At 38.4% G+C, this 60,948-nt stretch overlaps 2 long non-coding RNA genes across 3 annotated transcripts; both read left to right on the plus strand.

Annotated features, from left to right (window-relative positions):
• The first annotated feature begins 26,205 nt into the window (after positions 1–26,205).
• LOC307149503 lies at positions 26,206–27,107 on the plus strand. The gene is made up of 3 exons (XR_013819575.1): positions 26,206–26,266; positions 26,462–26,772; positions 26,880–27,107. It is a non-coding gene; the product is annotated as an uncharacterized lncRNA (long non-coding RNA).
• Positions 27,108–33,191: 6,084 nt separating this feature from the next.
• On the plus strand, positions 33,192–59,829 carry LOC307149502. Of its 2 annotated transcripts, none has more exons than XR_013819573.1 (3): positions 33,192–34,010; positions 34,146–34,296; positions 55,938–59,829. It is a non-coding gene; the product is annotated as an uncharacterized lncRNA (long non-coding RNA). The 2 variants fall into 2 exon arrangements; XR_013819574.1 differs by lacking the exon at positions 55,938–59,829 and adding an exon at positions 40,119–41,249.
• Positions 59,830–60,948: the final 1,119 nt, after the last annotated feature.

Here is a 60,948-nt window from a genome sequence, read left to right on the forward strand (position 1 = left end):
GAAAAAAGGTTGGTAGGCCTATATAAGGTGTATCACGCTACATCAAACTCTACTGATAGTCGAACGAATTTCCCAAAAAACGAATTTCAGAGAAATATGTCACCTGACCAAGTAAGTAGCCTATCATATCTGCCGCTGTGGTTCGTATTTTGTTTTGACAAAGCTTGGTCACATTCCCTTTTTCACTCTTCACTGTTCAAGGTTACTTTTTGCTTTGACAATGTGATTCCTGTTGTTTAGAAGATCTGTCAATGTTAAATTCTAGCTCGCTGAATAGTTCAAATTCTACTGACCAAAAACTGTAGTAGCAAGCCTTGTTTTCTGTATTTACGGAAATGACGTAACCATGCAAGAATGAATAGAGTGGTGCAGGGATGACGTCAGAACCCGGAAGACTAATATGCCGGTGGTTCCTTCGTGATTTTCCTATATACTGTAAAAAAATATTTTCATGATTTTTTATAGTAACTTTTTTCTTTTGTCAAATCAACTTAGATAATGAATGTGGTTCAGATAACATAATATTTTTAGTTTCTATTTATTAAACCAATCTCCTTCATTGTATTAATGACCTCAAAATTTCAAGGCAACCAGGTAACTTACTTTTTTAAGTTAAACCAACAATAATGTTTTACAGTGTATGGGGTTTTATAATGGGGCTTTTCGGTTTATGTGTAAAATAAAGCCTGTGGTAGACATAACTTGAATATTACTGACACCCATACCAAAAACACGAATTTTAAAGCAGTTATGTTCATTTAAAAAAATTATATGATCAATAAGTTATGACAACATAACATGTTACATTGCTGTTACATGTTACATTGCTTTAACTCATCAAAATAAGTTAAGCAATTTTCAACTGTTTAGAAGTTATACAAGATTCAACTCATATTTTAAGTCAGTTTAATGTAATTTAAGTTGAAATGAAAAGTTAATTGCACTTAAAATTTAAGGCAGCAACTTTTTTTTTTGACAGTGTATGTTTTTAATAAATTACTAGATAAGACTGGTTGGGGTGTGAGTGTGTGCACTGTTCGTTGTAGAACAAACCCCCTATAGGAAAATGTTGAAGGAACCAACGGCGAATTAGACTTCCAGGTTCTGACGTCATATTCATATCATATTTCTCCGCGAAATATAATAATCATAATTACAGTAATAGGCTTCATCCATTTAATATTGTTTAACACAAGTTATTAAATAGCTCAGTAACAAAATTTCAGTATTTTTAGGCAAAACTTTCATAGTTTTGAAAAATTTGTATTTAGCTATGTTTTATTCAATTGTGGTCTGATTATTTTTTCCTTTCTGGAAACTTTTCTGGTTTCATTCCCCCCCCCCCCCCAGTAATGATCTTACCAGTCTCACTAGCATGCAAAAATCAGGAAGAAACTTATGCATTAGCTTATAATAAAAGCAATCACAGCTGTTCATATATTAGAGAAAGAGAGCTGGAGAGATGTATAGGGCTGGGTTGTGAGTCAGCTGGATGGAATGGGGCTTGGTGCTTCTCAGGGAGGTAATCCAGCACGGCTTTACGTTCAAACTGAAACCGCAAAGCCATAACGATGCCCCTTTAGGTCACTTATTCCCTCTACAAAAACAACAGGCTTTTAATGGCTAATGAAGAACAGAGGTGTAGCTTCTCTGAACCTCTCGTGGTTACGTGAAACTGCTGTGTTTTTAGCTCAGATGGCTTTGGAGGTGATTGAGATAATTGAAAGCGCTCAGAGGCGCTTCTAATACTTTACGGGTAAAAGGCCGTGTTTAGACTTAGGAAGGATCATCTTTTGACAGACCTCTCAATGGTGACACACGCCGGATGGTATTTATGAAGGAAATGATTATGCGTTTATAGGAAATGTTACAGCTGCTGCTGATGATGATGTTCGCAATGAATATGCACACGTTTAGTGTTCAAATCCTTGATGAATATGGGTCAGATGTTTCTTAATTCATTTATGCTGTGTAAAGTCCACGCTCTCTTTTAGAACCTGTTGGCGTCTTTCCCGAAGAGGGTGTGAACCGAAGGCACTTGGTTTGACCCGTATCAACAGTATCTGCATTTACTAAGACTTGGCTAAATAATTACAAACATACACCCTGTGGTCAAATTTATGAGCCCTATGCTCTTATCCTAAGCCCGTCCTATTGAGTTTCATACCCCTGAGATAAAGCCAACATTAGAACATCGATTAAGCATGAACAAAGTCATGGAGTGTTTTAATTCGATTATGTTACATAATATCTTTATCCTCCTTTCCACAGAAGGACTTGTTCGAGCAGACATAAATTCCTGAGGAAAATGTAGTTATTTTTGTCCTCCAACCTCATTTTATGGAATCTGTATGTTTCTTTGTGCCAACATTTACGAAACACATTAATACAAAGCACTTAATACATAGAAAAATACTAATGAATGTAAAGCCTCATTCTGTTTTTGATGATAATTTTAATGACTCATTTATGCCAGTAAACAATTTTTTGTATGTGTATTTTTGTGTTTCTATAAAATCAGTTTTATTGGCATAATTGAATGAGTCAGATTCATGCAAGGAATTAAAAACAAGTGAAGGTGATTTAGAGTGTTATCCTCTTAATTTTTCATATATTAGACAAACAAGTTTTAAATAAATGTAGTTTAAATAAATGTAGTGCATTTATATATTTGTCATGATGACCAAAGTGCTTGTCTAAATCGTTTTCCTATTCGACAAGTCTGTTCTTCATTTTTGCTGCAGTATGTCAGCATCCCTTTCTCACTTTCTTACTCTGTTTCATCCTCTATCTCCGCTGACCATGTAAAGAACAGAAAAAACATCAGATGGAGCATTTGACCTTTTAAAAAAATATCCGCAGGACTTCATGAAAACAAATTCTCTTCAGCTGAGGTCTCTTTCCCTCATGTCCAGCCTGAAAGAGTGCGAGAGAGGGAGGGATAACTAGAGCAAGTGAGAGAAGGAGCTCGAAGGATAGATGTGTAACACCCGTCAGTCGCTCTTCTGACCCCTGTATGGCCAGTGATAAATGTTTTTACCATGGCTGAGCAGAAGTGTCAGCACGGGTCAAGCTCTGTGTGAGCTGAGGGAATGTTCTGCGCCAGAGAACGAGTATGGCTGAATGCAAAACATTTCAATAAAGTCGTAAAATAACAGTGTTATCAGATCTTAGGCAAACTGGAGGGAAGGAACAAAGCTGCGCTTTGATAAATTAAACAGCTGATGCTTTCAACGAAACACTCCCAGTCTCCGATTTATGCAAATGATGTTCATAAAAGTTTCATAAAACATCACATATCAACAGCAAATACTTTTGGCCTACATGCAGCCACACAAATCATGTTTAAAGTCACCATGAAATCAAATTTTACTCTTATCTTCCCTTCTTCCCGCCCTACATTTTTTTCTTGTTCGAGAAGCCGTTTCACTCGGATATACAGTACGTCGCAATAGGGAAGAAAAGGGGGTGTCCAGTCCTGCTCCTGGAGGGCCGCTGTCCTGCAGAGTTTAGCTCCAAGACTCCAACCCCAATTAAACACACCTGAACCAACTAATCAAGGTCTTTCTAGGCCAGGGGTGCCCAACCCTGCTCCTGCCGATCGACTGTCCTGCACAGTTCATCTCCAACCCTAATCAAACACACCTGTCTTTCATTTTCAAGCGATCCTGAAGACGTTAATTGGTTGCTTCAGGTGTGTTTGATTAGGGTTGGAGATAAACTGTGCAGGACAGTCGATCGGCAGGAGCAGGGTTGGGCACCCCTATTTTAGGCATACTAGAAACTTCCAGACAGGTGTGTTGAGGCAAGCTAGACCAAAATTTTACAGGACAGTGGCCCTCTAGGATCACAACTTCCACTTCATGCCGACATTAAACATAACAATCAAAATGTACATCTTAGATTGGTGTCAGAAAGATTTTTTTTAACTGAAATGTCATATAATTTTGCCCAAAACACAAGCGTATGAAGTTTGTGATTGACTTTAGAGGTCATAACTGTGACCCACACTCCAAAGTAGTCTCTCCATTTATACTCTCGTCTGTACAATTTCGAATCCAGGGTGAATAGCTGTCAGAGGGCAGAGTTAAGATTATGAATACTGTTAATTCTTCTTTCAAACACTCAGAAATACAGAAAAATAAACATGTTTCTGCATATGTCCATGTTTAAAGGTCAGAAACATTTTACAACTTCTGTTCTGCCCACCCACAGAGCCTCAAGAGAATTTTGGTTTGTGATTGGCCTATTTTGAAATCGAGTCTCTATATAGAGTATGCCTGAATCTGGGAATGGGTTGGTAAGACCTGGTGGGACCTTCCACTTTAGAATGCCAGGAGTGTGTGTATGTGTGTGTACACGCTTTACTTTAGACCATCAGAGAGCTGTTGATGAGCCTTTCAGCTGTGCTTGGGAAAACATAGCAAATCCACTGAGTCCCACAATCCAGTGTGTTTTGCCAGAGTCAGAGTTTATAGGTACCGATCGGCTCGGTCTTTAATCTGCTGATGATTTAAGATCTGCCGACGGACGCTCCGCCACTCTGTGGGTTCACTGCACTCATGGCAGGGCGATATAAGCGGCGGCGAAAGTTAAACAAAGCGGGCAACAGTAACACGAACATCAGAGCAAAGGTTTAAAAATTTGTATAATTAAAATTAGTCCTACCTTTTAGGAACAGCTTGAGGACTTGATGTTTTCCAGATGTCACAACTTCAAAACGCTAGTATTTGCATCTTTAGCCAGGAGCGAAACACTTTAAACTTGACCTGGTTGACTGAGACATGTTTTGAGCTGTGTAAAAAATGATTTTACTGTATTTGGCCTTTGACCTTTTAAAGATGTGAGGTCCGGTTTAAAGCTGTCAGGGTCATTTTGGTAACAGTACTGAGCATTTGGTGCCTTGTAGCACTGTAAACACTGAGCGAGATCTGATGAGACCCAGGACTCTCTCAGCATGTTTGATTTAGCTATGAGGTTTGGCTGCTTCATTTCAGCAGATTTGTTTCTCTACTTAATATTATTTTTGTTCTGATATTATGACAGTGTAATTGCCTCTAAAAATCCCTGCTGTGGGTGAGACCAGGGATATCAGTCCAATGTCTTTTTATAATAAACCTGAATGGTTTCAACATCTCTATGGCACACAGAAAACTGTTAACAGGTTGGTTAATGTTACTTTGCCCCGTGATCCACAGTTAATAGTAAGAACATCTGGGATAAGATGCAATATTAGAACTTCATGTCCGATCAAAAACATTAAAGGGTTAGTTCACCCAAAAATGAAAATTCTGTCATCAATTAATAACCCTCGTGTAGTTCCAAACTCCTAAGACTTTCGTTTATCTTCTAAACACAAATTAAGATATTTTAATGAAATATGAGACATTTCTGTCCCTCCATTGACAGTCCACACAACTACCACTTTGACGCTTTAAAAAGTTCATAAAGGGATCTTAAAACTAATCTATATGAATTGAGTGGTTTAATCTACCGTGAAGAGACACGATCACTTAATATGATAAACAGATTTAATTTAGGCTTTTATTCACATATACACGTTCATCAACTCACAGATCAGTTGTGGTAAACGGAAGCTCAAGCATGTTTGCTTGACGTGCGAGAACCAATAAGATTCATTCTCGTGTTACGCAGCACGTTTGAGCTTCAGCAAGAACCAATGAGGTTCATTTTTCGTGTTATTTAGCACGTTTGAGCTTCTGCAAGAACCAATAAGATTCATTCTCATGTTACGCAAGTACGTTTGAGCTTCTGCAAGAACCAATAAGATTCATTCTCATGTTACGCAAGTACGTTTGAGCTTCTGCAAGAACCAACGTGGTTTGTTCTCGCACGTCAAGCAAGTATGGTTGAGATTCTGTTTATGTTCGCTGATCAATATTTATATGTGAATAAAAGCCTAAATTCAATATGTTCATCATATAAAGTGATCAAGTCTCTTCAGAAAATGTTGACCAAACCGCTCAATGCATACGGATTAGTTTTACAATCTCTTTGTGAACTTTTTGAAGCAACAAAGTGGTAGTTGCGTGGATTGCTCATATTTCATTTAAAATTTCTTCATTTGTGTTTTCGAAGATGAACGAAAGTCTTACGGGTATGGAACGACATGAGGGTGATTAATTCATCACAATTTCTTCATTTTGGGGTGAACTAACCCTTTAAGATTTCACTGTGGATGGAGTTGCCCAGGGTTGTGTTTCCCGTACAACGACGCAACTCGCTGCTTAACTCCAAAGTGCGATGCATCGTTGAAGTATTGAACTTGAACTTATTGTCGCAAATTTGTCTTTCAACCACGTTGGTAATGATGTCACACAGGTGGTGGAGTAATTACTTCTTTTAATGAATACGTACAATGAGTATGTTTTGCTATACGGACATGTCATCTGAGGACTAATTCTCATTTTCTCAGTTATTTGCTTTATTTCCAAATTCAATCATAGGCTCATTCTTATGTAGAGCACGTACGCACATGCTGACTATTCAAAAACGGTTCTTTATATTTTTTGACAAACTTAAATATGTTAATGACATTTGTATATATATTCGAAATAAAAGATATAGATTGTACTGAATGTATTTTGCTCAAGATAATGATTTATTAAGCCCACATGTCTTGTAAAGAAGAAACTCTGCTTCTAACCACAGGTCGAGAGCTGTCGTTCCAAACACACAACTCTGGATTTGCAGTTTGGATGCAGTTTGGATTGCGAATGTTCGTTGGAACGATGGTTTCGGGAAACACGGACTCGTTGAACTATGCTGAAAACGAAGGAACTTGCGACCATAGGCGGCTAATGATGCTTTCGGGAAACACAACCCAGATCAACTTTGCAGAAATAGAACAAAGCGATCAACAAAAGGTTCAAAAGAAAGAAATAGCTAAGTTGTCTTTTTATCATGTCAGCCCTGGTTAGGACACGGTTTTAGAGAGCAGGTGCTAAATACATTTATTTCGGTTGGTTTGACGACTGGCCCCTCACTTGTTCTTTCAGGTGTTGTGTTGTAGGCTGGTGGGATTAACAGACATGTGAAATACATGTTTAAAGCTCACTGAATAGATTTGTCACAGATTTGTCAAAGTTCCGTTGCTCAGAGTAGCATGTCTGTGAGCTCACGAAATGTGAGAATTCTCCTATGTACTATTGAAAACTCTCTCTTCCTCTTTGCTTTTATTTAGCAAAATGACCTACAAGCACAAGGGACTTTTAAACTCTGAACATACGTTTTATTGAGACATTACAAACATCTCTCTCTCTCTCTTGTTTTCGCTTTTCCTTCCTCTTTTACTTTGTCACATTGGCAGGGTTTCAGAGTAACCTGAGATCCATCATTTTAAATTATGTTTTATTAAATTGGTGTTTGCATCAGTTGTACTGAGGCCCTTGTGAAATGACGAAAAATGCTTCTCTGGAGGGTGTCTGAAATGGGAAATTGCAAGATATCATGAGACCTCATTAGAAACCTACATGTGCATGTTGGTGAGGGGATTCAAAGCAAATAGGATTTAATTTACCAGGAAATCAGAAACTTTGTTAAAGAAAACATCTCAGAGTCCTTAAAGGGCCTTCTGTGCTATTTAAACAGTTAAGCAGTTCTAAAATACAGAAACATGCGTGCAGAAAAGATGCATGCATGTACTCAGTGGCTAGTTTGGAAAGATAACAGTTAAGTAATTTATTCCAAATAAGGTCTTCATCTACTTAAAGTTTTATATTGTTTTAGATAGACATGACCTGATTCACTAAGTTGATGTTTCTTTAACAGGTTTCAAGCAGCAACTATTAGGTGTGTAACAATGTTTTAATAGGCGCTTAGAAAAGAATAAGACAAACCCTAACAATCTCTCTCTGAATAAATGACTGGAGCGCTGAGTTCTCACGGCATACTCTCCCATTTCCCTTTTCAGTCCTTCGTTCTCTCTGTTTTCTTTAGTTCTGTTAAACGTGACAGTTTAAAGTAATAAATACGAAAAGGAAGAGGGATAATATTTTGGAAAAAAAAAAAATAGAGAGACAGAGTGAGAGTTTGAGATATATTTCTACTTCTTTGGACTTGTTCCATTTATAATCCTAATAATTATCTAACTAATTGACTTGCATATGAATATATTTGGATGTGGGTACAAGTACGTTCTCCATCTTTTTGTTGGTTGGATTTTTAGAGTTGGGATTCAAATCTGGCGTAAATCACTGCAGCACAAACCATCCACACACACACACACACACAAAAAGTTCAATCATATTTCATTTAATCATCATAATTATTTATGAGGGTGGTATTTCATTCGTACATCAATTGTTTACAGATATAATTCTCATCATTTTATTCTCTGTCTCATGATGACTGATCTATATTAATCCAAAAGTGGCTTGAAAGTCTGGCTCATAGATCCAATGATGCTAGGTAATGGTAGTCCTGGGTTTAAACCTTTAGCCAGTTAGATTTGTAACTACTAGCCTACACCACCCCAAAAAAGTATAACACTCAGATCGTCAAAGGTCTGGTGGTATATGTTCCGTGTGTGTGTGTGTGTGTGTGTGTGTGGAGAGAGAGAGAGAGGATCTTGGCAAGCATGCAGAGAATAATAAATGATTATACTGCTGGCAGTAACAGTGCTTGTAAATCATGCTGTTTGGATGCTCTTATGCATCCAGTTACCAGATGAGAAACAGGGAGCTTGGTATGGTTTTCTTATGCATTAGCAAACAGTAAAACACTGAATGATAATCTACTGGTACTACATATATATGCATAGTTTTTTGTTTTTTATAGCCATACAATAAGGTTAATTTTGTTAATTACATTAACATTAGTTAATGCATTATAGGTTTATCAATATCCTATTCTTCATCAGTAATTCATATTAATTCATAAAACATGAAATATTAAAATGTATGTATATATTAACATTAACCAAGATGATTAAATGCTGTAAAAGTGTTGTTCATTGTTATGTCCTGTTAGCTTTAATATAAACATATATAACTTATTTGTAAAGTGTAAATATTATTTTAAATAAATATTTTCTGGAGGACTAGCCCGGCTGATTCTCTTCCTAAAAGAAAACCTCACATTTTCCTTCTTTAAAGGAGAGCACAATGAAAATATCTGCGCATGTGTGCAAGTGTGCTGGCATGCTTTAATGTTTGATGAAGAGCATATAATATGTGTGTCGTTCCATGTGATGTAGTGCACTCGGTACATATGTATGTATGCGTGTATGTTCTGCTGGTGTTTGATGTAGAGTGTGTTCTACCTGTGGAGAGTGTGTGTAGTAATCAGTCCCATCTGTACAGACTCAGCCAGTAGCCAGATTGATGTCAGGGAGTGAACACACACACACACACACACACACACACACACACACGCATACACACGCACAAACACACACAAAATATGAAACCTTTAATGGTGTACATGAGAGTACTTTCAGAGCATGTGTGTATGTATTTTCGTGTGTGTGTGTGTGTGCAGGTGCATTGGCTGCACAAGATCCATCAGCTGCGCCAGTGTAAACAGGTCCCATGTGCAGGAGATCGGTATCAGTTATCTGAGGAAAGTGGCATTTAACTTGAAACTCAGAAACACTGAGTAATGACACAGGAGTGGAATATGTATAAAATGAAAGAGAGAGAGGCATTTGGGTGTGGAGGAACTTGTTGACAATATGTGTAAAGCACCATCAGAGGTAGCTGTGATCCTTCATTTGAATTTATTACAACATAGGTTCTAGCTATTTCTACAAAAGCACCACCTGATAATAATAAAGTCTGTACTGTGATGTCCAAAATACCAGCATAGCATAGTGGCCCCTAAAAGTGTGGACACTTCATCAAACTTAATGTCTGAATGTCATTGCATTAGATAACAAAATGTCAAACCTAGTTGAATCTAAATAATGCACGAGGTGTTCTCAGAACTATAACTTTGCTTTTCTGAGCCATTTTTGCAATTACTTTTAATCAGCTTGTCCTTGGGTCATTTTTAGTAAAGTCAGTTTCCATTGAGTGTCCATGCAGAGTGACCTCCAGGTGTTAGCTCATCACATAAAACATGTTTCACATTTGGCAAGTCTCATTTTACCATTTTGTTGTATATTTATTAGTGCGTTTAGTGCTCTACAAGTAATGTTGAATATGCACAGTCTATTGCTCTCATGTAGTACAACTATCCAAATAGGTTTTGTTTTAATGTTATAATGATTTAAACTTTTTTTGCAAAAGTGTGCTATATTTTTTCACAATAAAATTCATTATTTGTATTGAAATTGTGTTATCTTTAATGCAGTTACATCGATGCATTTAAGTGTGGCATAAAGTAAGTGTCCAAATAGTTTTGTCTTCATTGTTTTATATTTTAAAGCCTAAAAACGTATTTTTCTAAAAAGTTTGCTATATTTCTTTACAATAAATGCCAACTGGGTGCTATAATTTGTTAATATACACTGCCGTTCAAAATAAGTACTGTATATGCTCACAAGGCTGCTTTTATTTGATAGATTGTAAAATTGCATTTAGTCCTGTAATTTTCAGTAGTAGGTGTCACATGATCCTTCAGAAATCATTCTGATATGCTGATTTGGTGCATTATTATCATTGTTGAAAATGGTTGTGTTTTCTGGAAACACTGTGTGTGTGTGTGTGTGTGTGTGGTACAATAAATGGTGCCACTGTATACATACCACTGGATTATACATGTAAATATTCTTTCCGTTTTCTAATACCATCAGTCTGTCTGCTTTCATCATCACTAAAGAGCTTTTTTTTTTTACTGGTTATGGATATTCTTCCACACAGAACTCTTTATTTTCTCTTCCCTCTGATATAATTGTAGAGCTGTTGAATCGCATAGGGTATCCTTTCCCGAAGGCCGCTCTATGGGTTTTGAGTTTCATGTCCAAATGTGTGAGGAGTGAATTTATTAAGCTATAGAAGACTTTTCAGGCATTCCTTCTGGTCTGACTAGAAAGAAGGATGTGGAAAAGAAGGAGAGAAGAATTGCTTTGTGGTTAATCTGAAAGATTAGTGAATATTTGAGGGATGATTATTGTGCAGTTGAGGAGAGGTTCGAGCAGCTTTACGGTGGGAACGTCCACTGTAACGGGAGGCTGCTGCCCAAAAGCCCTGACCTGAGATCAGATTACGTTCCCTACATTTCCTCATCCACAATTAACTATCAGAGGGAGCAGAGCATATAAAAGGGCACTCAGAACATTCACTTTGTCTACTTTCTCAATTGATTTTCCATTGTTTTCCTCCTCAAATGTAAAACTTAAAAGTTTTCGAATTTTATGAAACTCAATAAGCGCATATTTCCTGAACCGACTCTGTTTTTTTGTTCTGTTCTCTCCACCGTGAGTGCTGGGAGTTTATGGGTTTACATTAGAGCAGAATTCATGGACTACAGACACTCATAAAAGTGACAGTATGCAGCACCGCCATATAAACTCTTACAAGCTCAACTGCACTGAGGCTCTCAGCTACTGGGGTCGATTTAAGAAAACCTCTTTCTCTCCCCCTCTCGTTCTCGCACTGTTTACTTTACATGCCTTGGGCTGAAATATGGGAGGGAAAATAATTGAAAGCAAAGTAATTTATTAGCTGTGTTCTCCAGTTCTCTGCTAATGCCAGTGCAATAAGTAGCAGCTAATGTAGAGGGAGGAGGCGGGTGGGCTTGCAGCGCTGACGGATGAGTGCAGCTATGCTCCGAAACATTCCTGTGTTACGGCCGAACCCTGGAGAACTGTATTCTGGTCCAATGCATTCCAATGCTGTGTCGCATTCACACATAAAACAAATGTATCCAAAAACAGCCCTCCTCCCTGACTCTCTCTCTCTCTTTCTCTTTTCCTGCCTTTTTTTTTGTTTGTTTTGCGTTTCTGTTTGTATCAGCATTTGTTACAGCGTCTCTCTTTGTTTACCGTCACAGAAAGAGCATCTGTGTCTCTGGAAGAATATGGAATTTACTTCATATGTTATTTATAGCAGTGTTCTCTCCAGAATGTTCACATTTTCAGGTAAACAAAATATAAATATCACAAAAGTAATGTCCAAAAGTGCATGAAAATAGCATCCAAGAAGCCCCAGAGAGCGATGCAGGATGCTATTAAGTACAGTTATGAGGATTGTTATCTTTTGAAAGGAACAGAGAGATAACATTGATAAATTAGGAGAAAGAACATTGCGAACTCTCCATCTGAGTATGACACATCCTGCACATCTCAACACTGGTTGTCAAACCAAACAAACCTAAATGGATTTCTGTTGAGCTCAAGCTAGGTCTCAAATGTTGCCAGAAGAAACAGCCATTTATAAACCCTCTTTGCACTGCTGCTAAATGTAATACTTGACTTCTGATTGGTCAGTTGTGAAATTCAGTAGTCAAATGTTTCCTAATATTCGCCGTCGTCCATATATATACAGTATAAGACACAGCAGACTTGTGCTCTCTTGAGAGCAAACGCAAACACAACTGGTGCCATCTTGCGTCTAAGTTATTGTTTCCTTTGGAAATATTTCATATTAATATTATTTTAATGTTGCTGCAGCGTTCACACTTTGTAATGGATTATGTTGTTTCTAGCAAATAGACAAAATATGGGTTAAATTATAAAATAATTTCAACTCAAGTCAATGTCCACATTTTTACTTATTTGCAGAGTAGCTGTGCAATGATAAGGATAATGTAGAGTCAGCAAGTCATTATTTTGAAATAAACAATGACAGGATGACCAAGACCCTCACAGTAAGCGATTGACTGAATTAGATGAACACACTCTTCCCAAACTTTTCACTAACTCATTTGGAAATGAGACTTACTTCTAATAGAGGTTTTTCAAGGAGAACAGTACTTCCTTATTTTGTATTCAACGTGTAATTTATCTACCTTGTGAGTTATGTAGCACAGCATTTAATATTGGCCCAACCTCATGTGTAGGGTTGAATCTTCATATTCTGGACTTTTAAACCTGGGCTAAATGAAAAAATAGACACATTCTGTGATTTAGGAACAGCTGATTTTGCCAAAACTAACAGATCACATTTTGCCTTAATTCCTTCTGTGTTACAACAGACCCAGAAAGCAGAAAGCTGGACTTGGATTTCATTCAGATTTCTGAGCGGCACATAGAAAGCAAATGCAGTAAATCTAGGCCCGAGTGGAAGGCCTGTTATTCCTCCCATCTCCAAAATAAATGAGCTCACTAATTAATAGCAAGACGAAATCATGTAAATCCTCTCCCATTGTTTTGTTTCAACGAGAGAACAGCATGTACCTAACCAACGCAGAGACATGCCTTTACACGCAAATAGAAGATGAGCTAGAGATTTGGAAGGAGAGATAAAAAGTGAAAACAAGAAAGAGTAAGGAATTCTCATGCACAGAAGGACATATCCAAACACAGAAAACAAACATGTCTTTAAAATCAAAAAATTAAATCTATTAATATTACCATGAACTGCATCGGCACAACAGTATGCAAAATTTCCAACATGACATAATGGTGAATATGAGAATTGACCATTTTAGACAAGGTTTCAAGATGTCTCTTGAATTTCGATGGTTTCATGCTTTTGGCTACCAATAATAATTGTGTGGTCATCACAAAGCATATTTATTATCTTGTTTCATGGTTTTATTAATGGTTTCTAAGCATTAGGACACATTATGCAAGCTTTCCATGTTGGCATCTGCCTAATTTAACTGGCTGAATGAAATTGCGCCAAAATACTGCAGGGTTTGTGTGGATGCACAACCTTTGAAGTCAACAATAAAAGATGTGGAAAGAGTTTTCTCCTCCCTCTTAAAAGTTGAAAAGTCTATTTATGTTGCCTGCTTATCGTACCCTTTCCTTATTATATGCTTAATTGCATTTTATGACTTACATTTAGCTTTTTTCTCCCCCCTTGCTGTCTGGAATTGGACCTGTGATCCACTTTCAGGTTGCAGCCCTCAGTTCAGAACCGTTATGTTAATAAACATCACTGGGCCCATCATGAGACTCTTTGCCTTAGAATCACAGATTTAGACTTGGGTTACATGAAGTATTATGCGAAATCTGTCATCACCAATGTTTGGCCTGGAGAACAATACATACTGAAATTCAAATTCAATTCATAATCATTATGGTAAGGGGTTGTGCATCTCCTCTTGCCTACAGGTACAAAAACATTCCCATAGTGTTCTGTGGTGAATTTGCACATATGTTTGTAAACGAAAAGTTACTGGGTGCATCTGTCAATCCAGATTCAGTGTTTACATAATGGAAATGTTAAGCAATCCAATTGTTCTTTACTGACTTTAATATTTGAGAATTTTAGGTTTTGAAGTTCCTACGGTGACTAGACAGAAAACCTCTCCATCCATATCCCTCATAGGCATGCGAATGCAAACTCCTTCATAGAACGAGAATAATTGTCAGCAAAGATGGTTCTAAAGCCAGAATGTTTGAGACCTTCAGAGCATGAAAGGTAATTCAGTGTGAGGATTGCAACTGATGATAATACTAATTAATGTTTCTGAAGGATCGTGTGACAGTATGGAGTATGACGCTGAAAATTCAGCATTGCCATCACAGGAATAAATGTAAAATATTTTAAATAGTTAAAATACACTCACCTAAAGGATTATTAGGAACACCTGTTCAATTTCTCATTAATGCAATTATCTAATCAACCAATCACATGGCAGTTGCTTCAATGCATTTAGGGGTGTGGTCCTGGTCAAGATAATCTCCTGAACTCCAAACTGAATGTCAGAATGGGAAAGAAAGGTGATTTAAGCAATTTTGAGCGTGGCATGGTTGTTGGTGCCAGACGGGCCAGTCTGAGTATTTCACAATCTGCTCAGTTACTGGGATTTTCACGCACAACCATTTCTAGGGTTTACAAAGAATGGTGTGAAAAGGGAAAAACATCCAGTATGCGGCAGTCCTGTGGGCGAAAATGCCTTGTTGATGCTAGAGGTCAGAGGAGAATGGGCCGACTGATTCAAGCTGATAGAAGAGCAACTTTGACTGAAATAACCACTCGTTACAACCGAGGTATGCAGCAAAGCATTTGTGAAGCCACAACACGCACAACCTTGAGGCGGATGGGCTACAACAGCAGAAGACCCCACCGGGTACCACTCATCTCCACTACAAATAGGAAAAAGAGGCTACAATTTGCACGAGCTCACCAAAATTGGACAGTTGAAGACTGGAAAAATGTTGCCTGGTCTGATGAGTCTCGATTTCTGTTGAGACATTCAGATGGTAGAGTCAGAATTTGGCGTAAACAGAATGAGAACATGGATCCATCATGCCTTGTTACCACTGTCCAGGCTGGTGGTGGTGGTGTAATGGTGTGGGGGATGTTTTCTTGGCACACTTTAGGCCCCTTAGTGCCAATTGGGCATCGTTTAAATGCCACGGCCTACCTGAGCATTGTTTCTGACCATGTCCATCCCTTTATGACCACCATGTACCCATCCTCTGATGGCTACTTCCAGCAGGATAATGCACCATGTCACAAAGCTCGAATCACTTCTAATTGGTTTCTTGAACATGATAATGAGTTCACTGTACTAAAATGGCCCCCACAGTCACCAGATCTCAACCCAATAGAGCATCTTTGGGATGTGGTGGAACGGGAGCTTCGTGCCCTGGATGTGCATCCCACAAATCTCCATCAACTGCAAGATGCTATCCTATCAATATGGGCCAACATTTCTAAAGAATGCTTTCAGCACCTTGTTGAATCAATGCCACGTAGAATTAAGGCAGTTCTGAAGGCGAAAGGGGGTCAAACACAGTATTAGTATGGTGTTCCTAATAATCCTTTAGGTGAGTGTATGTTAGAATAAATATTCAGCCAATTGGTAAGCATAAATCTTACAGACCCCAAACTTTTGAACAGTATATCATTATTTTTAATTAGATAAACATCAAACATTATCATAAACATTACTTTTCTGCAATTACTCAGATTATTATTACACTCTGATCACTCTTATGTGATATTCATCTCTCGTTTTGTGACCACAGCTAATTGCTGCTTTGTCTTGGTTTGTTATTGCGTGTTAAGGAGTGTCGGTGCTGTTGTTCTGACCTGTGGTGAACTCTGGCTCACTCTGCTTATTCCCAGGCAGTAGCAGCTGAAGTTTGGGGTCAGACTGACATCACAAGTATCATAAAACTGTGGATGGTTTTCCTGTCTGAGGAATAGAACAGCCTGTTTACAAGTGTGTGTGTGTGTGTGTGTGTGTGTGTGTGTGGTCTCTGGAGCACAGTCTAAAGGGAGATTCAGAGCACTCATATTGTAAATTGAGAACTCAGAAGGCAGAGATGACCAGTGCAGGTGTTTCTAAACACATCGTGACATGCACATTACAGCGATTATGAATACACATGCTGTGGTGGAGAGTTGATGCATCTCAGATAGTAAAGAAATATATCAAATTGTGTGTGTAATTCATAGGCTTATTGCATTGGCATGTATTATCCACAATTAAGAACATCTGGGCTAAAATTCGTGAGAAATTCACGTCGGATCAAAAACATTAAAAGGGTTAGATCACCCCAAAAATCATTTATTAACCTCATGCTATTTGATACTTGTATAACTTTCTTTCTTCTGCGGAACACAAAAGAATATATTTTCAAGAATGTTTCAACTGTTTTTGTCCATACAATGTAAGTCAACACTGAAAACAACATTGGACTTTTCAACATCATTGTATTGCATAAAAACATTTCTCAAAATATTTGTGCTCCCCTAATGATGATGAATTGAATCGGTGTCTCGTAGAACACAAATTAAATTCTGTTATATAAGAGTGCATTGATGCAATACAGTTATATTTAAAGACATTTAAATATTTACACTGACTTTTCGTCTCTTGCTGTGCGAATGGAAAGACCAACTGGTTCAAACATCACTTAAACCACTTCACATAACAAATGATCAGATGAATGACCTACAAAAACATGACATGTGCCAGAGTCTTTAAAATCTTTACCAGACACAAAGATGCAAGGTAGTGTACACACTAACGTAACATACAACACATGACATGCCTGTGTTCTCATGAGCCCTCTAAGAGTAAAAAGTGTTGACACAGATAAATGGAGGACATTCAAATCAAACTACTGTGTATATGACTAATGATCCATTAATGAGGACCTACTCTTTTGTAAACATACACAGAGCCAGCGTCTTTAAAATCTTTAACACATGTGAATGCTCTCACTGCTGCCTGGCCAGTAATGTGCTCTCTGATTGGTGTGTAACACCTTCTTTAGCCAATCACATTTTGCGGTTTTGCATCTGCACATGGCATATGTGGTTGTTATACTAAAATCATTTGTAAAATGAGCCTTGAGGAACGTTTTATTGCTCAGATGTTTCCTCTTTTCATATTTAAGGACACTTAATGGAGTCTCGGTTATATTTCATTTCAGTATCGACTTTGTCTCAGGTGTTTAACCTATAAGGAGAAAACAACGCTCATTTGAGACAACTGTTGACAAAGTAAGAGGATAGAGATTCATGTAGATTACATATGTAATATGATCTTGGAAAATGTTGAGGAGTGTCGCATTGTTAAGGTCTCTTCTGAAAAGCTAGAGGAGACATAAGTCTCCATTCTCACCATAATCTCATTGGTCTAGAACAGAGGTGTCAAATTTAGATCCTGGGAGCCACTGTCCTGAACACACGAACCAGCAAACCAAAGTCTCCAGGATTAATAGACACTTCCAGGCAGGTGTTTTAGAGCTGGTTGGAGCTGCAATCTCCAGGACAATGGTCCTCCAGGAGAAGAGTTTAACACATGATACGGTCTTGGAGATAAAACTGACACACATAATGATTTTCCTACTCAGTTTTTCTGTCTTGTTTCCAGTACAAATATCTAAACATTCTTAAATCAAGATACATTTCCATATTAAGTCTTGTTTTCTGAAACGAATATCAAAATTAAGTGAGTTTTTGCTTAAAACAAGAAAAAATATCTGCCAATGGGGTAAGACAAATAAGTTTATTTTTCTTATGCTGTTGGCATATACAGTATTGTGTTTTAAGCATAAACTGAATTTGAATGCATTTTTCGGAAAACAAGACTTAATATCTTAAGTCATTTACTTTTTCTATCTTGATTTAAGATTGTTTAGATATTTGAACTGGAAAACAAGACAAAATGCCTAAGTACAAATAATCTTCTTTTTTTTTGCAGTATATTAAAGATCTTATTTGTGAATTTTCTTTCCTTTAAGTTGAGCCAATGTTGTTTTGTTGTGGATTGATGGAAGACATCTTGAAGACATTTTGTGACTGTCTCTGTAGCCTAGGAGATACTTTAAGCTTCTTCTGGAAATCTTGACAAAATATAATGGTTTTGTTAAAGCGGTCCTTTAGACCAGATTTCATATGCTGATGAAGGGTCACATTCTTCCATTCTCTTTCATTTTGAACAAGACCAGACAACAATGCATCCCTCATGTCTCGTTTTGAATAAAACATATTGAAATGACAGTGTCCGTGCCCACAGCCCCACCTCTTTTCTACGTTTTTCCTCTTTTCTAAGTTTAGCAGCTCTGAGAAGCACAAAATGAAGTCATTTCTTAATTTATGAGCTTCTCCTGTCGGATCCATGTGTTTTGAGTTGAGCTTGGAAGCCATCTTGTGAATTCCTCAATGGTAATGGGGATTAGGAGGGCACAGCTAATGTAAACAATGCCTAAATTCTTCCATCTGATGTTGCAGTTTATCTCTGATAGAATAAAACATTGACCCTCTGCGAGCTTAGCAACCGATGAATACTCATTTTGCTGTCACCCTTTTCCTACTAAACTATCTGTTCTAATTGAACAAAAATGTCAATCTGGTAACGGTTCAAAACAGAGCTGTTTGTAATGGAAACGAAGCAGCATTCTTCCATTAAATATTTGAATACACAAGCAATGAACGCTTTGGAAACTCAACAAAATGCAACATGGGAGATAAACAGATGATGTTTCCTGCGCAATCGAGAATGAGCTCTTCCAGTCGGTGAGAAGAAGTGATGAATTGTTCGGATTTCATTTCTTCAACATGGTTTGACAGCTGCGCTCTTTTCATCTCCACACTTCTGCATCTAAACGGTGGAGTTTGATGCTCTGGCCAGGTGTTTGACTTACTGTCCAGCTCTCCGTGGGTAATTTTCCGCATTATTGTAATCAATGACATAATTGAGGAGGTTGAGATGTTTGCCCTGTCTGCAAATAGCCCCAATCAATGACTGCGCTTCAATTGGGCCAATTAAAGAAATTGTGGTAACATGAGACAGATGGAGTGGGTGCTTAGAGGCTGGGCTCCTCAGCATCCCCACGGTCCTTTTCATCCATTTCGAGGGAAAGAGTCAAGTTTAGATTTTGACTACTTGGAGTTCTTGATCCAATCTCCCCAACGGCTGTCTTTAACTACACGTCTTTCTGTATACCTGTTATATTTGTTTTTCTAACATTTTGGCTGTCTTCACTATTCATTCGTTACAGATCCCTGAAGCTCAGATGACTGATTGGATCTTTCAGTGGTGTTGGCTGAAGGTGAAGCCGTACTCTTGTACACCCTCAGAGGGATGAGACTCCCAAAAAAAACAAAAGTAAGAGAAAGCAGTGATTGGATTATGCGAGTGTTAAATCACACCACAAACCCACAACCACACTGTTGCAAAAGCAAGATATAATTTCTGCTTGTTGATCAGTAGTTTGAGTTTCCAGTTCATATCACCTGTTGAAATGGGCATGTATCCTTGATGTTCAGGGCTCCAACAGCGGTCTGCTTCTGTGATCCTCTGATCAGGAAATTCTGTTTGAAGTGATTTTACCACAGGAATTGCCAGGGATCTGTGGTTGGACTGGACTCATCCGCAGCGTGTAAAATAATCTGACACTCTAGGATTCCAGAGCTGGTAGCGGTTTGGTGGGAAACGCTTAATGTTAAACACTATCATTTGAAATAGTGGACTGTAGAGGAGTACATGCTATAGGTTTACATTGTATGTGAGAAATTGGACTGGGAATTAATTATTTTTATTATTTAATTAATTGCATAATGTTCTGATTGATAAATGCAAATAATTTTTTATCTTTGACCAATACTTTGCATAATTTTTTTTTTTTTTACTTTGAGGTACTTAGTTATAAGACATATGTTTAGGATGAAAAAATCCTTACATCCATTCTCCAAACCACTTATCCTCTGTAGGGTTGCATGGAAGAGGAAAACAGTTCTTTTAAAAACATGTTTTGAGACTCTTGGAAAGTGTGGTTTGGCAAGGCACATTGCAGTAACGTACATGTTGTGTTAATTAGTTAATTCATTCAATAATTGTTAATTGACATCTTGCATTGATAGCTAGTTGGTAAAGAAGTATGGAAGAATTATTTTATTTTTTAAATGTGCATGAAATGATTGTAACCAAAAACAAAGGGTGAAATATTTTAGATGACAGTTGTGGTAATAATTCATGCCATCTGTCAAACTCAGCTCATGGGCTTTTGATGAACACTTGTTAGCGCTCACTAGAGCTGTTCATAGAGGTCCTCAGGTGGTCGTGTTACCTGACATCAGTCTTTAAATTTTCGCGGATATACAGTTTCACCGTTTCATCGTGTATCAAGGTGGTGTCCTTTCTTCCCCATGCGGCCTTAATTTGACTGCTGATCCCACTGAAGATTCACTGGTTAAATTCAAGGCGTTCCTACAGTTTTCATTATGACTGTTTCATAACGAAGTGCTTGCTGATTTATGTCATTCTGGGGAAACATGTGAAACGCCGCTGTGCTTCTCTTCTCCTTTGAGTGAAGATCCGCTCCATAATTTCAAACAGAGCTGAATTTATACTCTAGAAGTACACCATGAGTATATTTACAGCCTAAAATGTCTATGAACAGCTTATTTAGAACATACAGTGGCCCCAAAAGGTATTTTGATACATTTCTGGACACTTACGTCATGCTTAAAAAAACTTCCTTGCATTAAATTAATAAAATATCAAACCATATGGAATTTGCAAAAAGAAAAGGAAAAAAAATGACTCACTTTTCTGAGCCATTTTTGCAATTACTTTTAATCAGCCGGTCCCAAGGTCCCATTTCAGTGGATGTATGAAGTCAGTTCCTCTCGAGTTCACACAGGTGTCCTAGCCGAATAACCGCCGGAGTAGTTCATCACATTAACTTTGAACATGTTCCACAAACGTCTGACAATCATAAAGTGTCTTCATTTGGAATGATATATTGAAGGCTAACAAATTTCTTTTTGTGAATTTTTTTTTTTGAAAATCTTGTATTCACTTATATTACATGCTTATGATATGTTTATTTAATGAATGCCACCTGGTTGAATAATAAACAACGCAAGGAGATTGTGGCTAAAGTGTCCAACAGTTTGTATTGCAACACATTTACATGAATAAGACCGTGAGAACGTGGACTCAAAAGTGCCCTCAGCAACATGCTGCCTTTTCTCTGTGCTGTTTTTCATGAGGTATGCAGTTCTCCTCTTTTGAACTCTAAAGAGTTCTAATAGCCGTCTTGATCTTCCCTTTTTCAAAGAAAGAAATGTTTGAAAACTTTTCCAGCCTGAAAATACTGCTCCATGACCATTAAAGTAGGTCTAGTCTCAAAACTAGAAGCAGCTTAACTGCTACTTGACACCCTGAGTAATAATATGAGAGAATATGGATGAGTGAATTAAACCTTTGGGGGGGGTGGGGGGTGGGGGGGGGGGGTCTTAGTGCTCTAAGACTCTGGCCCAGCTGTGGTCAGAGGAATCTGCTAGTGTAAATGATTTGCCGTCCTGTCCCGAAAATGAGATAAATGCATTCATTAGACATAGCAAACTGTGCTATGTAGGGTGCCTTGGTCTGGCTTTGGGCCATAAGCTTTAGGGAGAGACAAACACAAGTTGTCCGGCCAAAACAGAAGCTTCATCACCCTAAGGCATGCTCAGAGCTCTCACAGACAGCGTGCTCCATTCACAGGACATTCTTCTGTTCACAATCAATCTCACACCCTGTAGGAAAATTAGCAAGGCTGCATGTTGTGAGAACAGACAGCTGCAGGCAGCCGCATGGAAATGAATAAGAATGAAGATCCCATCCCAGGAAGCACGAGAGAGTTCAGATGGAAAGAGGGGGCAATCGGTCTGTGATTTTATTTATTATTTTTCTAATCCAAGCAAACACTCCAGTTTTCTGATGTTATATACACAATTTATTAGAACTGTCAAATTGAGGGATTTTTTTTCTCACACTGACCCCCGGTTTCACAGACAAGGCTTAAGCCTAGTCCTAGACTAAAATGCATGTTTAAGCTGTTTTAACTGAAAACAACTTCCACTATCTTAAAATATGTCAGTGCTATTGTTTTGTCTCAAGATGTACACCAGTAATGTTTTTTCCTAAGGCATGTTTATAAAAGCTACTTACAGTATTGAACTAAGGCCTAATCCAAAGCCTGTCTGTGAAACCGGGCCATTGTGATACATTTATTTGTAATATTAAAATATATGACCAGCTGAACTTTATTGCTGGTAGATTAATCGATAAAAAAAGAAAATAATAATCATTTGTTGCAGCCCTACTTAGAAACCCTATAAGCTACAGCACTGGGACATTGAGGATTTAAAAGGTTTTGCACAAAACCAAAAAGTTTTGTGGGCAAATATCTCTAAACTCATTTTCAAATGTGATGAATGAGACAGGACAGATAGCTATTACATCACTAACTGGTGTCAGTGTGGAATCCCTATGGACGTTCTGTGGAAAGCGTTTGCATTTGTTTTGTGTTGATTATCATCTTGCCTGCGCTTGCTTGGCCGCTGCAGGTGGTTGGCCCCTCTTGGCATGGCTCTGAGATGCTGGGCTCAGTTAACGTAAAGGCTGAAGCATGCGTGTGAAAATGAACTGCTGGAGAATGTGGCCAGCCCCACCGCACCAGCTGTCTGCTGCTTTAGTCTCCATCACAGTGTGGAAAGAAACGCTGTGCTGTCCGTGGGTGGAGCTTGTGAGGCTTTATTCTAAAATGAGTGTGTTTGCTGTGGGACCTGATTGAAATTGCTTACATTTTTCTCTTTTCTTTTTTAAGGCTGTCAGATTTCTCCTATAGGGGGAAAAAACAGACACTGTGTGTGTGTGTGTGTGTGTGTGTGTGTGTGTGTGTGTGTGTGTGTGTGTGTGTGTGTGTGTGTGTGTGTGTGTGTGTGTAAATACACGCTTATCTTATTAGTACCTGCTGTTTGAAAGTTAAATATGATTTCTATTAATTGTATAAAGTCTACTTTTAGTACATTTATACTGTGTGTATATATAGACCATAAATGTAATTTATAATTTAGCTTATTTATTTATGTAGTTTTGGCTACATTACATTATATTGTTTTAATGTGTTTGTTTTACGTTTCAGAGCGATTGTGGGGTGAACTGGCATATCAGAAAGAAACAACTATGGTACTATTTACAAGTTTAAGAAATTACACCATAGATTTAGGAATTTAAATGAAACTGCAGGTCTTTACCACTGTTGAACATAGATTGAGAGAATTTAGGTATTTTTAAGTTTTTTTTTTTATTGTATTGTAACAGATTTTTTATGTTTTTTATTTATGAATAGAAGTCTCTTATATTCACCAACTCTCTTATGCTTAAAAATTTAAATATTCTACTTGAATACATTTTAAAATGTAAATTATTCCTGATTCTGATGGCAAAGTGGAATTTTCAACAGCCATTACACCAGTCCCCCCCCCCCGAAAACAAAAGTTCATACTGACCCCAAATGTTTGAATCATAGTGTATGTGCATGAGATGTTAAAACAATCCTTGGTGGTGGGCATAAAGTAAAAAAAAATCAAATAAAATAAAAAGTCAAATAAATGTTTCTAGAAGCATTTGTGTCTCAGGCCAAAAAAAGGCCAATGGCCATTGATGCATATTAGGTTTCAGCACCGCAGACAGCACTAAGTAGGACTTCTTTATTGCACATGTGGATCGAAACTCTTAGACAGGTAAGTTTCCTCTTAAGATTTGTGTTAGTCTTACACAGCGGTATTTATACTGAGAACAACATGGAGAGACTCAGAGTATAATAACAGAGGTGATTTTCCAGCTCCCATCTGGATAGCGCTTCCTGAGAAACGACCTGAACGACAACAGCAGTGATTCGTGAAGAGAAGCGAGCGCCGCTCACGACGCAATCTTGAACTTGTTTCCCGTCTCCCACGGGAAGTCCACAGTGGATTCTGCTGCTTTTCTCTCACTGATGGGGCTATCCTACGGTTAGGCAGCATGCAAAAAGCCTAATTTTTACTGAAACCCCCCAGATGCAGGCCCTTCTTCACAACCCGCCACTGCTCTACTGAGAATCCAGCAGTTTTATGAATTAGTCAAATAAGTGTGGAGCCAGGACTTATTGCAGTATGATATTCTTGAATTTGACTCTGGAGGACGGTTCATGTCCACTAGACTCATCTCCACTTAAGACTTACTTTGACTCTGACTTAATCTTTTGGGGGCCCATGGGGGTGTTCTCTGGTTCACCACATGAAGGATATGTGGATCAGAATGCGTATGATGAAACACATTATCACACCGGGCTAAAAGATAGAATCCTGAAGTTTTCCAACAGCTTTCATTGCATCGTACTTTTCTATTGACAGAGCACATCATATTTCTTCTGCCTATCCAATTACTTCACATTTGAGCATCATAAATACTGTGGAAGAGAAACCGAGGGAGGAAACTTTGAAGGCCCATTGTTCCTGTGTGCTGGCTTGGATCAAACTTCCCCTACCAAATCTTAATCTGAGCAGTTATAAGTGACAAACTGGCTTCAGATTAGCAACACGGGGCAAATTTTGCCAACAGCTCTGATGGAGGAAAGGAAACTGCTGAGCTCGTAAGTCATCCGAAGAGTATTCCAGACAAACTCTTTATCTGACACTCAGAGAAGTACTGAAACATGTGTCTCGGGCGCAGGCTAGATTTTTGACTTTAAGGGTCCCTGTACATGGAAAGTTTATTTCTGCATCGTGTGTCAATCTTTAGATTTATTACGTATGGCTAATTGATTTTATTGCAGGAAAGAGGAAAAACTGCTCACATGCATATGTTTAATGCATAACCCGGTCTTGACGTGAACGCACTTTTACTGGCAGTGACATGTTCGTGCTAATTCTCTGAATCAGTCAGAGCTTCTGAAGCTCTCAATGGGGACTCAAAAATACCACACCAAATTGAATGAATTTTAAATTTGCCATACCGTAGTACTGAGATCCATGTGGAATATTTGAAATATGTTAAGATGAGCATGGCTCATAACTCACGGTGAAATATGGGGATGATGATCCGTGCAGGTTTAGCTGTGCTAAAGAAGCCCTTGTCTCAGAAACTGCACGTGGACAATGTGTTGAAATTGTGGGATATGCGATTAGGAAATGGATTTGAAAGGGCCTGACCGAATGGATTGGTTCTGCTGGACGTGCGTCCCACTTGCTCCTGGTCTGAAGGAGCATATGCTGTACAGCTCAGTGTATCAGATGAAACCTGTATATCACCGCAAAATACTGCCTGTGGCTGCATTTTTGTCAAAGCAGTTTACAGGGCTTTATAAATTAAACTGTAAAAATTAAATGTCAGTCTGACTATACATTCTTTAATTCAAGGAATGAATGTGCATTATGGTCTCATATGGATCATAATGATTTTAAATTTGGTTGAATTGAAAAGCATACATTTGTTTGATCATTATAACTATCCAAACAGTTTGATTTTAAATGTCATATGGAAAAAAAATTCCCCCCTGAGGTCCATTTATAATGTTTTTAAAAGTTGTTGGTGCGTATGTACTATAAAAGGTCCATTTATTTTTTCAACCTTTACTCATATGCTTAGAATTAAACAAGCTGTTTTGTGCTGCTGTGCCTTTGAGATGCACGTGAACTGAAATACAGTGGTTTGCTGCCAGGAACAGCACAAGTTTTGTCAGATTTTACTCATATCATTTTTGTTGTTGTTGTTGTCTCATATCTCTTTGTTCTTTCTGCAGATTATATCATTACACCAATAGGTGACAACAAGTGACAAGTCTTTATGAGTGAGTCACTGAATCAGTGCTAAATAGGTGTTTGTTTAGCTTAGTTTCAGTAAATGCCTCTTTTCTTTTTCTTTTTTTTTTGGACCATGGAGGTTGTTTTGAGATCAGAGTTCAAAAGTTGCGGTATGTTTTCATGATACTTTCATCCATAAAAATCTTGATATTATCCATTGATATTAATATTATCCATTTTGCTGACATAAGAAAAGTCAGTCTTTTGCTGAAAATTGTGTCCCACATTGCAACTCAGCTCATATCAGATGCCACCCTGACACCTGTCAATCATGGAGTCTGATTTTGTGCTCTCTGGTTCATCAGGGCGTGACTCTCCCCCGTAAAACACACACCGTGTGATGCACAACTTCCCTTTCCTGCCGACACACAGCTGCGTGTCTGAGGCTTGGCGCTCCGCTCTCGTAAATCAAGGCTTTCTGCAGCAGCAGGATCCAATCAGGCCCAGGTGGAGGCCCAGGGGGCAGCTCGGGGGCCAGGCCTGGGGAATACAAGCTCTGTGCTGGACACCAGAAGAGACTAAAGGGCCAGTACAGGAAAAAGTGCAGAGGACCCAAGCTGGATCCCTGAGGGATGCCAACACGCTGAAAGATCTTGGGGAAGTTCCATCACATCCAGTACTAACCTTAAGTTTCCCTTTTACTCTTCCATACACACAAACACACCGTTTTGTGTTATTTTGTTTCTTTCCCAGTGATGTGCCCATACATACTTCTTTCAACAGCGTATCCCCCAAACACACAAAGACATACCCACAACCCTCTGCTGGTGTCTCCTCACAGGAGAGAGGGTTTGCGAGGGAGGGGTGAAGGAGGGATGTTGATGAAAAGTGGCACAGGCCCACGGAATGTGATCAGGCCTCCACATCTGCAGGAAAGACGAAACCGGCCTCCCAATTTTACAATGATGATGTCAGCCTGCCTACATGACAGTGTGTGGCTGAGGTGCCAAGTTTCTCCTCTTTTGCTTTGTGTTTTTTTTTTCCTTCTCTACCCTTTTTTCACTGTCTTTTCTGTTCTCTGTGCTTTTTTGTTTGAACAAACCCCCTTCCCTTTTTCTTTCTTTTTTTGTTTTTGTCATTTTTCCTTTTTTATAGCATGTAATTCGCATGGGACAGTATTAACCATGCTTTCATATGGGGGAATTGAGAGCTGGTAATGTCTAATTTCAGAAAGGACTAAACATATACTGTGTTTTGGACTGTATCTTTGTGATAAGCAGCACAGCTGACCTCAATAATGATTGAAACAAAAATCACAGGTGTAATATGTTTCACTTTCTTTTTTTCTGTACTAAAAAATAGATATTGTGACTGGCAAGGGCCAATCATATCCTAAATTATGTACAGTGAGTGACTAATGTGAAGAGATATATTATTTGCGTTCTGTACTAGGATACATGACTAATTTGAATGCTCTTCTCCATTATTTGATCATTATTTTATTATTGATTCCAGGATCAATAGGAAATTGGCACAAACATATTTTAATTGAAATTGCTTTTTTATGCTTTCCAAAGACAGTAAAGGTGCACTGTTAATTGCAGCACTCAAATAAAACTAAGTTTTGTGAATAAGGCACAATCTATTGAGGAATAATTTTGCATGCTGAAAAAGAATGAATATTACTTAGCCTATATTTGAAAGTTTGGAAGTCAGGATTTTTTATTCTTTTGAAAGAAGTCTCTTATGTTCACCAAGGCTGCATTTACTTGATAAAAAATACAGTAAAAACAGTGTTATTGTCAAATACTGTAACTATTTAAAATAACTGTTTTCTATTTTAATATCATTTAAATTGTAATGTATTCCTGTAAAGGCAAAGCAAAATTTTCAGCATCATTACTCCAGTCTTCAGTGTCACATGATCCTTCAGAAATCATTTTATGCAGATTTGGTGCTCAAAAAAACTTTTTTTTTTTTTTTTTTTTTTTTTTTTTTATCACTATCAGCGTTGAAAACAGTAATGTTTTTGTAAAAACTTTTTTTTTCCAGGATTCTTTGATGAATAGACAGCTCAAAAGAACATTTATTTGGAATAGAAATCTTTATAAAAAATAAAAAAAAGAATGAATAATATGCAGATTTTTACGTGGAAAATACAACGTGGAAAAATGGTGCTGTTGTTTGGCAAAATGACCTTCGATTAGATATTTTGTATAGTGATACATATTGATGTTTATTGATTTTACATAAAGGAAACAAATAGTCGAAATGTGTATTATCTAATGGTATGATTTTTATAGTCTGGTACTGAGAGCCAAGGTAGTCTTTGCAAAAGTCTTTGCTTAGCCAGTTGGTACAGTTGTAGAAGACTCGGAAATATGAAACAGACAGTGAAGAAACTTGAATGAATGAATTATACTCTTTATTCATTTCTCCTCAAAATACACTTGTAAACACCATTGAAGCTGGTGACCGCAGATGCAGGGAAAGTCCCTCTGATTGGCATTTGGTGACACTTGCCACCCAGGGCAGGTCAACCCTGCAGAGTCTAGCTTGGTAGTGCTGATGACAATTCCCGTATGTTTTTCTTGTGTGAAGTCTCTCTTTATGAGAAACAGCTTTTCTCTTGCGCTTTTCGTGGGAAAAAGGATCCAGATTCCACTTCACCGAGAATGTGTGTGGTGAGGAAGCACGCGTTTCATCATTATTTAGATCAGTTCGCTTTCATAGAATATTATTATAATTCTTTTCTGCTCAAAGTGGTACAACACCAACATAATGAAGTCATAAATTACATGCTGTAACTCTCCTTTTTCGGGCGGGAAAAAGATGACTTTCATCTAATTTTACCTCAATGAAATAAAGATGGAAAATTTTTGCTCTCTTTGTGCCAGTAGCAATGGCTTTTAAAATAAAAGCAGAGAGCGAAACATAGTCCCTTGACAAGATGACTGGGATTTTGCCAAAAAAGAAAGTGGTGAAAAATCCATTCTGCCTACCTGGGGGTCAGATGCAGTTAGCTTGATACTTTGATCAACAATAAAGAAAAGTACTTTCCCTTCATTTAAAATGTCCAAGCAGCAGCTGTAGAGGGATTATATTTACATATTAAGGAAAACAGGACGAAAGGATGGAGAGAAGTAGACATGGTGAGGAAGGTTTGTGTTACAGGCCGGGGCTCCAAATGGAAGCATTTTACTGAACTGATTCTGCTGGGCTACTTTCAACACCAATCAGCATTACAGTGTTAAAAGAGCTAGAGTGTGCACACACATACTCAAACACACACTTACATGCATAATTCTGTTCACAGTTTGATGTAGGCTACACAAACATACAAAATCTGTTTGTTGTACATTCTGTACACACACTCATTCCAAACATTCCCTCTAAAAACATTCACACAACACTCTGTGCCCATTATTTCGTCCACAGTTTCATCCGGTATGTCAACAGGCTTTGGATAGATCTCACTGGAAAAGTATTTTCGTGCATTGACTTCACCATAGATCCAAGAGCAGCAGCAAATGTTTTATTTTAAGGAAGGAAATAACAGGACGTGTTTCTTTTCTAATTTGAAGCAGTAACAAGGTGCACCAGACAGCTTTTGGAAGCTTTCGCAGTCCGGCTAATTCAGAAAGTGTCCTTGGCACATCTGATATGCATTATCGTGCGCTGGAGTCCCTGCGCTGAAGGCCGCAGGTGTGAGCGGGTGTACTGTTCAAAAGAGTAAACAATATAATGTGTGGTCATAAACAGTGGACGTTATTTAATCGTGTTTAGAGCACATCTCTCATCTCTAAAGCTCAGACTGCTGGATGCATAAGGTGCCGAAACCAACAGCAGGTTGGTTAACTCTTTGATTTAGGTTTATTTCGTTTATGCGGCCTTGGTTTGTCATTTCTCTGAATCACGGATATGACCACACACAGGTTTGAGGAGGGTTGCCTCTGTAAAAACGGTGCGGGATCCTATAAGCACAGGCTGGTGACAGCTCTTCTCCGTATTTGGCTATGTCCTGCGAGGCTTCAACAGCATGATTGAGTTATTTTCTGGAACAATAGCACAGGATAATCTCTGTGTCCTTCACATTCATCTCGGAGTCTATATTCAAAGGAGGAATTCTCTTTTTCTCTCACTGGATGTGTGTATTTCACTCTCTCTCTCTCTCTTTCTTTTCCTCCTCATCTGTTCTACATTTTCTTCTAATTGCCATTTTTCAAGTTACAGTCATCTGTTATTGTTAGGGTTAAAAATGTCAATCACACAAGTACCAGAGTTCTGCATGTGTATGTGTGTGGGTAAAATGTCTTGTTTCCATCTTGTTTCTACTCAGACATGTGGAGATGTGGCAGATGTGTCCTGTTTTTGTTTCAAGGTGATGTTGGTGTAAGAAAAGGCTCTTGCTAGCTTGTGGTTTTGCATTGGTACATGGTTTGAGCAATTACATCGTTTTTTGTTTCTACATGAAGTCACACCTTTTACTAAAATCTGAAGGAAAGATGTTTTGTGTTTCATTAAAATATCTAAGAAACGGAAATGTGGATAAATAAATATACAGCAACCTCTCAAACTAAGAAATTAGGTTGAGTAAACTCTGCTGTGTCCATATGATTCGGACGTTGATGTTATTTTTAGTAAAAGATAACAACTTATTTTTATCTTCCCGTCCATTTCTTTCTCAGCACGTTTATGCGGGTTATGGAAAGCATGTGTGGTTGAGGCAGATATGTTACTGGGATTCATTTAGCCATGTAAGTGTTACTAATCAGATCCTGACTACTTTTGTTTTTCTTTTCTTCTTCCTTTCCTCTCTCGTTTTTTTCTCCTCGGTTTTGGTGGGATGATGCCAGCTTCCTTTTCCTCTCACCATGTCAGATCATCTATGGGAGTGAAGCAGACCAGGAAAAGCTCATTAAATGGCTAAGGATATTGAGTTTATTCGGCCCAGTCAGAGCTGGTAAAGAGGGCTCGTATATTGTGGGAGTGGGAAAAGAGGGGTCTCGCACCAAATCAACCTTTTTGTTAACCTAGAAAAGTCTGTCCCCATTTCTGTGTGTTTTTCTGATTTTCTTTTAGTTGGGTGTATTAAATAGGTCTTGCAGTTACTCATCTGTCCGAGAATCCCTGTCATTTGCTGGAACAACCATCCACAGTGTTTTCTTAATAGGATGACCGGCTTCCTGGCACAGTCCTGGTTTCACAAGGTGTGTCCTGATAATTATAATATTAATAATGAAAATAATAATATATCTCCTATTGCAGCTGATGAATGTGTAGCCTATATACATTTACATTGTTTCTGTGTTGTTATTATTAACATTTTGTGTTAAAGTTATCTGATGAAACTGAAATAATGAAATGTTTTTTAACAATGAATATGCATGTAAATGTGAAATACAGTTTTATGACATCCGGTTTTAAAATTAATAAATTCTGACAATACTTGGTTTTGTTCTTTTAAGTCATTTGAGCTGCAAAAAAACGGTTTTAAAAAAAAGAAAACAAGAAATCGAAATGTTAATTTAAAATGGTAAAAAACATAATTATATATCTTCTCAACTGTAAGGGGTCAGTAATATTACCAAGGGGCAGCATGTATATTGAAAATAGCAGAGGGCCTAAAACAGACCCTTGTGGCACTGTGGAACAAAATGGTAGTGTCAGATACGTACGATTTAAACCATCTTAAAGGGATAGTTCACTTTGAAATAAAATTTTGGTATGTTTTAGCTTACCTCAAGGGCATCCAAGATGTAGGTGTCTTTTTTTCCGCAGTAGTTTCAATTTTGATATTTTTAGGTCAAACCGTTCTTGTCTGCCAGTCATATAATGCAGGTCTATGGTCACTGTCTCAAAGAGCATGCACAGAGTCCAAATTAAAACAATTCCCCGTCGTCCAAATGAAACAATTCCCCATCGTAAGTACACATTGATGGCCTAAGACACGAAACGAGCGGTTTGTGTGAGAAAATGAACAGTATTTATATCGTTGTTACCTCTTGAACACAACCACGTCCAAGTGATCTGAGGGCGCGGGCGGGTATATACACTAGATGACGCCTTGGCTACGGTTTCATTCCAATGAACTGCAGTAGCCAAGGCGACATCTAGTGTATATATCTATACCCGCCCACACCCTCAGATCACTTGGACGTAACCATGTTTATTCTAATGCCTGATCTGTGATCAGTGTTTCTGATGTATAATTATTCAAATTTAGACAGATTATCTCTTAAAATCGTTCAATAAATGCATCATAAATCAGTGCCTAAACAATCAACTTCACGTTCTTTCTCTTAGTAGGATGAAAATAATCTTATTTAAATTACATACAGAAAGCGATCAAAGAACGCTCCCTTTCCAATCTCCCAGGCTCTCAATCACACAGCATTTAAATTTATCTGGACACTAGCCAAAACTCGTAATGAAATCAATGACACTGTTACACTGCACAACGAAGCTCTTACTGTATTTACATCGTGTTTGCATTGTTATTTGGTGAAAGCATTCGTGAGAGTGCAGAAACTGCGTTGCAATGATGAGATCTCTTCATTCACGCGATCAGCAGACTGACTGTCATCTGCTCAGTGCTCATCACTGCAACATTTTATGTGATGGGAATACATCTAACTTTTCACGATTCGTTAATCTCGATAGCTGTAATAGTAAAAACGTAGTAAAAAAAGATTTTGAGAGAGTTCCACTTGTAATACTAGCTATTTCATATGCAAAGATGTCAGCCAATCACAGCAGTGGGTGTTTACACTGAAGTCTCACAGTAGACACGCCCCTTCAAACAGAGCATTCAAATCAGAGGCCAAAATCAGACTTGGAAAAATGCCTTTTATTTCTAAATTATGAACATTTTTGATGTAAAAATTATACTAACATTATAAGGGCACCCCAGGAATCATTATAAAATAAACCAGTTCATGACCCCTTTAATAATAATAATAATACATTTTCTTGAGCACCAAATCAACAAATTAAAATGATTTCTGAAGGATCACGTGACACTGAAGACTGAAGTAATGTAATGTCGTAATTACCGTATTATTTATGTTTCTATGGCAACACTATCAACGGCCAAACAGTGATCAGGTGGTACAGCGGTCACATGGTACAAGTAGGAGCTCTCAGGAAATTCCCAGTTTACAAGCTGTAATTCTGAGTTCTACAAGGACAAACGCTTTTTACAAGTTGGAATCTCCTATAATTACAGTAAATACAACATGGTGTGAACGCACCTTAATACACACACAAACATAAACACAGTAGATCTGTACCTTTTTTGCAGTTCAAATGAATTATTTTAGTCTAAAACTGCATGTATAAAACTGACACAAGCTGCCACTTGACATTTCACATAACATGTGCATTTATTCATTTAGATTAATCTGGTCACCCTGTTTCTTCCATTACATCTCTCTCTATAGAATGGATGGAGAATAACTGGAAAGACTGACTTTATTTATTCTAATTGCCCCACTGGTCTTATGCTATGTAAATCCCATTCCAGTGTTCCGGCAACCATCAGGTGTTTCATTTGCTTCCCTCAAAGCTCCCTGGGAAATGCGGTTTGCAGGACACCCACACAATCAGGATGTTCATTTCACACTGTTCATGCAATAGGATTTATGTCATAGATTTAAAAAAAAAATCCTCTCTCTCTCTTTCTCTTCTTGCATTAAAGCGTGTTTCTAAACTACTAGTCAGAAATCCAGCCCTCTTTCTGTGAGTCTGCCTCCTGGAACAGTCACTGGAAATGACACCTGCGACACAGCCGCGATGGCTATAAAATGACAAATTCGAAGAGGGGAAGGAGAAAAGGCGAGAATGAAAGAAAGAGCAGAAAAAAAAGTGTGTGATGGGAGAGCAGGGTTTTCTCAGCGCTGGTTGGAGCAGATGGTGAGCACATTTTGCACATCATTTGTGAATGATTTCAAAATCTATTTATCTATTCCAAAGAGATCGCTGGAATCCCCATCTGCCTGTCTTTTTTCTTCTCTCTTCTATAATCGTTTCCATCCCTCCATCTTACAGCGTTGCAAACGGAGAAGTCGAGGAGGCTGGCTCGTAGAAGAGCGAGAGAGAGAGAGACAGAAGACAGAGAAAGAGGGGGCCTCCATCATAAAGAATGTAATACTGCCACTGTTGAACATCGGCAGGGAGCTACAGGCAGAAGCCCTTCAGAGTGAGTGATTGACTTTAATGTAAATCACAGGTCTGACAGACCACAGCACAACAGGAATGCTCAGAACTTTGCGTGTGTCTGAGCATAAGTAAATACGCATGAAACTTGTACATAAACATGCCACTTTGCTTTTAAGAATTCCGAAAGACCCCTACATAAACATACTTACCCGCAGCCCCTCTAACACATGCCATAACCTGCTTTAGGTTTGCAAGCGTTTAAATCCGCATTATATTTCCATGCTGCTACATGTGTCTATTGAATTAGCATCTTTAAAGACACTTCATCATTAAAATGACCTGCAGATATTCCGAGTCAGATATCGCTAAGCATCCTGAACATGAACAAATCATGGTTAGTGATTATGTTTGGACGCGTGTGTTTGTTTTGATTGGTCGCTCCAGCATGCTGGCATCCAAGCGTGACTTTTCATCTTCCTGCAGACCTACGTACAAAGTCTGTGCTTTAAAAATAATGCTTGTCTAGCAAGCATCCATCAACGAGGGCTGCACTGCTGTAATGTTTTGTCCAGTCTTTTGGTCTCCTGCTGTCCCCATCAAACACATCAGCATGGAGGAAAAACTATTACCACTTAGAGGGAAACAGCGAGAGGAAAGTGCGTGCTATGCAGTCCACATAGTGAAGCGCAAGGTTATAAATCTCTCTTTTATTCAAGGGCCGACGCTTTGGTGTTAAAACCCAAAGCGTTGCATTGGGAAAGTGCAACAGATCTAAGAGGGCTCTCTAGAAACGGACAGCCATCAATTGCTTCTCTATGAGTTTGGAAGGAGAGAAACAGAGCGATTGATCAAACTCCTGTTGATCGTACTGACAGATATTTCCCGCTCTCGGGACATTAAGTGATTTGATATAGCAGATGCCAGGATTAAGACTGTTTGCAAGTTTCTCAGTGGGATCTGCGGAAGCATTTTCTCTGGTCTGACGGCAACATGTGCAGTGTTTGTATCTGTATATCCTCATCTTGACACTTTAGAACCTACAACAAAATTATTACAACTCATGACACTTAATTATCCTGATTTAATATCCTGTGGTTTCTGATGATACTTGTTACTGTAACTGCCAGGGAAGCACAAGCTCATGTTGTCTTAAGCCTTTCACTATTACATCATTTCCTGTGTGGGCATCCACAGATGATGAAATGATCGTCGTTTTACCCACTCTAAAAGCGGACAGGATGATAATCCCAATGATAGCATAAAAGTCTACATTATATCCATAAAAAGCAACTGTACATTTGAAGGCTAAATGCATTTGCAACAATGCGTTTGGCGAGAATCCCATCGCAAATTCAGAGCGTCACATTAGGCTCTTTTTTTTTCTGTCCTGACTATTCCTAAGCTGCCAAAATATATTTTTCCAAGAGTTATATTCCTGTCCTTGAGAAAGACAACCACTACAAAGGCTAAAAATGAGTAGGAGAAAAAAGAGAACGAAATGAAACGCTGAAACATACGGGAGTTCGCTGAGCACAAAAGACGCCAGCGATTTAATGGGTTCCATATCGGAATTTCTCTGACTGCCAATCACAGAACAAAATGACATCATCTTAAACTCTGTTACACAACAAACATGCATTTAAGCAAATAATCTAATAGTGGAATCATTGCTGGCGTAGACAAGACAATTGATGTGTTCCATATCAGATTTTCATTACAGTAAAGAACCAGCTTTTGATTGACAGCTGTAAATTGACTGGTGTAGGAATATTTTCACCTCATCACAGACATGTAAAAAAAAAAAAGGGTAAAAGGGTGCAAAACAACGACTGGTAATTGTTACAGAAGATGTACAGTACTGCGCGTTTTAACAACAGATTCAAATTTCACTCTGTATGATTTATCGACTACACATTTCTTTTGGATGCTTAATGACATTAAAGACAATAGATGCTACACTATGACTTTTTGTTACAATATATTTTTGTAAAGCTGCTTTGAAACAACGTGTATTGTGAAAAGTCATATACAAAAATTAATTTTTTTTTTTTTTAATGCAAAGAGTGAAATTACAGTGAGAACAGTGTATGTATATACAGTGAAAACAGTGAAACATCAAATTGGATCTCAACGGAACAACAGTTGAATTGTTTAAATTTCTGAATAGAAATGTATGTTTGTGTACATATGCTCTATATAGCTAATGACATATTAGCATTAATAACATTAACAATATAACAAAAAAAAAAAGAAAAAAAAAAAAATACCACTGTCACCATTCCGACTACTTATGATAGCGATAGTAACAATAATAAAGATGATAATATCAATAATTACTACCATTATTTCCACCAGCATCATAATATACAATAAATAACTAAATGCAGTAGCAAATAATTACCGCTATTATCCAGTCGTGTTGTGTTTTGTCACGTCATATACAAACTTGAATTGACTTGACTATAGTTTGAAGATGTTTTTAGGTTTAAGCAGTATGAAAAGGGCCAAACATATTGGAACAAACATAATGCATTGGGAGGAATGTTTCAACTGTTTTTGTCCATATAATGAAAGTCAGTGAGGTCCAAAACAACACTATACTCCTTTGACTTTCACTATATGGCCAAAAACATTCCTCAAAATTTCATATACAGGCATGCATGACAAATGATGAAAGTTTTAATTTTGTAGTAAACTATCCCTTTAAAATAACTTTTATTTGAAACGCCATCACCTTCATCAGCATGTCCATGTATAAAGTAATGCCACACTCTGTTGGAAAACAGCTCTCATATTTAAGTGTGTAAAGTGCAAGCGGGCTTCCAAATAACAGGTGATTTTACAGAATCGCCTGCCATAGTCTTATGCAATGAAGTGTTTATTACGTCAGCACTTTTAAGTCAGACCACCACAAACCTCCAGCCGTGCTTTTGTTTCATGCCATGGACTCAACAACTGGTTGGGAATTGCAAAGTTGATACAAATAGCATCCAAATTGGATGAAAGCATCCAAAAGTCGGTTTGAGATTCGCAGGTGGTTCAAATTGAAATGTAATCAGGCTAGACTTTATTGCAATGGGTATTAGAAACCATTCTATAAAAATATTAAATGTCATTATTTAAATCTTCCAGTTCAGTTGTGCAAATTGCAGGCGTTGAAAGCTTATATGCTTATGTAACCTTATTATTTTATTCTGAATGATTCCAAAGCCCCCACAGCCACCTGGAGTGAATAGACACCCAGCAATATTTTAATGTACAATTACTTACAGTAAATTAGAATAAAAATATATCTGCCGGACCACCCTAGCCTCTTAAATCAAACCATATGTACATATATTGCTTTAAGATCGAATGTAAAGGGCGTGATTTAGCAATCAGTCGCTTAAATTTCTCCAGAGGGCTGTTTTCACCCAATAATGCAACTGGGCTGTGGTTCAGGATGAACACCCCTCTGAGGAATGCTGGGAAATGCAGTGCACTCTGGTTAATAAAAGAAGGAAGAATGAAGGAAGAATTTTCATTGGAAAGTTCCAAACACAATTGCATAGGTATTGTTCATACGGACTCAGACAAGTTCAGGATTTTTCTTTTTGGCAAGTTTCAAGACTTTAGCATTGCCAAATTTTATGGGTTTTGTTCTGGGTTTTCATACCCTAAGGGACTTGAAAAACAAATTTGATTATCTAAATTGTAATGGCAGACATCAAATGAGTAAATAAATAAATGCAGGTTAAATGTTCATAGCATTGTCTCATGGTATTTAATTTTAGCCAGATGCTTTGAGAACAAGCACAATCAGTCTGAGAGTGAACTTGTAAATCTCACTCAGCTGAGCCCAAATAAAATCCAATATGATTTATCTATATATTTATTCACTAATAGTACATTCAAGTTTGAATGCATTTCTTAAAAACAAAGTATGGTGAGTTTTAGTCTTAATTTCTCTGTTTGCCGCACTGTTAAGTGGCAACAACCAGCAGCATCAGCAACTCCCGATGAACTTGAGCTAATAAGGAATGAAAGAAAACTTTATGATGGTTATTTTTGGTTAATTGCATTAGAGCAACAGTTCAGATTTAAAACGAGTAATTTAATTACATTTGCATTTAACAGTTGCCCAGGGAGTAGTAGCATGACCCTTATTGGGTTAAACGTGTGTGTGTGTGTGTGTGTGTGTGTGTGTGTGTGTGTGTGTGTGTGTGTGTGTGTGTGTGTGTGTGTGTGTGTGTGTGTGTGTGTGTGTGGTAAACTTGTAACAATACAGACTTTATTCAGTATGTTTACATGTACACTACCATTCAAAAGAGTCTGTATCATTTTTTAAAAGAAATTAACATTTTTATTCAGCAAGCATACACTACATTAATCAAAAGTGACAGTAAAGATATTTATAATGTGACAAATGTTCTTTTGAACCTTTTCAAAGAATTCTGAAAAAAAAAATTGCACTTTGCTCAAAAATATTATGTGGGATCATGTGACACTGAAGACTCCAAATGTGTGGCTGAAAATTTTACAATAGAAATTGGTTATTTTAAATTGTAATATTTCACAATATGACTGCAGGGTTTTTTTTATTTTTTTATTTTTTTATAAAAGACCTTCCCCTCCCAAGTGGTCACAGGAGACACATTTGAGACATGTTGTAAGTAGCAATGTGTCTTGTTTGACCACATGTGATCAGGTCACAAAAGACAGCTTTTAATACCATTTATAAACAAGGCTTTATGTGTTTCTATCCCAATTGTTAAGACTTTTGACTGAGAGTGAGAGTGAGAGTGAGAGTGAAGTTCTCCATTGTCCATATCAGAAAAACAGCCAAGAAAATGCCCCTAGCTAATTGTCCCTCTGTCCGCACTTACAACGAAAACTCACTAAACAAACACAGATGCATGTAAAACAAACAAGACTCGGTTGTGAAGAAATAGAGCTGATTTCTGCCACTGCGCTCAACGGATGGAATCACAAGCTCTGTGCTGCTTTCAGTCCTGTTAGAGACGCTCGTCGCGGCCTGATGGTTAATTTAGTCACACTAAGCTCCCGGTGTCGTGTTTGTCAGTTCATCAGAATGGTGTGCGAGTTGGAAGCTGAACTTGCTTTCCGAATGACTGCATTCCCTGGAGCTTGGCAGATCAAATCTGGAATGCTTATACATTCTTTGTCCTTTCTTAAATAATTTTTTCACCTGCAGTAAATTGCATGTTATTTCCAAAAAGTATCTCTCCTATGGTTTACGTAAGCTCACAAAATATGCTACACATTTCACAAGACAGTAGTTTGGCTGGCCGAAGCGCGCTTGGGTGGGGAGGTACAACATTGCTGCGCAGACACTAAAAGAACAATTCAGAACGGTCCAGCTGAAAACACCCACTTCACTCCCTCGGGTCTTAACCCCAATATGAGTCCAGATGCTTTTATCAACTCTACACATACATCCAAGCCCAAGCACCTAATAAATACTACGAAGAGGGACAACAGGATCACGAGGTCACTCAAAACATTAAGTGCGTGTGTTCAAGTGTGTCTGCGCAGGAGATGATGACTGATCTTTGTGTTAGTTAGTCACGGTGTGAGAATGCCCGTGAGGCTGTTTTGATTTAGATTTGTTGATGTGCGTGGGTTTGGGGTGAGGACGTCGCAAGTGTATGTTCAGTAGGTTCCCATCGAACCAGAAGCTTTGAGTGACCTGATCTCATTTTCACCAACAGCATTAATCCTGTTGCTTTGCTCCTGCTTCTGCTGCTGCCACATGTGGTTTGTGTTTCTCTCCCAAAGAACCGACCTACCTATTTCCTGATTTCCAACCCCCTGATTGATAGCCACTCTTTTTTGCCCCTTCCCTTCTTCTCTGATTCCTAGGTCTTGATCTGCGAAAGGCGAGATGGGCATAGATCTCGGGTGAGAGAGGTTGAAAAACGAGCGTCAGGCAGAAAGGTGTCCTTGGGAGACCCTGTAGCGTTTTTATAAGGCGAGTTGTTTGAAACGCCATAACGTTTTATGAGGTGAAACACTGGTTTCACTTTAACCTGTGAAGAGTAAACCTATAGCAAAGGACAAGATTACATCCAGATGCATTAAACTGACCAGCGGACCCAAATCGAAACACGTGCACACGCGCACACACACACACACACACACAAACACACACACACACACACACATGCACTCCTGGGCTACAAACATATCTCCTTTGACCTGGGAGGTTATGTCCCAGTTCAGTAATATATTCTCGATAAGATCCTCTCCTGTTTCAGAGCAATCTAAGACTATGATAACAGAAAAATGGAGGTCCTTGTCTGAAAACCCCTCCCTAATTCATGAACCGGTGAGGTCATATAATTAACAGCCTAGTTATCATAATATCAACATCGTCCGTCTCCAGTAGGATTGTGTTGCATTGGCGCAAATAGAGGGGGGAAGAATGTTAACACTAATATTTATATACAAATAAGAGCTAATTCATTTGTGGATTATGTTTATGCTTTATCACTACTGTTCAAACATTTGGGGTCATTAAGATTTTTATTTTCATTATGAAATATAAAAAAAAAAAACTATAATAACGATATGATTATTAACATTTCAATAAATTCATATTTTTTTAGAAGGTATTAGTGAATGCGACCAATAGCCTCCAGTGAAACTGTAGCTAAAACTATAGATTAAAGTGTCAAGTTTAGGATGCAGAAGTGTGTGTGTGTGCGTGCGTGTATAAAAAAGTATAAAAATCATTGTCTATGGAATGTCCCTATCAAAAATATGCAAACCCAATGCGCTGACGTGCGTATACGTGTGTTAATAATTTAGATGAATTTACATGTAAATATCTATTATATATTTGTCATAACTTTATAAAGTACAGTGAGCATTGCATAGAGACCCTGTGAGTCAGGATGCAGCTTGTGTACAGTATGCATTTGCCATTTTTAATGCAAGATTGCCTTACAAAAATGTGGAGATCAAATGTTGCATTAAACAAACTCTGTAAATTACCCAAACATTCTGATGTGTATTTATAACCTTGTGTGTGTTTGTGATTCTGGTTTTATTTGTGGGTTGGATTAAGGGAACGGGCATTATGTCTGCAGGGGCTGAAACACAATCAGCACAGTAAAACAAGATCAGAAACTGGGACCAATTTCAGGTTTACAAATAATGACGTTAATAAAAATAGGCCTAACTGTTGGACTACTCCAAGTCTTATTCATTAAATATCATGGCAGCTATTTGAGATATGAAATACGGTCAGGAGCAGTGATACGAGCTCTTAAAGTCAATGTTGTGGAGCGCTCTATAATTGATGTCAGGCCACCGTTAGAAGTGAGCAACAAAACGTTTGCATGATAAATAAACCTCACAGGGACAATGTCCTACATGTTCCGTGGCTCAGAGAAGCATGCTAATTATTTTGGAGGATTTGTTCGTTGTTATTATGGTGATTCAAAGAAATAGGTTTTGGTCTGAAAATTCATATAAAACTTTATTAGGCTTATAAAGTGCCCACTTTGAAGTCATAGGCTTCTGTATGCATAAAGTATCTGAGAGAGAGGCAGAGAGAGAGGCCAGATCTTTGTCCCATATGACCCAAGTGTGACCTCATTTCCCCATTAAAACATGCCAACTCTGGTCTCACACAGTAAGAGTCAACACTGATCACATTTTTCTAAGACAAACATTGATTATTCATGGAAAAAATGCATTATTCCTTTGCAGACATCTGTAAACCTGCACACCGTGGAGTCAGTATGAGTGAGTGCATGTTGGAAATCAGTAATGGTGAGAGAACATTGTGCTTAATACGTTTTTCGTCTTCAAACCAAACTTGGGTCTTCAGTCGGCAAAGTTTAAATCCTGTCTGGCTAGCGCGCAGTAGGTAGAGTATAGGCGGTCTTCTGTGGCTGTTTCACATTCATCCACATGAGCGTTTACACTACGAAAGCAACCGGTCAAATGCGTTTTCAACTATCTCTAGAAGTGGTCGAAAGTGGACAAGCTCAAAATGTTTTAGACCCCATTTATGCCTGTATTTAGCATTGTCCATTTGTGATCCGGTCGACGAAAACACTTCTTATGGTTATGTTTCTTTTGGGTTAGTTCACCCAAAAATAAAAATGATCCCATGCATAATTTACTCACCCTCACGCCATCCTAGGTGTATATGACTTTCTTCTTTCTGAAATGCATACATATACTGTACCTTCTTTTTTTCATTTACAATAGTAATACTATAAAGATTAACAACATCCAATCAGGGGTGCGTTTCCCAAAAGCATTGTTAGCCAACTATGGTCGCTAGTTCCGTCGTTATCATCGTAGTTCAACGAGTCTGTGTTTCCCGAAACCATCGTTCCAACGAACATTCGCAAACAGCATCGCAAAGTTGAGTGTGTTTTTATAACATGTGGGCTTAATAAATCATTATCTTGAGCCAAATAAGCAAGCTGACATTCAGTACAATCTATATATTTTATTTAGAAGACATACTGTCCTTTACGTCTTTTAGTTTGTCAATAGATTTAAAGCACCGTTTTTGAAGAGTGCGCATGTGCGAACGTGCTCTAGTGCGTAAGAACGAGCCTATGATTGAATCTGGAAATAAAGCAAATAACTGACAAAATTATGAGATAGTCCTCAGATGACATTAATTCGCATTAATTCGAACTCAAACAGATTCATTAAAAGTAGTTATAACTCCACCACCTGTGTGACATCATTAACCAACGTGGTTGAACTACCAATTTGCGACAGTACAGTTTCGGGAAACAGTCGTGACTAGCAAGTTGATTTCTTCAACGATGCATCGCACTACGGTAGTGAAGCAACAAGTTATGCTGATTAGCTTCTCTAAAAACAAAGGGTCAAAAGGTCAGTGAACACACTGTACAATACAAAGGATATCACACACAGTACATACAGTATATATATACCATATACTTAATTAAATTCCTGGTTTTAAATTGAATTTGAACTGAGACAGCAAACATAAGGAATTACAATCTAAATTTTTACATAAGGAAGGTGCTCCTCCTGACTCTCCTTTAAAAGTAAAATAATGTGTAAGGGCAACACAAACCTGACCCTTTACACCTTTACAGAAATGCCCTCGGGCTGATAATGTGTGAGCGCAGAATGCTAAAAAGAGACTGTGACTCCATTTGAATAATGATACAACTGGGAAATCTGACTTGCATAAATGTTTTTGTATACAAACAGCTCCAGAGAAACCGTAGTGTCAGGTTTCCAGTTCTGCAAGCTAATCAAGCGTAAATGTTTTACAGCTCAGCGCTGTCATCTTAACACTCTCCATAGAAACATTACCTTATTCTTCCACCCGCCAGGAAACTGTCCAGCTGCACCTGTGGGCAGGAGCTGATGGGATTAATCTTTACACATGGAAGCAAACTTACTCACAAACTTACTGCAGGCTTTCCCGTGACTTTCAGGAATACTGCTGTCCGGTAAGGTATCATGCATATTCGGTTGCATCTGATGTTTTTGATTTGATTTTCGCTCTTATTTGCAACACAATGCTTATTTTTAAGTTTACGTTCATGTACCGTTTTAGTATATTCTTTATAGACCACTGGCAGGTTTATCATATTCAGACAAACACGTAGCGAGGAACTACATCACTTACTTCAAAATTATACATGGCTGTTAAAACCACTGTAAATCAATAAATATGCTTCAAGCGTATAATGACGTACATCCCACTCGTGAGAGGTAAATTTAACATGTTTGTCTCTGTGTGTGTATTTGTGTTGGCATGCACATACGTATGTGTGTGTGTGTGTGTGTGTGTATGGTCAATTGTTTTTCTGAAGCTGGCTCTCTCATTCTCCAGTGGAGGGCAGTTCGGGGTGAGTGCAGGTAATAATGAGTCTCTCCTGAGACTTTATTAGAGTTCAGTAAGACTCTCTGGGCGTCTTTGTGTAATGCGGACATTCCCAATATCAGAGCAGATGCCTCCCACTCTGCCTGGCTGCTCTACACATGCATCCACAAAAATACATGCGCACATATACACACAGGGCCTTAGAAAAACATTAATCATTTAAACTGGGGCCTAATTCCAGCTACTTCACCCGCACGCCAATCACAGCGGACTGAAATTGATTGCAGATTTTGGCTGATTTAAAAATGAGAGGGAAGGAGGACACCATACCAGGTAATTGAGCATATAGGTGAATCCACACCATGTGCAAACACACCACCGCCCTCCAATCAGGCCTTAAAAGAGGATTTCACCCCAAAATGACCATTCTGTCATCATTTTCTCAATTTACAATACAATGAAAAGTATAAAATAATTCTCTTGTCTGTTCTAAAGAAAGTCATATTGGTTTGGAATGGTATGAGGTTCAATAAATGATGACAGAATTTTAATATTTAGGTGAAGTATCCCTTTAAAGCCAGTTTGTGAATGACTTTTTTTTTTTTTTAAGTGGTAAATTTTTCTAAAAGGGTCTAAAGGGGATTTTTAATGTAGTTGATTGAACACGGCTGGTGCTTTTATTTGTATGTGTGTGACTCTGTGACTCTCAAAAGCTCTTTTCTGACTCCACTGAGGGTAGGCCTACGTTTACACGACAACGATACGCTTAAAACGGAGAAGTTTTTCCTTTGAGTTTTCCGTGTACAGATGACACCATTGTCAAAACGATTCCCATTCACATGGATCTGCGAAAACGACTAAAAACGCTGTTTTCTTCTGCCAGGCCAATAGATGGCGTTGAAACACTATAGATTGAACGTAATACACGTGCATGATGTCATCATTTTCAGAGATTTGCCTTTTTGTTGTTTACACAGAGACCGTTTTCAAAAACTTGCACTATGTAACCCGTTTTCAAAAGTTTGCGTTTTCAGCCACCCAAAACGCTAAATGAACGACCAAAACGTATAAAAAGTTTTACGTTTTTAGTTGAAAACGGTGTTGTGTAAACAGCCCATAAATTTCGATCAGCAGGGCCTTTTTTTAGCAACATTTTGCTACCAGATCTTTCATTTATCAATAACATTTTTCAGTGAATTGAGCAATAAAAACATTCTACACATCTGACATTATTCTGTGGTTTTTAATGACATCTCCAGGCTCCTAAAATACTCATTATTCTATTTATCCTACAGCATGCTATGTATGCGTTTGGGAAAAGCATCAATTCACTTAACTGGGTGCAGCTGAGACCATTTTGTCTGTTTAAAATAAATGTGGCTACCACTGAGATCACATGAACTCATTAAAAAATTTTTTAGGGCAGTTCATCAACAATTCATGTTTATGTTAAAAGCTTTATGTAGGAGGCAAATATTGCATCTTGTGACATGCATCATTTCCACCAATTATGAAATTAGCCAGAGTCCAGGAAGCCTATTTACTGAGTAGAATTGTGTGCAGTCAATTTCAAGGGGGGGCGAATGCACATAAAATGCTGTTTTAAAGTGAGACCTTCCCCTGCAGGCATTCCTTTTCACCTCTGGATTTCACATGATGTGAATGCTGGACAGAGTGTCAAAAGCGCTCGAAGAGATGAAATTTTGAAACCGAGCTTTTGCATGGCACTGCATGAAATGAAGGGTTCTCATGTTAAACTGTCCAGCTGTTAAGACTGTGCAATTGTGCATCATGAGCCATGTTTTGGTCACATCTGAATTGAAAAGAAATGTAAATGAATTTGAAACGAGTGTGCCTGTCACCTTCTTGATTAAACCTCTGTTTATCGTGGATTTGTTGACTAAAGATACCAAAAGAAGGTGATTGTTGACTGTATAGAGTGTGTAGATATACAATTTATTAATTATTTATTTAAAAATGAATGTAGCAAGAAAACAGGTTGCATCAGATTCTAAATGATGGAACAATAATGAATGTAGCCAAAAGAAGCAAGAATTTACGTTTGTAAAACAAACATTTTTGGGCCGCGCACAAAAAAATTACGATCTGTGTCAGTCAGTTTGGATACTCATGCAGTTAACAGTATCCCTCAGCCATGTCCTAGTGTTTCCTGTGGCCCCTGTTCTGTGTCACCGCTCCCTCAACATACAGTAGGCACTGTGTGGACGCAGAGAACAGACACCTGGGTTTCTCACAGAGAGTCGTCAGACTCCTGCAATTCCATGGAAAATCTCTGGTGTTTAACTTGAGTTTGAGCTCTGTGTCCGTGAATTCTAAATCAGGTCCGTTCTGGCAGACTGTAAGGGTCTGGTTAGATCAGGTGCAGGATGTTTAAAGTGAGACACCTGCAGACACTCAAAAACATTGTTTCAATAATCTTGTAATTGTCTGATTTCTGCACAATTCTGGATTTTAACATAGTTTTTTTTAGTGCATTCTAACCTCATTTTAGATGCAATTTGAGAAATGCACATCACAAGTCTGTATATGAGCCAGAATGTGACTTGGCTCCTTAATGATCAGATTATTAAAGATGTTTTATACATACTTTGACTTGTGCTCAGCTGTGGGGGCAAATCATACCAAGCACAGTTGTAACCCCAAAACCAGAACGCAAAGTTTCTGTTTCCTTGGATCGCGTTCAAAACACACAGCCCATTCTGTCGGAGTCTGTGCTTCCAGGCTACCTTTGCATGAACGTTTTCAAGCTGGGAAAATTTGTAGCAGATGCCACCTGTCTCATCCAATCAGTCAGCCCGACGGTTAACCATCCACCTGATTTGTACAGCAGCCAAGCGTTGCCCTAAAAATGCTACACCGGGGTCAACTCGAGGTGTGTGTTTTACTGTAGCTCATGCAGAACACAAAAGGGGTCATCATGAAAGTTTAGGGAACACATGTCAAATTTTATCACGAAAACAACCTAAAAGTATTGCAATTTTAGGACAATGACAGTGTTTCTTATGGATATTATATCTGCTGTAGGCACATAGCATGGTTAGAAACCTGTTAGGTCACTAAGTTTTATCCCCAATAAGGAATTGCTTTCCTCCTGAGGGGAAAACTTTCATAATGGCTCATTATAGCATTTCTGGGTCTGAGAAAAATAGTAAATCTCAAAGAAAACACTGCTAATGTGACTGTTTTTCATTTTTCATGTTATCTGATAAGCAAGCTTTAGTAATTCATCAGGCCTGACAGGCAGAGGGAAGGTGCTGAAATGTGTATTAATGTAGCTCAGTTATGAGGAAATGAGCTGGAGCTGTAGCCAGCTCTGTGGTGGCGCACTGCGGCCTGCCAAGGGTGGAACGGACCTCTAACATGAGCTCCCCATGCTCGGCCTGTCCTCTCCAAACTGACATCGCTGACCTCTGCTTGATGACTCACTCTGGCCAACAGAGGACAGCGCTGCCTTGCGGCGAGAAAACCCTGATTATGTCAGTATACAGGCACTGTGAAATAAATACAAGGGCTGTGCAGCCGAGCCGTTATCTCTTTGTGAATCTGTACCTGTTGCAATCACAAAATGATCTGTATCTGTGTTCGGATAGAATTGGATGTGGGCAGGGATTAAACCAGAAGTGATTCATAAAATGACTGCAAGCCTTAAAGAAGAAAAAGTAGCTCAAGAGGTTCTTGGAAGCTTTGAATATTAGGGGTTAATAAGGTTTAAAACATTAACGTTTCAAAATGTAACATGATATTTAAGCAATATCACACAAGCAAGAGTGTTTGGAGGGGGGAAACGGAGGATTGCGAACATGGCATTGCTTTTATACAACAATTCAATATACAAGAGGTTAATATTGAGCAACTTACGTTTTGAGCATAATATTGCCATTGTCTGTTTTTGCTTCACCAACAAAAATAGTTCCAGGCAACACCACAGCAGAAGTGCATAGTAGTGTTTTGTTGCAGAAACCTTGTTTGCTCCTGTAACCTCATGGGATTGTAAAGTGTCCAATGAATGTGCACTTCAGAATCTCACTGGGTACTTTTTGCCTACTATTTTATGAATGCTAATACTAAGGACATCCTACTCTTTCCACATAGCCTACTGTTTTTTAACTTACTATATAGTAGGGAAGCATGCATATTCTGATGTAAAAAGTGATGTAACACAGCTGACATTTTTCTGTAATTTTTAATTACATCTCCAGGCTCCTACTCATCACACCATTTATCCTAAAGCATGCTATTGGATGTCCATAAAAATGTATGCATTTGGGAAAAGCACTGAATCACTGTGCCTTTCCAAATAAGGAAATAATTATAATGCTTGCTTGTATCTGCTCTAAGACAAAACACTGATATGGGCTGCCAGGAAAGTTTATTTTAAGTTTACCTCTGGATTGAACTCAAGTTCTGGAGGACCTTCCTTAACTAAAGTTGAAGAGTGTGAAACAGAGGTCTAGCTGAAGAGTGATCGCCACCAGTCAGATGAGAATTCCCACTTGAACAAGGGACTTCATGATGCACTTGTGACCTCATTCTGTCTGTGCTTAGCAAGAGTTAATCGAAGACATTTGTCTTTTGACTGACCCACTCCCCCCGTCCCCCTCTGTGGTGGCTGTTTCTGCACAAATCTCTAACCAATCATACTGGTAATACCACCGCTGTTGGATAATTATTCCTCTGGGGACCAGGGAAACCTATGCTATGTACTTTCCTTCCCTTGTTGCCCTCTGTCAGGCTGGGCCAAGCGGATGGCAGGCGGGTAAACAAGTTGCTTGAGTTTGTGCCAAAATGCCCTGGAAGCCTCATTTTGATAAGTCCCATTCAAGAACAATTTTCCTCATTTCTCATTGGAAAAGAAGAACTTGTCAAGCAGAAACTTTACAACTAAAGTAATGACACTTTAGGGATATCCCCGCAAGACAAATAGACGAATAAAAGTTTATGCTTTAGACGTAAAGCTAATCTGCGTTGGAAAGCAATGTGTCTGTGCATTTGAATGGAGGCTGTGGCTCAGCTGCCAAGCCAGATGTCAAGGCCCTGCGTGAAGGATGTTGGACGTACAGATCACGGAGAATTATTTGGATTGCCCGTCAGGCCACAGAGCAGACACACATCTGTTTTTATTCAGGGATCTTGAACAATCTGTGCACTGCGCTGGCTCTGCAGGCGTGGAGCAGCGTCCCTCTGCGGGATTCACCTACCCTGAGAACAATACTCTGGACCTGCTTCTGATAGTATTTCAAAATGCCTGAAAGATAAGGCTGAAGCTTTGCACCCTCTTTCTCTCTTCGCAGAGGCTGTAATTTACGGTGTGCTCCCTAAATTAGAAGTGCGCTGAAACGTTGGTTTCCCAAAAGGCGCATTTGTTCATTTCAGGATAAGCGAGAGAGGAACACCCGGGTCGAATGCTCTCGGGGTAGAGGCACGGCGAGAGGAGGTCTAGTTATTGTTGGGACGCCACTGTGATGAAGTGTTTAGAGTTGTTTTTCCTCTTGGCCCTTTTTGTCACAAACTATAAACTAGAGCTGTGATCAGCCAGGCGGTAAGTGTTTCCATCAGCGTTTCCTGGGTGAAAAAGCAACGACCCTTCATAACACTGTTTGGCGGCCGTTCCAGCGCTGCATGATTTTGGAACCAAAGCGCCAGGAACCAAATATTTGCAGTCGGTAGGGCCTGTCTGCAGATTCACCAATTAGGAAAAAAAAACACCAAACAGCTTATTTTCATTTTGATCGTTGATACTCATGTTTACTTTACAGCTCATATTAAAAGTCCCAGTAGATTTCACTCCTATTTTCACAACCCAGGACGGTATTCTTTTGCAACCCAGTCTTTCCAAATAGTCTTTCCACAATTCTACTGTATGTTAAAGGCACAATATGTAAGATTTTTGGTTTAAGCAATGTTATATATTTTGTTGACTTACATGTATATTTACATTATCCCAAATGTTTCCAACAATGTTTAAATCCAGAGAAATCAGCTATTTTAACAAGTGTAACGGCCGTGTCCTCCTGTTAATGACGTCATATCTGCGCTACCCTTGATTTTTACTTGTTTTACTACCGTCAAAACCATGGAAACACCAAAGATGCTTTAATATATTGGGCCCTATTTTAACGATCTAAGCGCATGGTCTGAAGCACACGCCGCAAGTTCACTTAGGGCGTGTCCGAATCCACTTTTGCTAGTTTAACGACGGGAAAAATGGTCTGCACACGGTCTAAAAGGGTTGTCCCTATTCTCATAATGAGTAATGGGTGTGTTTTGGGATTTACGTGCATTAAAGCAATCAGAGTCTCATCTCCCATTCCCTTTAAATGCCATTTGCGCTCGCGCCATGGCAGATTCGCTATTTACATGACGGAATTTGATAGTGGAAAGACCGAAGTCATCTCCAGAGCGCAAACGGATCTGCTCGTGCGTGAGGTTAAAGCCTACAAGCAGACCATCTACGGGACAAGCCAGATTCCACCATATCTTTATGTACACAATAATAATCTTTTACATTGTAATCCTTTTATTTTAAATATTCGGCTTGTTTGTGTGCTGCTGTGCATCCCTGTGTATTTAATAAGCAGAGTGTACGTGCGGTGTGGACCCGCCTATAGGCGCACATTACTAACGTGCTCATTAAATAACAAAAAAAATATTGCGCTTTAATTTAATTGTTGCGCTTTGCGCTTTTTTAGACCAGGTTTCAGTTGGTCAATGGCGCAGTCTATTTCTGTTGCCTCAAAATAGCAACGCGCCAACAATGCGCCAGAACACACCTCGTTTTTCAGACCAGCATGCCCATGGGCGCACAAATGGGCGCAAATGCATTTGCTATTTTAACAACGTGGTGTAGGACGTGAAAATGATAACTGCGTCGGACTGAAACTAGCAAAAAACACTTGCGTCGCGCTTGCCGCTGCATTGCGCCGGTTGTAAGATAGAGCCCATTATGTGTTTTATTAGACAAGTGAGCAACTGTTAACTTTATCGACAGAAAACCAACTTTTTTCAATGTTTTCATAATTTATTTTGCTACTTTTTTTACACTTTTCAAATAGAGAAGGATAAATGAGAATATCAGAATGTTCCTGTGATGTATGTACATCCATTGTTGGAGGATAAATAAACTATAAGTTTGAAAATTGTGTTTTAAGATCATTTATTTTCTGATAAGAGTCTACAGGGCCAAAAGTGCCCATAGTTGAAGAAACACCCCTACATTTGCATTGCATTTATGTTCTAAGCAGATCTACAAATTAAATTCCAATACGGCACACAAATCACTCTCAGCTTGCAGAAACACATTTTAAGCGCTTGCATGGTTAGTATTTCCAATCAAAATGCATTGGCACAATTTACAAACACTGGCAAGCTAAAAAGGTGAAGTAGTTCATTTAATGATTAAAGCCCCCAATCAAACATATGTTACACTACAATCACTCTGCAGTGAACCAAAGCTGAGCAACGCAACACAAACATCCTTGACAACGTTTTTTTTTTTACCAAACAGATTTCCACACGCCCTCTCTCATTCAAATAATATTCTGCATTCAAAAAAGCCCATGGGAATGTGATTATTTCATTAGATTTGAAGGCTATAAAAAAGCCTCTTGATCTTTTTTTTTTTTCTGACTGGCATATGGGACATCCTGGAATGAATTCAACCCTTGTTGAGTTTTCACAAACCCATATTCACAAGTAGGCTACTTTATTAATTTTCTTTCTAGTCTATAGCTTGTAGTCCGAATTGAATGTGATATGGACAAAAGACGGTGTACAGAAAATAAATGGTAAGAGAATACATCTTTCTACTGAATTGTCCTCGCGGGCTGCAAACAAACAAAAAACAAATACAGCACGAACAATGACTCTTTGAGTCGGTTCTTTTAGTGAATCAGATATACAGCGCAACAAGTGATTCGCGAACAAATTACTTATGGTCCGGATTTCTTGGCCCAAGCAAAATCACGAGGTACAGTCTGACTAGTCCTACTGAATGACGTTTTTTTTGCTACCAGCAATACCAATGGTCAATCAAAAATAAAATACAAATATGGATACACTTTCAAATGTAATGAAAACTAATATGGTATGTGTTATGATTTTTGCTTTAGATGCATGTGGTCAAAAGAGGGTTAAAAACCTGAAACGTTTAATCATATTAGTGGATTTTTAGACCTTATGCACCAAAGAAATAAGATTGATATGTCCTGCCCTGTCTTCCTGTTTCAGTGGAAATTACATCAACACATTAAATAATGCTGTGCATTTCAAGGCACTTCAGTGGGCCTTTAAGAGAAGGCAGAGTAGGGAATGTCGCAACAGGTAGGACTTATTTACGGCATTACCACCACCTGCAAATGTAGAATTTAATAATAGGCATTGAGTAATATTGAGTGATATTGTATATTGTCTGAAGAAAATAAACAATATCGATGTTTTCTTTCTGTGGCTTTCAGGTTTTACCATTTGTAATAAGACTTGAATAAGTGTCCTTGTGTGAGTGATATGGGAATGAGAAAATTGTGATGCAACCGTTTGTATTCTGCCAATTCGACTTTCTCCCACATCTGTCATTGAAATAATTTCACATTTGTATTCCGTTACACATTGTTGATAGTGGTTATATTTGCTCCATGTTTCTGGTCATTTGTCAGCTAAATGAAGTCTTTCAGAGTAAGTGTAAGTAATATATTCTTGGGGAAAAATCAATCAATCACATTATGGGTACAGTTCTTCATGATGTGTGTTTATATATCCACCAGAGATCTTGCAATCTTCCCTCTTTCAATGACCAAATAATCATCTCTGAGTCTGAAGCATCTCCCTGTGTGTGTGTGTGTGTGTGTGTGTGTGTGTGTGTGTGTGTGTGTGTGTGTGTGTGTGTGTGTGTGTGTGTGTGTGTGTGTGTGTGTGTGTGTGTGTGTGTGTGTGTGTGTGTGTGTGTGTGTGTGTGTGTGTGTGTGTGCGCGTGTGTGTGCGTGTGTGTGTGCGTGTGCGTGTGCGTGTGTGTGTGCGTGTGCGTGTGTGTGTGTGTATGTGTCTGTGTGCTTGTATTGCCTTACACTGGATCAGTCCTTATCACCACCAATCTCACATCAGTGCCAGATGCCTGACCGTGGTCAAAACGTCATAACAGCACTCCTGAGGGTCGTCCATCTCCAAGCTGTGGAGAAGTGTGTTTTCTGTCGCCCTCAACTCTGTGTGTGTGTAACCACGGTGATGAACTCTGATGCCTCCGCTGGGAGTTTAGAGTGAAGAAACCTTGAGGTGTTATTCCTCAGCTCTCACAGGAGGTGTGTCTTTGCTTGTGTTTAAAAAGGTGTTATTCTTTCGTTCGTTGGGGAGTTACTAAACTTTGTTCCTGAACCATGATTTAAACCTTTGTAATCTTCCGTAATTACAGAAAAATGTGTGCACTGTCTCAGCTGGAGATGTGTGGTACTGTGTTTCTTAATCTGAACAACTTGTGGTCAAAGGGAGAAATGTTGAACAGGGTGGAGTGTGATGACGAGATGTATTTAAATCCCATCACTCCTGATGACGACTAATAGCATATTATATATATATGAAGAGTTCAGATGCAAAAGCTTCTAAGTGCCATCTAAGTGCCAATTTCACTTAAATGACAATTAATAGGTAATTCATTGCCATTTAAGTGAAATTACTGAACTAAAAAATACGAGCTTCATAAAAATGATCATTCTAGAAGAAAATTTCAGATGGCACTTGGAGGCTTTTGCATCTGAACTATATATATATATATATATATAAGGTGTGTGTGTGTGTGTGTGTGTATACTGTACATCTCCCTGCTGTTAATCGTGTATTGATTAAAATAATGGGTTACACTTTATTTCGATAGTCCACTTTAGACATTCTACTAACTATAAGTGACTTGTCAACTAACTCTCATTAGAGTATTAGTAGACTGTAGTAGACTGTCAGTAGACTGGTAGGTTATGGTAAGGTGTTAGGGTTCGGGTCAGTAGAATAAGGTGACTTGTAGTTGCCAAGTTACTTATAGTCAGTAGAATGTCTGTTGGGGGACCAACAAAATAAAGTGTTAGCAAATATTAAGCAGATAGTCTACTAAAACTCTAATGACAGTTAGTTGACATGATGCTGCAAAGTTAATTATAGTTAGTAGAATGTCTAAATTGGACTATCGAAATAAAGTGTAACCAAATATTGATTGTGAGGTTGTCACGGACTCAGTTACACCTTCAGCACCAGATCCCATAACACCTCCCACACGATCACTGTCGCCTGAATACTGACTCAGTCAGTACACCTGTTGCACCTCATCACGGCCACACATAAACACACATACACTCAGCGTCTGGTCTTGTCAACCACTATGGTGTGCCCAGCTACATTGAATTTACCTACGGTAATACTTCATCTTCGATTCTTCACCTTCCTCAGCCCCAAGCCTGATATTCAGTCCATCGCCAACCTGCCCAGCAAGATACCTTTCACAAGACTGTTTCTCAAGATGATGTTTTATTAACAAAGTTTGGGAGAAGCACGTTCAGATAATTAATCGAATCGTTATGGGAGGAGCTCATATAGTCAACTCAATTAACATCAAGATACAGCAGTTTTTACCGCTGTTCTATGACAGTTTTCCAGCATCCCTCCACCACCCCATCTCCTCACTTAGTTCTATCCCAAACCTGGGATAGGGGAGTACTCTGGATTCGGGCCAAATTCCGAGCTCGGAGCCCTCCCCTCGGACAGCATGCCAAATATGCATATCCTTTACTCTGTCTAATTATATGTAAGTGTGTACTCGTGGATTAAGTTTCTATGCTCAGTTGTCTCTGATCGACTCACCTGCTCAGTTTGTTTTTGAACTTCGCTATCAAATAAACCTGTTGCATTATCCACGTGAGTCTTCTCTTCTGTTCCATGACAGAGGTATTATTAATCACATTCATTTTTCATACTGTATGTACACTACAGTTTAAATGTTTGGGATCTGTAAGATATATATATATATATATTTTAAGATATATTTAGTTTTTGTGGAAACCATGACTTTTTCAGAATTCTTTGGTAAATAAAGAACAGCATTTAATTTAAAAGTGATTTTTTTTTATTTTATTTTTAGCAGTGAAGTCTTAACTGTAACTTTTGATCAATTCAATGCATCCTTGCTGAATGAAAATATGAAGTTATTTAAAAAAAATATGACTGACACCAGATGTTTACATAGTGCCTTAAATTCTCGGCTGATTTCAAATCCTTCAATGGTGGAGAAAAATGTTTGGACCCTAATGGGACAGTTACAGCATCTACCAGCATACTAACAAGCCAAACCATGACCTTTTGACTTGCGGAAATACTTCAAAGTCCTGTAATAAACATGAACAGGTGAATCTACAAGAATATTTTGATTACCGAAGAGCTACAGTACACGTCTATGGGCTCATTCATTATGATTTAATAGGGGTGTATTTTGCCTGTGTAGCTTTTTATTTATTTTCCATTTTATTTCACTGTTTGGCATTGAGCACAGACCCAACAGCAGGATTCATTCTATCCTTCTCATTTTCTTTCTTCTCTTCTGCCTATTAATATCATCACAGCAGTTCTGATCCACATAAACTTGGCTCTTTTAATATCTGCCATTTCTTTTATCCCTTTACTTTGACGTTATTTTCCATAAACTGTAATAATTGAAAACAAGAAAAAGAGCTAATTAATTCATTAATAATTCTGCTGGGGAACCCTAAAAAAATGCCAATTGTTTTCATGTGACACTACAGAGGGGCCTGGGTGAGCTGTAAGCTATTCTTAAGTGTTTTCATTTTAAATTGCAGATCCTGTGAATAGACGCCACGGCAAAGTGAACTGTGAATAGGCGGAGAACAGTAAGGACTCCAGCTCTGACCTGAGGGGAAAAGCAAAGCCGTGCCAAGAACAAAAAGAGTGCAGAATGACAGCGACTATGCTGAGCAATCCCACATGAAAAGCGCCAGCCTGCCTGCATGGAGGGAAAATAGATTGCCTCTGTAAGATCAAAACTCCAGTCTCCTGATGCAAGAGGTGATTTTGCATTTGCATGCTGAGCGTTAGGACCTCGTTAGTCCTCAGACAGATGTGTAAAAGTAGTACACATCGGGTTAATGCTCCAACACTGATCACTCATGCCTGTAAAATACAGCGAAATGCTTTTGATTGAACTGATGCACTTGACTCAGCTTTACCGTCGTCTTTGTAATGCTTCCTTTCCTCTAGTTTAAATCAGTCTCTTTCCACCCCCTGGTAGAATGATTGTGGCATTGAGTGTCTAAATTGCATCGTAATGAGAAAGCTGGAGGTGCAGTAGATCTCTGCATTCGCTTTGGTGGAATTATTTGGCCCCATCCTCAAAGGCAGGTTCACGTTTATGAGAGACTCTGGCACAGGCCTCTGGGGTCTAGTACAGGGATTGCTGTTGTTGTTTTGTAACAGTGTGACTTCTGACTCCGTGGAGCATGCAGAGTAGTTAATGTAAGCCATGTTAGGGTGATAGTTAATTGTTTATGAGTGTGACTGTTGGTAACCTAATATTAGTGTGATTCAATCCTAGAAAAATTAACATGTTCATTAATTCTAAGGAGACAGGAAATCCTTTACATTACATCACTACGATCTTCTGTCATCCTCCCTCGGGCTCAGCGGACATGTGTTTTTAACATGCATTAGAACGGTGAGACATCTCTGAGGTTTGAGAGTGCTGTGTTATGGGCGTTTGTGTGTGTGTGCCTATGATGTGTTTCGGAAGATGGTGTAAGCCTGTAAACGGCGAGTAATGGTCAAAAACAAGAGGCATTGTACAACAGCATGTCATACACTTGCACTTTCAAATTAAGTGTGTTATCATGCACGTTAAAAGTTATATTTCAGTCAGACTAAAGCAATTAATCGTCTTTTTAAAAATGTGAATGCTTTAGTCCTACTGAAATCAGTCCTTTTTTTTTGGAGATACCTCGTCCGATTTATGCCACACATTATTTTTCAATAGAAATGATAGAAAATGAGTCTGTCATGCTCACACTCTCAAACTACATACACTTTAAAAGTTTGATTTCAGTCCAGCTAAAGCAATTAATAGTTTTAGTCCGACCGAAAACTGACATCTCTCATCCAATTTATGTCACACATTTTACAGTGCTATGCATAAGTTTAGACACCCATGCTAAAGTTGACTAAAAAGAGGAATAAAAAATCATCTTTTGGAAATTGAACTTAATGTCTTAATTAAAAAAATTAGGAAAAATCCAACCTTTAAGGACACCAATTTTCTTTGTGAATGAATAATGTATCGTAAATAAATAAATGTTCTTCCTTAAAATACATGGTGCATAAGTTTGGACACCCCTATGTTAAATTCCCATAGAGGCAGGCAGATTTTTATTTTTAAAGGCCAGTTACTTCATAGATCCAGGATACTATGCATCCTGATAAAGTTCCCTTGGCCTTTGGAATTAAAATAGCCCCACATCATCACATAGCCTTCACCATACCTAGAGATTGGCATGGAGTACTTTCCATAAGATCATCTCTCAATGCAAATCAAACTAGCTTTTAGGCTAACTGAAATAAAACCATGCCAATCTCTAGGTATGGTGAAGGCTATGTGATGATGTGGGGCTATTTTAATTCCAAAGGCCAAGGGAACTTTATCAGGATGCATAGTATCCTGGATCCATGAAGTAACTGGCCTTTAAAAATAAAAATCTGCCTGCCTCTATGGGAATTTAACATAGGGGTGTCCAAACTTATGCACCCTGTATTTAAAGGAAGAACATTTATTTATTTACGATACATTATTCATTCACAAAGAAAATTGGTGTCCTTAAAGGTTGGATTTTTCCTAATTTTTTTAATTAAGGCATTAAGTTCAATTTCCAAAAGATGATTTTTTATTCCTCTTTTTAGTCAACTTTAGCATGGGTGTCTAAACTTATGCATAGCACTGTATTTTTCAATAGAAATGACAGAAAATTAGTTTGTAAACTCCAAAACTAAACAGTCCATTCATTCGACATGTTGACATATAAAAACAACATTCAAGGTCATAAGAGGTTCTGACCTTCTGCTAAACTTCTCATGTAAAACGATAACAGCATCTGTGATGCTTTGCTGTTCAAAATATTTCAACAATCAATTTGCCAAATCCACAAGCAGTAGAGCCAGGCAGTTCTCACTACACTTCCCAAAACCACAGGAACAAGCAGGTCCCTGGACTGCTCTGCATCTCTTGTCCTGACATCTCTATCCCACCCAGGCCTCCAACCAAAGCCCAAGCGGTTACGGCAGCTCTGCGTTCTCTTCTGGTGGTGGAGTGAGGAAAATAACAGTTTAGAATCGCCCACAGATCTCTGGGGAGTGAACAAATCCATGGATATCCAGATCCTAAACCAGAGAATGTGGGTGAAGAGGTCGTGAAATGCCTCAATAGAGTTGTTTTAAGCTGTTGGAAAATTCACATAATCTCTTTGCTCACCTTGTAAAACCAGGTTTGGCACCTCAGTGCTAATGAGAAGCGACGTTTTTGTTGTGTCAAATTGAAGCTGGATGCGTATAGGAGAGAAAAGAGTTTATGTAGAGATTAGAATTGATCCTTTAAGTGCAGCTGTCTGAACAGAGGTGCTTTATCACTATTGAAGCTGGCTGGCGCTAATGCTACATCCATTATCTTTCAGTAAAAGTGTAAAGACTCCAGGTCTGTCTGACAAAAGCCTGACTCTCAGTTACTCAACACGTGAGATTTTCTTATTTAGAACTGCACCTGAGGAGGAAGGTCTTGTTTGAACATTTCTTATTTTACAACTGGACATTTCAGGGCAAGATATGGAGAAGAGAGGGAAATAAGATCAGGAAATGTTTGAGTCAGATTCATATTGTCCATATGAGCAGCATGGCTCGCTGTGGGGTAACACCGCTAAGCTAAAGCTCTGGCTTTTAATAAAGATGTGTTTTGAAGATGTGATGTCATGTGCTTTGTCCAGAGCCGTACAGTAACGGAGTAAATTTACTTGAGTACAGTACTTAAGTACAATTTTGAGGGATCTGTACTTTACTCGAGTATCATTTTTGGGGAGTACTCATGACTTTACTCAAGTACATTTGAGAGGCAAATATTGTACTCTTTACACCGCTACATTTCTATCCATAACCGTGAGTACCCGTTACTTCTAAAAAAAATAAAAAATAAAAAAAGGAAAAAAGAAAAATCTTGGAAACCCTCAATTTGTTGTTTCCCTCTCAAACGTGATTGGATTGTGCAGGGGCCACTGATTGGGACAGCCTATCAGCAATCACCTTCAGCTTTCCGCCAAAGTCAACTCCATGGTCAGATTTAGATAAGAGACGAAACCATGGACGAAACAATGGATGAAGACGCAGCAGGTCCATCCTGGGAATGTGCCAACCCGTGGCCCCACCTTGCCAGACTATTTCAATTTTCTGACCAAGTTAATGATAGTTTTCGCTTCAAGTGTTTGCTGTGTTTACCAATGTAAGCACTGTGGCAGTAGTAATGCAATATTTAGAAAATGTACTCTTGTACTCTTGATACTCAAGTACTTTTAAAAACAAGTACTTCAGTACTTTTACTTAAGTAGACATCTGACTGTAGTACTTTTACTTGTACTTGAGTAAAATTTAGCAAGGGGTATCTGTACCTTTACTCAAGTAATGAAGCTGTGTACTCTGTCCGCCTCTGGTTTTGTCTGTGCAATTTTTTTTTTTACTATTAATGCACACATGACAGACACCTTTGGCCATTGAGTCTCATCTTGCTATTTTTAGCATCTTGCTACTAGACTGTCACATTTTTAAGATGCCATGTTCAAGTTCATGTTTTTCAACATTTTATATTGTTGATGTAAGAAATACATTAATAAAGTAATCAAATGTGAACTAACACTGGATAGTCTTCATTGTAAAAATTAAATACAGATTCAAGTTCAAAATTAAAGTTACATAATTTATTCAGTAAAGAGCAAATTTAGACTTTCTCTTTGTCTTTTGTTCTCTGATAGACAGAATGACAGACAGCAGGTTTCTTAGGCTGCTGTCACTTTAAGAGCTTATGCACAGATCCAATATACAGTTCCACAAAATGTGTTTTCTTTCTGAAAAATGTATGCTCAAAAACTGACTGTGTTTACCTAAATGCTTGCCAAGATGGCATTTTGACATAATGTTGTGTGTATTTGACTGTTTAAGCACAATAAGCCACGAAAATAACAAAATTTGGTACTCGCGAGCTGTTTAGGCAGTTGTTTTTTATTCATTTTTCTTAAGTTTAAGGTTTTCATCTAATATTTATATTTTAACAATAACAACACTATTCTGCATTTAGAACTGTTCTGACATTTCTGGAGCTTGACAAAGCCTGATCACCATACATTAATGGCTTCTTATAATCTCTTTTATCATACTGGCATTGTCCTTTAAAAACAAGCATGATCTCATGCTCCTTTCTTCAGAGAAGACCAATAGAGTGCTGCCACTAAGACAGGATTCACTGCAGGGGGTTCAGAGGACAGCCATGAGTCACTGTAATCAACACACAACAGACTCTGCCATGATGTCACCTTAGTTCAAGGACGATATGAGAGGCGCTGATGCTCTTATTATTTGGGTTGTTATGGCGAGAAAGCGATAAACAGAGATAATTAAGGTGTGTTGTCATTCCAAACCAATGTAACTTCTTTTTTCTGTGGAGCACTATAGGAGAAATGTTAAAGCAAATTCTATTTCATGCAATTACAAATTTTGACCGAAGCCACAGATGCAAAAGCACCATAAAAGTAACATGAAAGTAATGCATACAGC

This window comes from Squalius cephalus (genome assembly GCF_949319135.1).
Source record: "Squalius cephalus genome assembly, chromosome: 21".
Classification (NCBI taxonomy): Eukaryota; Metazoa; Chordata; class Actinopteri; order Cypriniformes; family Leuciscidae; genus Squalius; species Squalius cephalus.